At 46.0% G+C, this 72,089-nt stretch overlaps 1 protein-coding gene across 1 annotated transcript; it reads left to right on the plus strand.

The window, feature by feature from the left end:
• The first annotated feature begins 33,394 nt into the window (after positions 1-33,394).
• Positions 33,395-55,655, plus strand: SAXO1 (stabilizer of axonemal microtubules 1). The gene is made up of 5 exons (XM_059723544.1): positions 33,395-33,548; positions 36,448-36,589; positions 42,027-42,203; positions 45,239-45,441; positions 54,637-55,655. Exons 1-5 carry the CDS (start codon positions 33,395-33,397, stop codon positions 55,653-55,655), a joined length of 1,695 nt encoding a protein of 564 aa, XP_059579527.1.
• Positions 55,656-72,089: the final 16,434 nt, after the last annotated feature.

Genomic DNA, 72,089 nt, shown 5'->3' on the forward strand with positions numbered 1-72,089 from the left:
ATTAAATGGGATTTTCCTTTCATTCTTGCAAGCACCCGCCATGGAGTGTTAACTGAAAAGTGAAGTATAAAAATTCTAATAGATGCAGACAAGTCATTCAAATGTGATCCAGATCTGAATTTCCCAAATCCATGTGATGTTTGGATGTAGACTTTAGGTTCAGACTGAGTTAAAATAGAAGCTATATGTGAAGTTTGAATCCAAATGTAAATCCAGGGCAGGTCAGACTCTGGGATTTTTGATACAAGGACTAATCCCATTTGGTTCTAGGGCAATCATTCCCTAGAACCAAAGAATCTTTCAACAGGCATACTGAGAAATTTTATGAAGCCTCAGTTATTCATTCCGCCCTTCATGTCTCTCATTCTCTTAGCTTTTCCAGGCATGCTCTCTCTGACTCTGTGTTTGTTCCAAAGCCCAGTAAGGGAGTGAGGAAGCTTTAAATAAGCTAGTCAACATCTCTTCTCTTTTTTATCATATTTGTTTGTTTCCATGAGCTCGTATTCTGTTTTAAGAGCAGGGGGACTCAAAGCTCTGGTTATACAGAGCAGAGTGGAGGTAACTTAATTTAGCAGTGGCTTCAAGGTTAGGGAAGGGTTAACCTGGCTATTGGCAGTGGCACTTCCCCTCCCAGTGATATCTCATACAGGGAAGGTAAGGCTGACAAGGTGACTCTTGCCCCCACCTTGCTCCATGCAACCAGAGCCTTGAGCCTCTCTGCCTCCCTTCACTGAGTGCCCAGGACTCATGCCTCAGTTGCCCCACCCTTAGTTCCAATACTGAACAGAAGCACTGAAAAACAGAAGCAGAATATTTAGCTCTTTATACATAATTCAAAATTGAAATAGCCCTTTTCTGCATTTCTCTAATACAGAGATACTTCTAAAGCAACTTAGGCTGTAAATGGACATTGCATTTGATGCAGGTCTGAACGTCCTGGGGTTTGACCCAGATCAAAACAGGAGCAACACAGCCATTTACACACATTGCCCTTCCAAGTTGCATTTCTGCTCCAGTAGGTAGCCAGGGAGAGCACACATCCTGTCCAGCTGGTCTCAGGAATAACCCTCAGAAAACTTACAGATGCACACTGCCAGGAAAAAGTGATAGCTTATTTTATCTTATATATTTCAATGGGACTTCAAGCAGGACAGTGCACTTGTATGTCTGCAGGGTTGTGGGATAAAACACTTTCTTCTAGGACAAATATGTATCTATTTACAGTCTTATTGTCCTTGGTATTCTATTGCCATCATAAAAGGGCCAATTGTAGTTCTGTAGTTAAGTTTGAGTGAATCTTCCATAAAGCAAAGATTCAATCACTTTGGTATGAAGAATACAGTATATTCTCTGCAAATGACTGCACATAGTGATTGTATCTACATGAGACACTACTTTACAGTGGTTACTATGCACTTATTTAGTACTTGTATAAGCAAGTACTAAATACATGGTCAGTAACCAGAGTTACTAAGCAATAGTGTCGGCAAATGCCTTTTAAGTGATGCTACTGCGCAGTAGCATAATACTACTGCACCGTAGCGTCTCAGCATGGTTTTTGCCACATGACACTACTGTGCAGTAGTATCAGGCAACTGCTCAGTGTCTCATGTAGACACGCCCACTGTGTGGACCGAGCAAATTCTCTGAGAACTTATGAGTAATCTATTCATAAAATTATTAGCTAAATCTAGTCTTTTCAAAGTATTTTTTAATATTTACTAGTTATATTTTGCTTTCTCTCCCACTTAAATAGACATAACATATGAAGAAGGCTTCAAAAGCTAAATTTATGGTGTAACTATACAAATTAAAATGAGTACTATGAATCTGTATGAAAGAGAAAGGGGCTTGGGATGTCTTCCTTTCTGGTTATGAGGAAGGTGTGTACACATGCCTGCATTCACACAGAATAGAACCTCCAGCTCTCCTATCAGTAACTCCTCAAATCCATTATGACGGTGTTGTGCAAAATATGATATGCGCAGCATGTATTAACGTGTTAAATCTAGAAAGCAGTCAGGCATGAAATAAGGATAACATCACAGCATTTCAGGCAGATCTTAATTACACTTTGATTGCTCTCTCTGGGGGGTAAATTCTTAGTCCTCAATAGGAAGCCATGGATAAAATCACTCTGTTTAGATTGTGAAAGTAAACTCGGTTCCATTTGTTCAACAAAATATAGCATACTTGGACACAGATGCCTAGGTGTCTGCTGTCAAGACAATATTCCTATTTTAAAGGAGAGTGTTTTCTTAAGTAATGTATTTAAATTATTAGATCATACTGCATCTTCCTTTCACTAACATTTCCATCTGGCTGCCAAAGCTAAGGCGGCCCTATGCATCTACTTTGCACTTCAACCATGATGCTGGAGCTCCTGAAGTTCAACCCTGATATAATTTCATCACTTGCTTGCTACACTCAGCTAAGACTAGTGGCCCCTAACATCCAAATAATGCTAGGGAGAATGAGATACCAATGAAAGGAGTGCAAGCCATGAACAGCATGTGCCCCTGGTGGCTGGGGGGCATGGCTGCGCTGGTGGTGGCGGGAGTGCAGTGGCAGCAGCGGGAGCCCGGTGGTGGTCAGTTTCTGCAGACGCTGCCAGCAGTGTCAGCGGTGGGGGGGTGACGAGCGCCAACCAGAGGTTGGCGACCACCCGCAGGTGCTGCCGGCAGTGTTGGCGGCATCCAGGGGCAATCATGGACCACCCACAGATGCTGCTGGCAGTGCCAGTGGCAGGGTGCTAGTGGTTTGGTGTCAGCAGCACCTTTTTGCAGGGGGTGCACCGCCACATGCAGGTTGCCCCTGGTGCAAGCTAACAGAGCCAAACCCTATCAGAACCTGATCTGACCCAACATCCTATATATAAACACATGCGAGTACTAGGAGTTTTCAAAGACTGTAAATGATAAAAATGACCTGTCTTTATAGAAGACAGAAGGTCTGGATATGTTCTGATTTAGGGGAATTAGTTCTAATTTTTGTTGAATTAGCTTATATATATATATATATATATATATATATATATATACACACACAAAACTGGTTAAATGATGCAAATACCAAAGAGAGTGAGAAATTATTTAAAATGGTCCAAACTAGCATAACTAAGAATAATGGCATGAAATTAAGAAAAGGTAAATTTAGACTGAAGATGAGAATTACCTTACATTGCTATGTTAGACAGAGGAATAGGCTCCTATCTCTTGAGATATTTAACCCTCCCCTTCATGTCTGGAATACTTTGCTGATAATGCTGCTGGTAACTTATGATGCAGGTATCAAATTTACACCCAAATCGGCATAAGTCACCATAGTTAGATGTGTATAGACGCATGCCCATACTGCGCAGTAATTTAGGTTACTGCTCAGTAAACGTGCACATGTACACATGCCCACTGGGTGCATCTACACGAGACACTGACTGTGCAGTAGCCTGATACTACTGGACAGTAGCATTGCATGGCAAAACACAGGTGAATGCATTTTAAGTGATGCTACTGCACAGTAACTGGCTACTGCATATTTATTTAGTACTTGCTTATACAAGTACTAAATAAATGCACAGCAACCACTGTGCAGTACCATCTTGTGTAGATGCACCCACTGCCCCCCCTCCCCCCCCCCCCAAAAGGGAGAGGTGGCATCTTTGGGAACAGATTTGATGAGCAGGAAGATGAGGTTGTTTTTTTTTCCCTTTTCTTTTTTTATTTCTAACTACAGTTGGACTTTAAAAGAAAAAAAAAACCAAAAAGAGTGAATGATGAAAACAGCTATTAGGCATTGGGCCTGCCTCATGAAATATAATAAACTCATTGTGGACCTTTTGCTGACCCTGTGAACAGTCAGCAAAGATGATGACCTTACAATGACTTTGCCTTAACACAGCTTGTAAAGGGGCAACATTTGTAATGGTGTTTAGCAACTCATTCCAAACTTTGTCTTCCTCTAGGATATTGACCTCATTGCAAAGGAATATAGTGTTCCAAATTCTTGATAAATTGTGGCATTCAAATTGAGGGGAAGGTTCAGGCTCTTTTACTCTTCATCGTTGATCAGTGATATAGGAATATACATTACCACCCAGCCTGTTTGTATTTGGATAGTTCATAATCTACTTAATTTACAGTGGGCTGCCAAGTGAAGAATGAAGCATGTAGGCTGTTTCAGCGTACCTTTTACTTCTAAGTCCACAACACGCTGTTGTAACTGTTCTTTTTCAAGCTCCAATTCCTGCTTCTCCTTTAACATCTCAATCATTTCCAAACATGCATAAAACAATGCCCAGGCAGCAGCTGCATCTTTTGCACTACTACGTGGCTTAAGAGTGGTGCAATACTGTTCAAAACTCAAACCTGCCTCAGTCAGGGGATTCTCACCCTTGAAGCACCTTTTTTCCCAGGGACATTTTCCCTTCTTCATTACCCATCTTTCTAACCTGCAGGGTTTCTCCTGCCTCAAATGAGCAGCTAAAGGGGTTTTACCAGACATCTCCATTTCCCTTATCACACTAATGATCACTATCAAAAAGCCTCTTTTACACAGTCACTTAGATTCCACACTGCCACAGTATTACTCCACAATCCTAGTTCTAAAGTACAACTCTTAACTCTACAGCACGGTCTTCAAGTTATTCCAGCACAGTTCTTAACTTAAAAGTTACAGGAGGTCTATGAGAGAGGGACCTAGCTGAAGGAGCTGGGTCTGATAAGAAAGAAAAGAGAAAAAAAAGGAAAAGAAAAAGGAAAGTAAAGCTTTCAGATCGGTGCCTCAGTTTACCACTCTGCAGCAACTACTCAACAATTACCACGTGATTAGGGTCACGTGCTGCCCACCTTCTCCACCAATTTTGTTACCAAATTTGCCCATTACTTTGGGGTGTGCTCATTTATTAGGGATAGTTTCTAGGGTCTTGGTGATTCTGTCAATGTGCTGCTTGTGTTACTATACGGAGCTGTATTTCTCCCTTCTGCAAGCCCTCACCCCCAGTGGAGCTATCTTGCAGGACTCAATCTCAATGGGACTGGGTTCCTCCAGTCACCAAATCAGTCATACACACAAGTTAACATGACATGCCTGACCTGGCCGGGCTGATCAGCATGGACAGGCTGACACCCTCATATGCCAAGAATCAGTTCATAAGAGCAACAATAAACTGCAGTCAGACACAAGCACACAGGTAAACAGAATCCCTCTGAATCCGGCTGGGTGTCCAGCTGACACCCTCATGGGCCAGCATTCAGTTCATAAGGGCACGTCTGAGTCAAACTGGGTCAATCAGCCTGTACAAGCTGATCCCCTTATGTGTTTCAAACTCAGCACGTCCCAATCTTTGGCCTCTTGATGAGCAGACCCCACAATAATTTAGGCTTCACAGGGATCTTTAGCATAGGTAAAAGAAGCGTTGCTGCAGAGCACAGGAGGAAAAAGAAGCAGAGAAGGAAAAATATACCCAATTACTACCAGTTTGCCTATAAAAGTTATTTATTGCTAAGCATATGAAATATATAATAGTACTAGTAGTAATAGACATGCAAAAGAAAAACAAACACAAACAATGACAATAATATTCTGGTTTCACTAAGTACTTGGGGAAACTTAGCTCAAGCTTAACTAATACAGTGCAGGTTCAGAAGTTTATGCCTAGACAGACAAGAGAGAACACTGGGAATCTCACCTAGTCCACGGTACGCAGGCTGCAAAGCTGACAGGCACAGTCCGTAGCACAGTCCTTGAAGAGAGAGATGATCTGTTCTTCCAGCGTCCCGAGAATGACAGGGGATGGTGTCAGCACAGGAGTTTTCTTCTTCTTTCCTTTTCTCCCTCTTTCCTCCTGCTTCTTCTTTTTCTTTCTTTCTTTTTTTAAGCACACACACTTACAGTTTTTTTATACCCTCAGTTCAGCTGCTTTGAAGCACCCTCAGTAGTGTAAATCATTGTCTTTTCTATTGACAAGGGGTTATCTGGTTTGGATCATCTCAGGAAACTGATTGATAATCAGGAAACACTTAAGATTAGGGAGTAACCCAAATACTTGGGAGCTAGCTTGAGATTCCTATGGATGGCAGATATCCTGATGGGATATCTCATGGTTTCTTCAGGAACAATAGATAGCTTGCAGCATCAGGATTTGGGATTTTTACTTGTTGTGCACAAGACTCAGCTTAGCATGACTTTTCCAGATTTAAAGCAATTATTGGGGTGCTCATAACCTTTTGTGGAGAGGACTTCCACCAGTCATCTCGGGAAAGATACGACAACACCTGGGATTAGGGCTCCAGCAGGCTGGATGCTGTGATGAACCCTTAATCATTGTTCAAATGTTGCCCATACTCCCTCTGACTCGGTCTCTTGCCTCAGCATTCCCTAACCCGGCAACCGAGTTTTAGTCAATCAAGTTTAAATAGGCCTCCCATAGTGGGACTGGGGAATGTACGGCCCGAGATGCCTATGAAACTTAGAGCTGTGTGTGTGTGTCTGGGGGGCGGGGGGGAAAGTCCTTAGCAAATCCAGATTAGAACTGGTCTGATAAATGCTGAGCTGGGTGTGTGTGAACATGGGTTAATTAACATTGGAAGCACAGATTCCCCATCATGCAGCGCTCTCCTGCTTCTCTGGTCCCAGAATTCACTGCAGTCTCTGCTTCAGGCTTTCTGTTTTCCATCTCTCATGTAAATGAATGGTCATCTGGTTCCATCTCAGATGCAAATGAGACCGAGGGCAGTTGTTCACTCTTATCACCCTTATCTGGAGAGTTTTAGGTGCGTCTCTCACTGCATCTTAATCAGTTTCTTTTATGTAGAGGAGGGGAGGGGGGGGGGTGAGTCCTTTGTGAGTCAGACAGACTGCATCCTGTGCCAGGGTTGCCCAAGAATACAGAGCTGAGGCGTAACAGCACCTAGGGCTGTGCGATTCGATTCAGTGGAGATTCGGACTAATTCAGTGCCTGGATCTCTGAATAAGAATTGAATCAGAGGACCGTTTAATCTCTCCAAATCAATTTGGAAACCTCCAAATCTATTTGGAGAGATTCAGGCAGATTCAGTGATTTGAATGCTTTAAATGTTTTTTCTACATACCTATAGGTAGTAGGGGCTCTGAACGCTGCAGTGCTGGGGCAGATGCAGTGTCCCACAGGAGTGCGGGGGGCTCCCCAGCACGCTTGGCAGCAGACCCGGACGTGAAGCAGAAGCAATTCTAGTCCACTTCTTGGTCCACCAGGGAGACATGCGGTGGGGGGGGTGCCCCCTAGCTCAGCGACTGGTGCCTTCTGGATCTGGGGGGCACCTGGGGTCCCCCTGTGGTGAACTGCTGAGCCAGGGGGCTGGGGGGTGGGGCAGTGTGCTCCCTGCAGACCTGGAAGTGGACCAGAAGTCTGGTCCACTTCCAGGTTCGCTGCTGAGCATGCTGGAGAGCCCTCCGTGCTCCTATGGGACACTCCATGCACTCCAGCACCGCAGCGATCATGAGCTGCGCCTGCTACCTCAAGGTATGCAGAAAAAACCTTTTAAAGCTATGCCTGTGTCCGAATCAGCATCGAATCTTTAGATTCGGATTTGGCCGAATCGAATCAGGGACAGTGATCAGAATCAATGGATCGAATCACTGTCCCCAATTCAGGCCAAATCTGAATCGAATAGGCCCTGTTTGGCACTGCCCTACTGGCAGTATCATTGACAACTGAATTCAGAGTATGTGTACTGTGAGGAACAAAAAAGGCCTGAGGATTAATTTCTGTTATTCTCCTTTGTACACCATTGTCTTTACCCTTCATATTACTCCCATTGTCATAGTCTTGGTTACATAAATTCTCAAAGATAATGACATTCCTTCAAGCTCTTGTAGAATGCTTTCAGCCATAAAGCACCAGTCATCTCCTCCAACAGTACAACCCCCCCAAAATGTTCCTTTATGATTATTTCAGCATTATCCACATCTGCAGTTTTTGCCACATCTACCAAGTGAATGATCATCGTCATCTGCTCAACACGAGTCACATTTTGTGCACAGTCCAGAATTATTGAAAAGTATTTTGCAGAATGGACAGCTTCTAAGATTTTCTCTTTAACAGCATTTGCTAGGAGTTGAATCAGTTCATTCTGTAGCCTTTTCCCAAGGTAATGAACATGTGTTTCATGGTCACTTATTTTACGCAGATGCTCTTTCATGACTGGATCAAACAAAGCCACGTATTCAATAAATTTTAAGAAGTTTCCATTACCAGCACTGTATAATTTTTCATTTGTCCCACGGAATGCCAGGTTTTGCCCACTGAGAACTCTCACTAAAGCAATCAGTCACTCCAATATTTGCTGCCAGTATTCTTCTTGCTTAATCCCATGTAAATTTTCTTCATTAATAGTTTTCTGTTTTTTCAATCGCAGTTCAAGTTCTTTCCAGTTTTGGAAATTTTCCCAATGTTCACACAGTCATACAACTGTTTCCTTATACAACAATGATACAGGCATTATATAACGAACTAATTAAAGAATATCTCTTGAGCTTGCTAGCAATTAATTGGCACTCATTCCACATTAACACACATATTCTAAATGCCTATGCATCTCTCACATGAGTATCCAACCATAACATGTACACAAAGGCTTATGCCTAGCTCGACTTACTTTAAAAAAATCACATGCATTCTTACAAGAATTAAATCTAACGATTCAGTAATCCTACTCTGACCATTTCTAGACATTATAAAATTGAGAATATTAAACATGACCACTCAGGTGTACCTACGATTATAACTACATTTGTACATCAGTTCTACATTGAATAAATTAAATGAGATCAAACCAAGAAATTAAACAAAATCAAACTAAGAAATTCCCCACCTTGGAGGGAGAAGGAAGGTGTAAGAAATCAGTGTCATGAGCTGTAATATGATATAGGAGTAGGGGTTCATCTTTTAGGATGACATTATGCTCTTGTCATAAGTCCACTTGAGAGTTGAAAAGGTAGGAGTTGCAAGGGGAGCGTGAGACAGCTGTTAGGTGCACTTAAAGTCATGTCCAACCCCTTGATGTAGCTGTGTGGCAGTAACCAGGAGTTCTGGCTGTGATGGTGGTCGATTCTAGTGATCTTTCCTCTGAGATCTTTTCAGAGGTCTTTCTCCCCTTACTGAACCAAAGGTCTTAGACCAAGGTGGAGCCATAGCTGGCCAGGGCTGTTATTAAAATGATGTTCCTCTTATTTTGTTCTGCATATAATTTTGGTGCCCCACAAATTTTGGCACCTTAGGTGACCGCCTAGTTCACCTAATGGTTGGACTGGCCCTGAACATATGTAAGTACATGTGTACGTGCAGATGCATGCCTATATTTTGGTCACACGTGACACTCTCTTCATTATCATCTTTTATTCATTTTTGAGTGATTGCTGACTGTATCTTTTAACATTTGGAAAATGTACTTTTTGGAATAAAAGGGAGGTTTATCATCCAAAGTGTACTGTTACAACCATGACATGAAGAAAATGATTTCTGAGCTTTGAGGGAATTACAGTTAACCTCATAAAGGTTTCAGATTAAAGACTTTTATACAGTTTATAATCATAGGGACTTCAAACTGCTCATCTCCTGAGGGACTAATTGCCTTTTATTGTACATTTAAGTTTTATTTCAAGACCATTTGCCATTTAAAAGCAAAGCATTGCATGTTCCATATGCCTTCATCTGCAATGCGGTTTAATTTTCGTGTTATTATAACCACATCCAGTATTAGCAAGATACATAGCACAGGTACACATTTTCCTCCCTACACAGCTATCTATTATCAATCTATTCATAATCGAATCACATAACTGAGCATTTGATTGCAACTCTGTTGTTTGGGAGAGAGGAAACTTGCTCAAATAAAGACTGAACTTCAGTGAATTGCTTTGCGGCATGTCTCTTGACATTTTCTGCTGTAGAACTAGATTGTTTTCCCTAGTCCTGTGTTACTTCTTCACAAACACTTCATAGGACAATGTCATTACTTGTTTGGACAAGACCAGGTCTTCCTGATGCTATAGGAAACTGGATGATCCAGTAGGGTGATTCCTCTAAACCAATGACTTCATGTGGCACTAGGAGATAATGTTGGGTGCAGTTGGGAGAACAGCTCAGTACTTATTCTTAACACTAATACTATTCTTTAGAGCAGCAGTGTCAGGGCAAACAGTGATAAGGCACTCACAGCTATAGATGAACTTTTAGACAAATGACATAGACACACGTATATCAACGATCATTAATAATAGTACCATAGGTATCCTAATTTAGTTCTGCAGTGGTTACATATGATCTGCTTACCTCACATTCTTCCTGCAGTTTCAGCAGTGTACAGTAACCTACTTTACCTTTTATTATAGATATTTTTGTCTTGCTCACTCTAGCAGCTGAGAAACTCACAAATGTAACTGAATTTATCCTTGTATCTCTGTGGTTTGGAAATGTTGTTAGCTACATTTTACAAATAGGGAATTGCAGCAGATAGTGGTGAAACTGTGAATTAAACCCAGACATTCAAGGCCAGGTACAGACATTACATCTTTATTGGTATAAGTGACTGGAAACCAGTCTACGCCCATAACAGAACAGAAGGTTGGTACACAAAACCAGTCTATACCCATAGCAGAACACAGACTGGTTTAAAAATGGCAGAACCTGGTCTAAGATTTGCATCCAGCACCACCAAAGTGTGAATGTGTGGCCTGTTTGCTAACAATCTAAACTATGCCACTTACAGAAAACTATGTAACTTGAATCGATTTCGCCTTAGTCTTTTTGAATGTCTGTACCTAACCCAAAGCCCCAATACAGTGCTGCAGGCTCAAGATCATTTTTCCTGATGCAGACAGTTCTGTTAAATTGCTACCGTATTTCACCTCCAGGGTTGTCTGTATCTCAGGGGTTAGTGAAGAGAATCTTGTGGTCAGATTAACTACTAGTTTAAATGAGTACATCTCCTTTTAAGTCAATGAAGCTCCATCCATTTATATCAATAGAGAATTTGGCTTGTAGTTTGTAAGGTGAATCAAAACCTGTTTCTAGCTTATTTTTAATTACTAGAGGTGTTCTCTCTGCTCAGTATAAGAGAAATTTAATAAAGCAAGAGGGACAGAACTCACCACTGTCAGTTCATATCACTTTGCACTATTGAAGGCACTTTATGATGCAGGGATGGAGGTACATACTGAAGATCCTTTGCTGCATGAGCTCGTAATGGTGAGCACTGTCCGCTTTGTTTTGAGTTTGTAGGAATATAGGAATTGTCATGCAGGATCAGGTCAGTGGCCTATCTAGTCTAATATCCTGCTTCTGGCAGGAACCAGAGGTGGATGCTTCAGTCTGGAATAACTTGCCACAGGAAAAAGTTTATTGCTTACTTCATCAGTCAGAGATCAGGTTATACCCTGAAGCATCTGGATTTGTCTCCATTATGATCTTTTTTATCCTTTAAAAATTGTGGAAGATCTCTGTAACAGGGAACCCTAGCCATGTTACTGGGAGACAGGGTGGTCCCTTTAAATCCAGAACCTTCCAGTCACAGCCAGCTGGTCAAGTAGGGGTTAAGGCTCAAGCCCTGCCAGCTGGTCAGGTGACAGGAAGAGGAAGGCCAGGATCCTATAAATGGCAAGTGGAGAAGGCCAGAGTGGGAGCAGAGGGGACTTGGACTTGGACTTGGACTTGGACTTGGACTTGGACTTGGACTTGGACTTGGACTTGGACTTGGACTTGGACTTGGACTTGGACTTGGACTTGGACTTGGACTTGGACTTGGACTTGGACTTGGACTCTTAATGAGCATAGTGCTGCAGCTGTAGTTTGTGTTGGAAGAATATGCCATGCTGTGAGCCAGAAGCATGATCATCTAAAGTAAGCAGGTATGTTGCCTCTCTTATTCCTTTATTATCATTTTTCATTATATGGCCATAGAGGCCTATGTTTTGTGTTGGATGTTAAAAGTGGTGGTTTGGGTGAGGCTATTTGGGAAAGGAGGAGGCCTCATTGGGGGCCCACTGCAGTGTGGGGGCCCCAGTGCCAGAGAGGGCACAGTATTTGGGGGTGAGTAGACCCCAGCACCAGAGAGGGGGCAGGAGCCTGAGTGAGTTTTTGAGAGCTAGAGCTTTGGAGATAAGTCCTGATTAGTGGGTTTTTGACTGACCAGCCTAGCTAGAGAAAGAAAGGGTAGGCTCACGGTGGCTGAGACCCCAACATAAAGAGAAACTTATAAATAACATCTGTGAGGCTTGGGCTGTGGTGTAGGGGAGGAATGGAGATACAGATAGCGCCCCCTGGCATCAGGGCAAGAAATGGGCAGCCTCCTGCTTAATTAACAATTAATTACCAACAAAACATGGCAGGAGAGAAGGCAGGTGGTTGGCCCAGAACAAGTGGGTGGGGCCATCAGTAGACAGACCCCTGTTACAATCTCTATCATAATTCACATGTATGGCCAGCTATTTGTGGGAACCAGAAATATGCTTGACCGAGTGCACTTTTTTTTCTGATTTCAGTTTCAGACTTTTCAATTGTTTTTAACATCTCCTTGATTTTGTATCATGCACATTAGAGCACTCTATTTGCTTTCACTGTACCAGTCAGAGTTTTGGTGCATCTTTCGACAAAATAAATCCTTTTGTTTGTCTCTTTAGGTTTTTATTTAGGTTTTTTTTTTTTTTAATCTCTTCAGACTCTTTTCATGTGGAATTGTTTTTAGGCATCTAGCTATTTTGCTGCCGTTTTGAAACCTTCTCTATTTCTGATGCGCCCTTTCTGATGACAGTGTAGTGTGAACATCACACATTCTAATATTTCCAGAATCCCTTCCTTTCTGTTTTCTTCCTTCAGCACCCTGAAGTTGTTTGCTTTGTTGTCCAGTGCTATATACTGAACAGAGATTCCCTGAGTTGTACATCATTAGGGGTGTGCAAAGCGGGCTGTATTCGATTCAGATTCAGCCTGATTTGTGGGACAGTGATTTGATTTGCATCACTATCCTGATTCAATTTGGTCGAATCCAAATCTGAAGATTCAATTCTCATTTGGAGAATCAGTGATTCGGCCATAGACACAGTTTGATATGTTTTTTCTACATACCTCAAGGTACCAGGTGTGGCTTGTGAACGCTAAGATGGTGGGGCGGGTGGAGAGTCCCACAGGAGCGGCGGCAGGGATGGGGGGGACTGCGTGCTCGGTGGCAGAACTGGAAGTGGACTGGAAGTATTTTTGGAAGTATTTCCTGTCCACTTCTGGGTTCACCGCCAAGCATGTGGGGGGATCCCCCCATGCCCCCCTGGCTTGGTGATCAACTGTGGGGGCACCCCAGGTGCCCCCCAGACCCAGGAGGCACCAGTTACCAAGCTGGGAGAGTGGGGGAGGGGGTACTTCTGGTCCACTTCTGGGTCTGCTGCTGAGTGCTCAGGGAACTCCCCTGTGTTCCCATGGGATGCTCCATCCACCCCACCATCTCATCATTCACAAGCTGTGCCTGGTACCTTGAGTTGTGTAGAAAAAACATATAAAGCTGTGTCTATGGTCAAATCGTTGAATCTCTCCAAATTGAATTGGAGGCTTCCCATTCAATTCGGGGAGATTAATGGGTTTCCTGATTTGATTCAGATTCAGAGATTCGGCTGCCAAATCGGGCTGAATCTCCTCCAAATAGAATCAGTGACTGAAGCTTTGCACAGCCCTACTCATTATCCCCTTGTGCTTTGCTTTGAGATCCTTTAGAATGAAAACTACAGAAACACAAAATTCTATAATATTATGTAGTAGGCACTAGCCGTTGCCTTGTTACATTGTATTGCAAGATCTCTGTGTTAGTATGAGCAGGCTCTGACTATTGGAAACATAAGCTATATTGTTACTAGTTTTTTTGGTGATGCAAGGTTTTGTGTAACAGCAGCTTCAGCAGATATGGGACAATGTGAGACTGTTGTCTGTTGGGTCTCTGATTACAATTAATTATTGAGGAAGAATCGCTTGCTTGGAACTGGGTATTGGCTTTTGAGCTGAGGTTCCTAAAAGAAAATGCTGCTCAACTACACCTGTTCCAGGACTGGTGTATATGTACAAATGAAGCAAGATCTATTTCAAGTACATCCATGTCACTGGTTTCTTCTCTGCTGAGAAGTTGGTTGGCAAAACCTCTAATGTATTCTACTACTTGGCAGAGGACCAAACCAGTTTTAAAATGGGACTTCAAAAGACATGGCAATTGTATTTTTTTTTATTGGGGCAGGCTCTGTCTTGGAAAAAACAAAACAAAACTTTTTTTTTTGTTTTGTTATTACTAAGCATTTCTATAGTGGCCAAAGGCCAAATTGAGTCTTGTCATAAGTACATGAAATTGTATTGCTGCACCTACTTACACTAAGGCGGAGTTTGACATTTATATTTTCAGTAAGGAAAACAAACACTAACTAATCCATCCCAAATTCAGTTAAGAATTCAAGATTCAATTCTCCTGAGAAGGCCCCTACAATTAATGGGAATTATTTGTATCCTGCCCTGGGATAATAAAGTCCCTGAAATCTGTTGGAGTTGGCAGGAGAGAATGGTCCTGAAAAGGCTGCTGAACTCAGAACTTCTGCTGTTGAATGACGCAGGCAGTAATGATGAGAAAACATTAACTGATAACCTTACTGACAGCCTAACCTTGTTTCAGGACAACTGTACTTTTTTCCAAGATGTGTTATTTATGAGCTCCTTGGAAGTGACTTATAAGAAGATGAAAAAAGCAGGGTAGGGTCATTATTGCCTCAGAGCAATGGACAAATTCTCCACTGGTTAAACTGACATAGCTCCATTGGTGTCTGTAGTGATCACTGAGTTCAATGAAAGTCTGGCCTGAATGAGAAGAGCTAAAGTTTGATTGTGGAGCAATAGAAAAGCCTCTGCAGCCCTTTAGTCTCTCCAACTAACAGCTACTCCATAAGGGACCATCTCCCAATACCCAGCTCTTCTAAATTGGGGAGTATCCCTAAATGATAACTTTTCCTACTACATCTACCTTTCATCAATAACTACAAAAATCAATTAACATCTACACAGGAGAGGTTACTAGCACATCACTCTAGAGCGTCTCTACCATTCACTTTCCTATTCCCCCTTTTCTGAAGCTCTTTTAAGCAAGTCTTTCTGAGTCTTTCAGGAGGTTTCACTTTCCTGTCAGACCAGTGAAGTATCAGTTTCCAGTATGTTTATGGTGTGAACCTTTTCCTCCATGTCTTGATAGACTTGAATTCTTATACTGGATCTAGTTGCTATTTGAGCAGTACATTTGCGATCAGAAGTGCCATCATTCTTAGTGCTAAATGGAATTGTGCTTTTTTTTTTTTTTTGATCAGTCCTGCTTCACTTGTAATTTTGGCAGCTGCGATTCTGGGCATGCATGCATGTATACATGCATATTTGCATACAGAAGTAGGGCTGGAAGGGGCCTCCAAAAGTCTTCTAGTCCAATCCCCTGCCTGAGGCAGGATCATCCCTATCCAAACCATCCCATACAACCATAATCTAAACTCTACATAGGACTACCCTCAACCCTGGCACAACATAGACCTAACACCCTAACCTGCCCCAGATAAATCGGGTAAATCATGGCAGCCAATGTCCTGCTTCTAAAATATTGTCAGTGACATAAAGTTCATCAGCTACAGATTACTGAGCCTAATTTTCTTTTTCTGGGTGATAGCATTTGTTTTTGTGTCCACAAGTACATTTCTTACCACAAGAACACAGTTGCTTCTAGTGTCCTGGAACAACTTGTTTCTTTCTAAGAAAACTGTCTACATTTGGGCCATGACAGCCAAGAGGATCATTAGAGGATCATGGCATGGATATTGTCTCTTGTACTGAAAGCACACATTTAACTAGATTCACTTTCTTATGAGCTGCCAGACCCAAAATTGGTGTCGCCTCCCAAGGTACCACAGTGAATGGGAGTTTATATACTCAACTTTCATATTGGACACTAGTAATGTATCTCCCTTTTACTGGTAAGTTTGTTTCTGAATAGCCTGTTTGTTGGACTCTCTTTTGATTTCCATTTAAACTGTCTATATATTTATGCTCTGGTAAAATATTTAACCTGAGCTCCAGTGTCCAGTTTAAATGAAACCATTGTTCCTTGCATTTCTTCTTATTGGTTTTGCTCAGTGTACTCATGTCTATATAAACCTCTTCTGGCATACTCTCTACTGTATAAACTTGAGGTTTTTGTGTTTTGGAATCTGTAGCAACTGGGAAAATAGTTTCTTTTGTCACAGAGCTTTCTAAATGCAGCACAACATTTGGGACGATGTTGCCTTTTACACCTGCTGTATGCCTGTCTCTAAGCTCTTAGGGGGTCTCTTTACCGATGGAAAATTTCAGCTTGTGAGGAGGCTTCTTGCCAGTGGAGAATTCTACCCTGTAGGTGCATCTACATAGGACACTTAATGGTCAGTAGACTACACTACACATTAGCGCATAATGGCAAAAGCTGTGCTAATACGCTAATGTGCAATAGAATTGGTCTACTGTGCTGAGTTTAAGCGTCACAAAAAGACCAGGTGCATTTGCTGGCTACTGTGCATCTCTGTAGCACTGGCTACTGTGCAGCTATGTAGTACCTCATATTTGAGGTACTAAACTTAATGTGTAGTAGCAAAGGTGCATTAATGTTTAGTTCATTCAGCATTGCAGCCTGGGCTGCACAGTTTCCACTGCCCTGCACATCTGGATAGTCTTTTCTAGGGGCAAATCTCCCTCATGTAGTAGCCTTTCCTGTAATGCCACAAATAATTAGATTGTGTCAAGTTCCCAAAAGCACAGTTCCTACTTGGTCTCTTTAGTTTAGTATCATATTAGTCTATACTTTCTTTTCTCTTGATTGTTTGCACATAAGAAATCCTTGCCTTTCAAGGATTTATTTTCTAGCAGGCAGTATGCTTCACCTTTGGACAGTATTACACTTAACGGAATATTTTGGGCCTTCTGCAAGCATAAAAGTGCTATAATAGCCAGGCCTTGATCATTTTCCTTTGCTGCTGTAGCTCCTAGGTACTACTCAAACCTTTGTCTGAATGCCCTCCAGTTCTTTCCTATCGCCTGACAACAGAGGGCAGGTGGAGGTTGCAGCACTTCCATGATTAACCTTTTTATTTAGACTATTGCAGTGTAGGCAGATCACTTTTTGTCCTTCTAAGAAGCTGCTTTGCTCAACTTGTTCTTGGTTTCCAATCTCTTTCTGTTTGAATCTCAAATTCTTTCAAGCTCTTTCAAAGCAAGGGTTTCTCAGGATGATTTTTTTTTTTTTTTTTATTGGACCAACTGGGTAGTTGGGATATAATTCGACAAGCCTTCAAATGGAAGACATTCTTCATTAGGTTCAAGTTTTCTCTCATTTGCTACCTCTGAGACAATATAGTGAAGGCAGTCAGGCATGAATGAGAAGAACTAAACAAGCGTTATTGTGGAGCAGTTGATGAACCTCTGCAGTCCTTTAGCCTCTGACTAACAGCTTCTCCGTAACTGAGGGACCATGTCCCAATTCCCAACGCTTCTAAATTAGGGAGTGTCTCTAAATTACAACTTTTATCACTACATGTCTATGAAGATATGACTATTTCCATCAGCTGAGGTTCTTCTCAGAGTATTTTAAGATCTATGTAAAAGTTTTATTTTGTGTCTTGTTTCCCTATCAAAAGAAATGTCCATGCGTCCTAACGCATTTATTTCTTTTCAAAATGGTGCCTGTTGCTGTATGGTTTCTCTGGTTTGGGGGCTTACTGGGGCTATTCTGAATGTGCAGGGTAATGTGGCTTTCTGATTTTAGTCAGGGCATCACCATGGAGCAGAATTAAAGCATTTGTATGCATCATTGGAACTTTATTATCTTTTACTATGCATTTCTTAGGTTTCTAATGGTTTTCCTTTGCCTTTATCAATTTATAATGCTCTGGAAAGGAAATATGCCCTTAAGTACCTGGCATATACCTGCAATCTTAGCTTCATGTTGACATGAGTTATGCATGGAAATATATCACTTTTGGCCCTTCTTCTTTCCCTTTCCTACACTTGGGTTTTCCACAAAGATGATCATATCTTTTTTGCCATGAAAAACCTTCTTAACAATTGGATTGCACTTTGAGGTATTGCTTAGGGTGCCCTCATTCTGGGATCAATCTACTTCATATTTTGCAGAGATATTTTACCTTGGGTCCTGACCTACCCTATGAAATTTGAAACCAATATTTATTCTTTTTCCTTTACAGCAAAGTCATTTCCATAATGGAAAGCTAATTGTATTTTTCTGCAGGTGCTATCCTTGCACCATATTGACTGCTGAAATTAAAAAATGTAGGGGCTGGGTTTTCTGTCTTTTACACCAGTCAATGTAACTCGGGTAATTCCAGTGTGATAAGGCAATATTTTCACTGTTGTAATTCCCAAGAAAATCAAGACCACAAAACATCCAGACATGGAGTATAACAAGTGTTACATCCAGGCATTAGAAAATCAGGTACAGTATGACAAATGCAATACCAAAACCAACCAAAACTGAAGTAATCTCCTATCTCCTGTTCAGCTGTAGTAATCATAACAATCTTAAAAATATTGTTCCACTTTTTGTTTTTAAGAATCTTGCTCTGTGATTTACATTAATGTCTAGTAAAATTGTTCTAAAGAAATATTTCTCTAGATGCTCCAGAGCCCTTGCTTTATCATGTGTCACTGGTGAATTACCATAGGTTATTCTTTTCTCTGATCATTGTGTGCTATGAAATAATAAAGTGTTAAAATAACATAGGGAGGGAGGGAGGGAATGAGACACAATTTAGGACAAAAAGAAAATAGATGGCACAATGCTTAGAAATTTGCTTTTCCACCCTGCCCTGGATGATGTATTATTTATCATGGATAACACTTGCCTTAGCAACTAACTCTCAAACATCTCACAGTGTTATTATTTTCATAAGCTGATGGAAAATCTACCTGCCTTCCTGCCAATCAATCAATCAGCTGTTTCCTTAGCACAATTTCTGCTTAATAGTGTTTAGAAAAAGGGTTGTGGAAACAGTGACCAGTACTGCAGGGTGGATGCACCCCTACTACCAGCCTCCCACCAGCCTCTGGGACAGGCAAACCATGCCACAAGACTAGCAGCTGCTGACGTTTTTTTTTTTTTTTTTTTTTTTAAGTCCCCAAATCAGGTAGGAATGTGCTACACTTCTGGCTCTCGCCAACCCCTCCTTTTCCACTCAGTGGTGCATCCCCTCCCCTTCCCCTCCTTTCCCTTTCTACTTGGAACTCTGGGCACAGGAAGGGGAGACCCACCCAATTGTTGCTGCTGTCCCAGCCACTCTTGCTGTACTCCAGCTGGGGCTGTGAGTGACTGTGTGCAGTGCCAGACTCGACTGGGGACAGTGGCAGCAGTGGATGGGTCCTCCTTCCTTTTGGCTGCTCCTGTGCTGGTGGAGAACATCTGGAGGGACCGGGCCAGGAGGGGGGACCTGCCTAGTGCTGCCACTGCTGCTGTTCCTGGCTGAGTCCAGCTTCCCATGCAGCTGCTCCCTGCAGTCTCAGCTGGAGCAGGAAAGGAGTAGCTGGGGGGAATCCCTGCATTCCTGGGTCAGCAGCAGCAGTGGGCAGGTCTCCCCTTCCTCTGGCCAGAGGCATAAATAGAGAAGGTGGGGGAGGAGAAGAGAAGGGGCTGGGAGGTGCTGCTGAGCACAGAGGAGAAGAGAGGGGGTGCCAAGGATGAGTGGAGAGATTCTTACCTGCTACATCAGTGTAAAAATGTCTCTGCTGCTGTTCCCATGGAATGGAACCCAGGCGTCGGGGGGGGGTTCGGGGAACTAGAGCCTTCAAACTATTCTGTGGAATGGGGGGGGGGAGGGGAAAGGGGAGGGGAAGGAGGTAGCATTGCAATCCCACCAGTGCACTCCCCTGGATCTGCCCCTAGCAGCAAGTGACAGTCAAAGTGAAGGCAGGCACATGTTTTTCTGAATAATAGTGGTATGAACTTCAGCGGGAAAAGCATGGCAGAGGAAGGATGTTCCAGCAGCAGCAACAACACCAGCAGCCCAACTCATGTTAGGTAACAACAAAAAAATATGCTTCTCATACAGGGTCTGTACAGTCCTGGATGCACCCACTCTCTTGATCTGACCACCCTAACTTCAGCACAGTCATTTTTGCTAATGAGCAACTCACAAGATGACCCTCAACTTTTGCAGCCACTTTGCTCTAGAGCAGGAGTGTCAAACTGACCTGCAGCCTCAGGCTGGATAAGGACCCAGGGGGCTGCTGCTGCAGGCACTGCAGAAGTGGCAGCAAGTCTGACAGTGGCAGTAGCAGTGAGGGGTCCAGTAGTGGGTCCAGAGGCAGTGAGGAGTCCGAGAGTAGTGGTGCATCTAATAGTGGGCGTCTAGTGGTGGCTGTCACAGGGCACTAAAGTGCCTGCTCCTCTTAGAACAGAGATAAGAACCCAGGTGCAGGCTGCCAGGACAACTGGTTAATGAGGGAATTGGCTACACCTGCACCTGGTCAGCTGGCCGGAGGAGGCACGGCCCTAGGCCCATATAAACCCCAAGGCTGGGACCAGGGAGTTGGTTCCCTACTAGCAGAAGAAGGGGAAGGAGAAGGAGCCTCCAGGAAGGAAGGAAGGACTTTGACTTTTAACAACTTTATTTCACAAAAGATCAGGTACAGAAAGCAAAAAAACCATCAAACCACACCAAAGAGAAACCATTCCAGGACATTCAGAACATCACACCGTGACAAACACCTTCGCAGTAATACACATCGTGTCTAACATGCTATTTATATATATAGCCCTCGAGAAACGAACAATTCCACCCTTCCCTGTCCCATAGTACACGTACAAAACCCTTCTTCTTCTCACCCCGAGAAAATAAACAACAGCAGCCTGGTGAGGGCCCAGGGCATGGCACAAGCCGGAAGCCACAGTCCGCCACCGCGCCTGCCCGGTCGCCCAGACCGGTCACGACATCAGAGCGCGTATTTGAGACGGCCGTCCTCCACGTGGCACAGCGCTCCCTCAAGGGCCCAGAGTGCCTCGAAGGCGGGCACCCCCCGCCGGAGCACAGCGTGCTCAAACTCCAGCGAGAGGCGCGCCCGCACTAGGAGGCCAAAGAGCCGCGGGGCATCGTCTGAGCCGGTGCCGGCAAGCCGGTTACGGCGGCTCTTGAGGACGGCCATCTTGGCCTGGCCCAGCAAAAAGTTGGCCAGGCAGATGGCGCCCCGCTCGGCCGCCCGGTACGGGTAGGAGCATATGTAGGTGGTCTCTGAGAGGCTCCTGCCCAGCGCCCGCAGCGGCAGCTCGAGGGTAGCAAAGAGCGGCCGCAGGCGGGGACAGTCCAGGAAGGCGTGAAAGAGATCCTCCTCCACGCCCCCAGGGCAGAAGGGGCAGGCCGTCGAAGCGGCTGGGTCAAAGTGGGACGCAAACGTGCCAGTGGCTAGGATGCCGTGCAGCAACCGCCACTGCAGGTCGCCAGTCTTCTTGGCGGTCGGCGGCTTATACAACGTGCGCCACGCCGGGTGGGCCGGTGGGGAAGCCGGTGGCCCCAGGCGCCGTCGCCACGGTGTATCGGGGCGTCCCGCCAGCACCTGAGCATGGCGGACACAGACCACCCAGGCATACAAGCTTCTACGCGATAGAGAAGCAAAGGGACAACCCGTGTCACTATCGGGAGGCATGGGGAGCCGCAACAGAGTGCCCGGCCCACCGGCCAACTCCGCGGCCACAGCCGGGGTGACCGGCAGCGAAGGGAAAGCCTCGCTCGCGGCATCCGCGGCCCGCGGGATCTGGCGCGCACGGAGATGTTCGTCCAAGGCGGCCGCCGCCACCGGCGGGAGGGCGGCGCGGATGTCACGCAGGAGATGACCCATGGTGCGGATGGAGCGCACGCCCAGCCGTGCGGCCAGCGCCTCGGGCGAGAGCCAGGCTGACCGAGCGGGGTCCAGGAGATGGTGCAGGCGGAGGACACGCGCCTGGATGAGGGTGGCCGTGAGGCTGGCAGAGGCCAGGCTCGGCACGGAGCCCCACAGGGCTGAGTTGTGCACCAGAGGCTCCCTCAGCAGCTGCGGGAAACACAGTGTCCGGGCTCGAGGCTGGAGGCGGAAGGCGACCTGCCAGGCTCGTACCACGCTGCGATAAAAGGCCGGAAGCACCGCCCAGTTCAGGAGCGTGGGTGTCAACAAAAAGAGCTCCCGGTCAAAGCCAGGGGCGCCGACCCTCTGTAGGAACCGGCACGCCAGTTGTTGCCATGGCAGCTGCTCCTCACTGTAAAGCAGTCGCTGAAGGGCCTGCAGGCGGAAGGCCGCAACCCTGCTGGCCAGGTCAACCAGACCCTGGCCCCCCTCGGCAACAGGCAGGTGAAGGACGGCTCGTGGGAGCCAGTGGCGCCCATCCCAGAAGAAGTCCACCAGGTTGCGCTGGAGTCTCTCCAGGAGATCCGGTGGGGGGTCGAGCACGGCACACCGGTGCCACAAGGTCGCTGCCGCCAGGTTGTTGATGACAAGGACGCGCCCCCGGTAGGAAAGGCTGGGCAGGCGCCAGCGCCACCGCTGCAGGCGGGCCTCCACCCCCTCCTCGAGGTCGTCCCAGTTACGCGCCATGAAGGCCGGTGGCCCCAGGAACACGCCCAAGATCTTGAGGCCCTCGCGGCGCCATGTGAGCCCCCCCGGCAAGTCCGGGGGGAGCGTGCCAGTCCATGCGCCAAGCAACAAAGTATCGCTCTTGGCCCAGTTGATGCGGGCGGAGGAGGCACGCTCATAGGCACGCTGGCAATCCGCCAGGGCCCGCACGTCTTCCTGAGTGTTGAGGAAGACGGTCACATCATCCGCATATGCCGACAGCCGGAGACGAGGCCTAGCGGACGGGCCGGTGGCCACTGGCAGGGCCACACCACTCAGGCGGCGTCGCAGCGTGTGCAGCAGCGGCTCGATGGCCAGGGAGTAGAGCATGCCCGACAGCGGACACCCCTGACGAATGCCCCTGCGTGCGGGGAACGGAGCACACAGCACACCGTTCACCTTGAGCAGGCTGGAAATGTCTCGGTACAAGACCCGGAGGGCCCCGGTGAAGAGGGGCCCAAAACCAAAGGCCTCCAGAGTCCGGAAGAGATAGGCGTGGCCCACCCGGTCAAAGGCCTTCTCCTGGTCTAGAGAGATGAGGCCGATGTCGAGGCCAAAGAGCTCGCTAGCCGTGAGTAGGTCCCGCAGCAGGAACAGGTTGTCTTGAATGGTCCTGCCCGGCACACAGTAGCTCTGCTCGGGCCCGGTGAGAGAGGCCATGACCGCGCGGAGGCGGGTGGCCAACGCTTTGGCCAGGATCTTATAGTCCGCGCACAGCAGGGAGACCGGCCGCCAGTTCTTCATGTAGCCCAGGTCTCCCTTCTTGGGCAGCAGGGTCAGCACCGCTCGGCGGCAGCTGATCGGCAAGACCTTGTCGGCGAGGCTCTCCTGGAAAACGTGCAGGAGGCTGGGGCCGAGGAGAGGCCAGAAGGTCTTGTAAAACTCAGCAGGCAACCCATCGAGGCCCGGGGCTTTGCCGGAGGCGAGGCCGGCCGTGGCGGCCGCCAGCTCTTCCAGGGACAAATCCCGCTCAAGCTCTCCGGCCTCCAGGGCATCGAGACGTGGTAGGCCCTCGTGGAGTTCCCGCGTGGCCTCGGGGCACGACGGCTCAGCCGCAAACAGGTCACGATAGAAGGCGACGGCATGTTCGCGTATTTCGCCGGGCTCTGTAATGACCCGGCCCTCAGGAGTCTTGAGATGGTCCAAGACTTTGCTCGCTGCCCTCCGCCGCTCCAGGTTGAAAAAGAAGCGGGTCGGGGCGTCAGTTTCCGCCAGTTCCTGGCAACGGGCGCGGATCCTCGCGCCGCGGGCCGCGCTCTCCGCCAGGTCGCGCAGACATCTCCTGCGGAACCGGAGGCTCTCGCTCAGTGCCGCGTCGCTGCCAGCGGCCAGCAGAGCAGCCTCGAGCTCCGCCACGTCCTCCTCCAACTCCCGGATACGTCGGCGCGTCTCGTTCGCGGCCAGCTGGGTGTACTGCTGGCAAAAGGCTCGGATCTGTACCTTGCCCACGTCCCACCACAGCTTCCAGGAGGAGTGGCTCGATCTCGCAGCCTCCCAGCTCCTCCAGAAGTGGGCAAAGCAGTCCCGGAAATAGGAGTCCTGAAGCAGGCTGGCGTTGAGACACCAATAAGGTGCCCGCGCACAGGCTCTCCCCGGCAGGCTCAGTTCACTGAAGGCTAGGTCATGATCTGACAGACCCGAGGGAGCGATGCAGCTGCTGCGCAGGAGTGGCAGGTGGTGCCTGGTGACATAAAGGCGGTCGAGGCGAGCCATGGTGACACCACCGGCACCCATCCTGGCCCAGGTGTACTGGCGCGCATCAGGATGCAGGGCTCGCCAGATGTCCACGAGGTCTGCCCCCTCCAAGGCAGATTGCAGCTTGCGAGCGGAGGGCAGGTGGGGTTCAGGCCCTGTGCGGTCGAGGCGCGGGGCAGCGGTGCAGTTGAAATCCCCACCGAGGAGGAGCAGGTCATCATCCTCGCTAGCGTCGCGCAGGAGGGCAGCCAAGGTCTCGAAGAAAACGACCCTCTCCTGACCATCGGAAGGCGCGTAGACGTTGATGAGCAGCAGGCGGTGTTGTGCGAGGGTGACGCGGACGGTCAGCAGGCGGCCGGGGATGACCTCCCGCGGCACCGCCGCGTCAAGCTGCAGCTGTGGTGATAAGAGAGTCGCGACCCCAGCGCTAAGGTTGGTGCCATGGCTCAGGAACACCTGTCCTCGCCAGGCAGCCCGCCAGGCCGCCTGGTTGAATCTGTCAGAGTGTGTCTCTTGAAGGAAGGCGACGGCCAGCCTCTTCTGTCGCAGGAGCTCCAGGACGGCTTCGCGCTTCACCGAGTCTCGACAGCCGTTGATGTTGAAGGTGCCAATGATTGTGGCTGCCATGGATGTGGGTGTGGGAGAGGAAGAGCACAGCAAGGTACGGGTGGAAGAACGAGCACCCAAGAGCAGAGCAAGGCAGTACAGACAGGTCAAGGAAGGCCTACTGTGCCCTACTCTAGTCGAGGGACCCGCCCAAGTCCCACTCAGCTCTCACCCTCTGGGCAAGCTTCTCCAAACGGTAAGCCATCTGGCGTGTGCCCAGATCCCGCTGCATGAGCTTGGCAGCTGCCCTGGCACCCTTAACAAACACTTTGGGGTCTGTGCACCACTGAGTGATGCGTCCTGCTACGTTCCTCTGCCCCTTAGTTAACTTCAAGAAGGACAGGAGTCCCCCATAGTCTGGAGGGACCCAGGGGGGCTCCGCCAGCTTGGGGTGGATGTTGCCTAAGGAAGAGCGTCGAGTCCGCACCCCCGGCGGGAGCTCGTCTGCAACCGCAGCATCGACGCCCTCGATGTCTAGACACATCAGCCGCCTCTCATCGTCCGAGTCAAGGACCGGCTCCACGAGGGCATTCCCTGTCTTCCTGGGGGGGGAGAGGCCATCCCGCTCACGACGCCTCTTGCGAGACTCAGTGAGCTGGACCTCCATCTCGTCAACTTCTCCATCTAATCCACCAGGCTGGGGCATGACCAAGGGGGTAGCAGACTCTCCCGCCACCCCCGAGGCCAGGCCACCAGAAGAGAGGCATTCGCCACCATCCCCACCGCCGCCCGACTCCGGAGGCTGGGGGACAGGCGAGGGGAGAGGGACCCCTGAAGCCCCCTCCCCCTCCGCTAAGTCTGCCCTGCCGACAGCTACATCCAACGGGGTGGGTGGTATGGCAGCCAGAGCGGGGCCAGGCTCTTTAGTGGGGGGTCCCTCGGCACTGGCCGAGGAGGGCAGGGCATCCTGAGAGGCCCCCTTCATCTTCCTCTCTTTGTCCTCCTTCTTCTTCTTCTTGGTGGTAGTGGGCAGCTGCCCCTGTGCTGGGGACGGGCCAGACTGCCCCGCCCCCCCAGCCGGCGGGGCCCCCGCACTGAGGGCAGGGGGCGCCACAGACGGGGGAGGCGGCGGCGGGGCCTGGGTAGTAGCACCAGCCTCTCCACTGGACGATGGTTTCACACCAGAGCCCCCCGCTCCCTGAGATGGAGTAGGGGTGGAAGGACGCTGGGAGGAAGAGCTCCCTGCTTCCCTGGGCCTGCCGCGTGTCCCAGAAGTCGACACGCCGTCTCTCGGCGCTGCCGCAGGTGGCGATGGTCCGGCCGCCTTGCCCTGAGGGCACTGAGCAGCCAGGTGGGAGGAGCCGCCGCACTTAAAACACGTAGTCTCTCCCACAGACAAATAGATAATATACCTCCGACTCTCGAGCGTGAAGCTCAGGGAGCGAGGTAGAGACTGGGGGCCCTCCTTGAGGAGCATAAAGACCTGCCTCCGAAAAGACAGGACGTGCTTCCGCTGAGGGTCCTTGCTTCCCATCGGCAGCCGGCGAAAAGGACTCGTAAGAACTCCATAGGCCTCGAGTCCCCTGGCCAGCTCCCGATCAGAAACATGTGGTGGGATGTTAGAGATCACCACCCTCACTGCCTGAGTCTCTAGGGGCGTGACAGGGTAGTGGATGCCCGCAATGTCTAGGCCCTCAGCACACACCCTGTCAACCAAGGCAGGCGTGCTCAAATAAATCATCGGGACCGTGTTCACACGACCCGCATAGCGGATCGTACGCCATCCCAGGAGCGCAGCCAGAGCCTCCATGCAAACCTCAAGCCCCACATGGAGAGGGGCATGAACCCTCAGGCCGTGCGTCAGCGGGAGGTCCCGAGAGACATCCTCATGCCAACTGCCAGGTGTAGGAGCAGCCATCCTCACTAGGACAGGGTTAAACTGCAAAGCAAAAAAACTAAGGGAATGAAAAGAAAACTTAAACACAGGAGCTCAAGGCCAAGCTCCCGGGAATGCGGCCAAAACAGAAAGTGAAGATAAGCCACTGAAAGGGAGGGAGGGATTTGGGGGGTGAAAAAAAAAAGCGTGGATAGAACAAAAAAAAGAGGGGGGGAAGAAGAAAAAAGCACCCCTCAAGCGGCAAATGATAATAGAGAGCTCCCCACAAAGGGGGAGGAGGGTGGGGGGGGGAAAAAAGCGGCAGGGGAAGGAGGGGGGGGGGTTAAAACAGCAAAAAGAAAAAAGAAAAGGAAAACTAAAGGGTGAGGGGGGGATGGAGGGTTAATTAAGAGCACCTCTGGAAGGCAGGCTAATGGAAAAGGTAACTCCCCGTAACGAGCAGACAGAAAAAAGAGAAAGAGAGGGAAAGAGACAGTAAAAGAGAAGGCTGCGAGAAGCGTCTCACAGACAAAGAAACCGGAAGCAGAGGGGGAGGGAAGAGAGAGGAGAGAAAAGTGGGGGTAAAAGCTGCAAAAAAGCAAGAAAAGAGTCAGAAAGCGAAATAAACAGAGGCTAGAGACCTTTAGAGAGGTGGGAGTGAAGGAAGAAAAGAGATAGGAAGCCGGGGAGTCTTACGCTCGGGATCGCCCCACGCAGCTCCAAGCGAGCCTGGTCCGAAGCGTCCAAAGCGGAAGGAAGGAAGGAAGGAAGGAAGGGCCCAGAGATGTGGTAGCTGGCAGATACGCTACCCTTAGAACAAAGGGGATACAAGGGACCCATAAGGTATCCTTGCCTACTTGGCACCGAACCTCAGAGAGGGGGTTTTACTCTTTTAAAGGGGCAGAGCGTGATGTGAGTTCTGTGTTATGTTACAGCCCAGGGACTCAGGGTGGTTGACTTGTTTGTGTGCTGTCTGATAACACTGGTGGTTTGGGTGAGGCTATTTGGGGAAGGAGGAGGGCTCACTGGGAGGCCCACTGCAGTGTGGGGACCCTGGCACCAGAGAGGGCGCAGCATTGGGGGACACAGACCCTGGTGCCAGAGGGTGCAGAGGCAGTGCTGCGGAGAGCCCAGTGCGGACAAGGGGCCAAATTTATAACAAGGCCTAGGCAGGGCAATGCCAGTATCATCTGCAAGGCTTGGGGTGTGGTAGAGGGGTGGCTGGAGCCATGCATATGGACCATAAGGCTGAGAGACTCGGGAACCATCCACAGTAAAGCAGGACATCAAGGGGTCTAGAGACAACAGAGTTATTAAGATCTAGCCAGACCATGTCCAAACCTAAAGCTCAAGGGCAGACTCCCTATATTCATCATACCAACAAGACGTGGCACGCGAGAATGAGGGTGCTTGTAGGGCAAGACTGACACAGTTAAGGACCTAGGGGTAACACAGCCACACCTAGGCACCCCACCCTGTTACAGTGGCAATGAGTTTTTGGAGTGGATCCATGGGGTGGCAATGCTCACCACTGATGACCACGGCCAGTGGGGTTGATTTGGTGGGGAGGACCTATTTCCACAGCAGGCTATGTCCTCCCACTTATGGTAGCCTTCTGGTAGCCTGATGGGACAGACAGAGCAGCTCCATGGGCCAGATCCAGCCCAGGGGCTGTATGTTGGACACACCTATTCTAATGGAAGTAACTGCCCCCAGTGAAGAGTGATGGTGCATTGAGTCTAAGGTGTCCATTTTGTTCCAAGTGCTTCCTAGGTCTTTTTCTTTTTTCCACAACAGATGTGTTTTTTCCATGGCCAGAATAGTAATTGTTGCTGATGGCCCTGCTTGCAGGATAGGATGCAGTGTAGTCCAATTCTAAGGGGCAGAATGCAGGACCTGAGGGCTTCAGGCACCCCCTGTATATTACAAGCCGGACTCAGCTGGAGCTGGCTTTGCCATCATGCATGGAATGAGGGAAGGCTATCAGGGCCATGGATGGGGCAGAAGATGTAAGGCTGGAAGACTTTATCTGTCACTTTTCCCTGCAGGGTAGGGAGGAAATGCAGGGAATGCTGTGAGACTGCATTAGTGGTCCCAGTGTCTCTGCTTCAGCTGTGTTTGAGCAAGCTTAGCTTCTTGTCCATCTCCACAAAATACTTTAAATGGGGGTGGGGGGGAGGAGCAACCTTTTTGACAGGCATGCCACAAATTAAACCCCACACCCTCCCCAAGTGCCACTCCAGTCCCCTTCCCTGTCCCCTTCCTGACCTGCTGCTCTGCTTTCTGCTCCCTGCTGTATCTGTCCACCTCCTCCATGATCTGTAGTGTGGCACTTGCTCTGTGGATTGGCAACCCCTTCTGTAAACTAAGGCCAAGTTGGACTAGGAGTGGGGAAGGATTTGTCCTTTATTCATTTTGGTTACAGTCTTCTCATTGTATTAGAGCTGGGATTTTTATAGCGTCTTAAGGGTAAGAAGACTAAAAGGCTGGATGAATGACTCGCTTAGGCTCTTGTGAAACTACCAAACTAAACTCAGTTCTAACATTGTGACAAACAGGGATTATCTCGCTTGTTCCACCATCTTTCCAAGCCCTAAAGTTGCTCCAAGGTAAAAATGAATCTAGCAGGGCTCTCTCTAATTTAAGATTTTACAGAAGAATTAATAACCAGAGTAAAAAATTGGCTTGCCAAAGAGACACTGAATTTTATCAGAACCCCCTGGAGTCTGCCTTTTCCTCTGAGCTGCAGTTTGGAAAATAATTTAGAACATGTGCATGTGACCTTGTACATACATCAGTGGCTCCCTCAGTATATTTGGGTAATCCGACACTTACTTATTCTAAATTGGCTAACGTTGAAGTATGGAAGCCCCATCAATTGAGTAATTTTAAAATTGGACTGGACAGTGCTTTGGAAAACTTACTGTGGGGGAACAATCACACATTGGCAGGAATGATGCACCAGACATAAAACTGCATTTTGTTATTTTTTTTTCTCTCTCACTCCTATGGGCTAATTCCTGAAATCCTAACTCGGCAAAACATCCTTAATAAATGTATATAATTTTTTTTTTTTAATTCAAGCTCCTGTTGAAGTCAACATGTAAGGCCTAATTTTTCAGGATTTAAACTGAGTAAGGGTTTTTACCCAAAGCTTATATGAGACAAAAGATAACTTGCTTCTCTCCTACATGACCTCTGAAGCTGAGCTGACACAGCAGAGTGCACACTGAACTCTGTATCAAGGTGCAAAAATATGTTTTGCCTTATTCACTTCCCAGAGACTACTTGTTTTCTGCTGGGTGCCCTTGCTTAATGCTATAATTGAGCTGCTTAATTAAAAACAATTATCAACCCAATTTTATTACTTCTGGAGTTGGATGGAGAAATGTTATGACATTCAAGTCCATCATAACAAAGATTTATCTGCTTTAGAATGTGGTTATTCACACAGATGAAGCCATTTACATTTTATGGGTCACCAACTGTAAAGCTCTCTGGGGCAGTGGTTGTCCTACTTCTTTGTGTCTTGTTTGCATAGCACCTAACATAAAATAGTCCTCATCCTTGACTGAAATTTCTGTATGCCATCATAATGGCAATAGATACAAGAACATGATGATGATGATGACAGCTTGGAAACGTATCTATTTCAAAAGCAGGGTTAAATCTACCTTCTGGTTCTATTTTTTTTCCCCAACATCCCTTGGAGGTTTGGGGGTTTTACATTTTCATTTTTTTTCTGGGCATGTCTGCACTGCAGCATAGTATAGAGTGGTAGTTTTCAAACTGAAGTACATAGAGATTTGCCAGGGGGCATGGCTTATGATTGGCCAATGCATGTTAGGTAATTGCGTAGCCTCATGCTGATGCTGGTGTGAATTCCCTTCCCAAGGAATGAACATGCAGAGAGGTGTTGGGTGGGGTGGATACAAGCAGCAATATTTTGCAGGAAACTCCCAGGTGGCTAATTTACCCTGCTGTCCAAGGGTTTTCTGCCCTTTCCAGCTGTGTGACAGGCCCACACAAAGAACGGAAACCACTGATTATACAGTGGAAACAGAGAACCAGAAGTATATACCAAGTGCTGTATAAATACATTAAGAAAACTGAAAATATTTTCTCTCTAATCTCTTTTGAGTAATAGTGAATTTGGGGGTTACTTGTAAATATAGTGGATAGAAACTTTTTTTCAGATAGAAAAGAGTAATTTTTAAAAAGTGCCTTTAAAATTACAGATAGCATTAGTCAAACTTTGGTCAGCAGCTCTGAAATAAGTACATTATTTTATGGAATAATGTACATACATGTCTTATGGAAACCATCAGATTTACTATCACTGAAAAATGGAGTGAACCTGACTTTAGATGTGTTTTGTTTAATTTAAAAAGGAAGTTTGTTTAGATCAACACTAGATATAAAAAATTTTAATTTCCTACATAGTGTGCCCTAGGGATCCACACTGAGAGATTTATTGCTTATAATTCTGGCTAATCATGACCTAATTCTATGACCAGCATCAACTTAAAAATCTTTGTATGTGTATACATACACACATGTGCATATAAACACAAATACAAATAATGCTATGCATTACGCTGCTTTGAAAAGGCATAACCGAATAGATGGTTTTCATGGAGCTGGATACTAGCATGGTTTGTAAATAAAGCTTTGATATCAAAAGCAAGTAAAACAATAAATATGTCATTTGGCTGTAGACTGGGATGCAGTGCCTCACAATTTATTGGAGCAGGGGTCAGGAACTACAGCTACACTGATAGTGTGTTTGACAAGCTGACATGGAGCTGCATAGAGGAAACCATCTGGACTAGGTACAGATAGTCAAAAAGCCTAAGGCTGAATTGATTCAGTCTTTGCAAATTAGTTTAAACTGCACAGATTAAATTGAAACAGACATTTACCTTTGATTCAGAAAACACAGCCACATGCCTACAGTGGTTCAGGCCAGAAACCAGGGGCATTGGAGCATAGCTCTCTGGCTGTATATTCACTTCTTTTTCCTGCTGCCCCTGAGGTCTCTGGGATTTGCAGTCCAGAATTACAGCAGCAGGACTCTGCAGGGTTGCTCATTTCTTCCTCTTCCTGCTCCAGGTGCCTCTGGGATTTGTAGTCCACAGTTGCAGCCAGCAGTACATTTTAAGTGGGGGAAGGGGTGTTTTTAACCTCCCTCCCTGGCCCCAGACCCTAGCAGGGGTTTGTCTGAGGGGGACAGTTCCACCTCCCCCCCCGCTTGTCAGCCAGCCCTCACTGCTCCAGCTAGGGAGCAGAGGGGTAGGGCCAGCCCTGCTCTCTGGAGCAGATGGCACAGACCAGCCCAGGACTAAAAAGCATGCTGGGTGGCCTCTGATTTAACTTGAACCAGCAAGAGGTCTGGGACAGAAGTTTCATAAACCAGTTTGACCCAAATCAGTTAAGTCCAATACTACATTCAACCAGGTTTATCTTAAACCAGTTTCAGTCATTTTGATACTGGTCTACGTGCACTGAGCTTCTGTTCTGACAGGCTTAAACCAGTTTCTGATCACTTAAACTGGTTTAGTGTAACTTCTGTCCTTAGCCCTGCAGTGCAAAACAAGAAGTTTTATTGGGCTAAAGTCCAGGAAAAATGCATATTCTTGAGCACCATTTGCTTGTAGTTTGTTAACAAACTGCTCATGTATATGTATATAGAGAGCACCCTTGTAACAATGTGTATGTGTACACATAGGGTGCGTCCAGATGAGTGCACATGTGTGGCATGTGGTGCTGCACGGTGGCACACACTGCACGCGCTGCATACATCCCCAGGGAAATGCATGTTCCTGCTCATGGAGATGTGCCCATAGGGTGCATCTACATGAGCTATTATTGTGGTTCAATAAAGTATGGCACAGTTCATGCCAGAATCATCTGCTTCTGGTCTCAGTCTTCACCTGCGCCCAGGACCACAGGAGTTTAAGCCAGGTTGGAGCAGCCAGCTTGGGTGGTCAGCCTCAGACTCCAGGTGGTGGCATCAGGCAGTGGAGGGGCACAAGAGTGCCAAAACTGTGGACCAGTACAGATGATCCCCAGAGCCTGCTGCTAGCCCAGGGCTGCTCTGTCTTGGCTCAAACTGCTGCAGTCCCAGTCACTATCCACATGTGCATTTCTGTGCAGCAAAGAGCTCTGCTATAGGATAGTACTATCTTACAGCCAAGTTAATTAATTAATTTACTGTACCTTAATACTGGCACATGTAGACAGTGATGCTTTATTGCAGAGCTAATTGGTCATCTCCTCAGTAAAGTACACATGTAGATGCACTCGGAGAAAAGCAACATACTAGTACCGGTCCCTGGGCACATTCTGACCCAACTTTAGTGTTGTGCTTAATTTGGAAGAAAAAAATCATGAAGGAACATAAACCAGCATCATGATATAAATCATAGTTCTTACAATTAGTTTTATGGTGATGTTCAAAAGAAAAATCTGGAGTTGTTGCAGAAAGGCCTTATTGCACAACAGTCAGTTTTTAAAAAGGTTGTTCAAGGCAGTGACGTTTCTTCATTATCCAGCTACATTGTACATAACAAAGAGGGATAAACCTCCTTACTGACAGTGAGTTCTTCAAAGACTATGCAGAAAATATGGATATATTTTGCCCAGAAAAAGAGTCTGTTAGTAGTCAGGTCAGCTTCTCTAAAATGATGGTGTCATGCAGAGTTGAAGACATTGGTGATGATCTTAAACTACAGCTTCAAGATGTTGCTGACAATTTTGTGGCATATTCAGTCACTTCAGGTAAGAGTACCAATGTTACAGGTACTTCTCAGATCCTTATTTTCTATTAGTGGAGTTGAGAAGACTTTCAAATACACAAAAACGTCCTTTGGCTTGAAAGACTGAAGCAGAAGAGGAAACGGGTTTAATGCAGTGTTCTCTTCATTTATGTAAATAATATAAAGTGGGTATCTCTCACTGGTGTCACTACAGATGGTGCCCTATCCATGTTGAGGCAAAGGATTGTGGACTAAAGCAGAAAGTTATTGAATAACACAATGTAGCCACAATTTTTGGTATCACCACAATGCCTACCTATCAAGAAGCTATTTTTGCTCAGGTTCTCAGGGTGGACCATTTCATGAACATTGCTGTAATATATGTGTGAACTTCATCCCATCTAGAGGCCTCATTCACCAGCATTTTAAAGCTGTGGGTGACCGAGCTTGGGATCCAGGAAAGGGGCCGGCTGGGTTGTAGCCACAAACCCGGCACTTGCTACCGCTGGAGTAGAATTAGGCACAAACGCATACTGGTTCAAACAAAGATGGCTTTTACTTACACTGTCACGATGTACAGCATAGGAAGAAGGTTAACTTCAAACTCCAACTTCTGTTACAATCAAACCAAGGAGCTCTTATAAGACGAGATATCTTTAACCTGGGTCTGAACTCGAGCATGCAGGACACGGGGGTATGTCGGGGGAGGTCGTCAATGGGGAGTCGTCGGTGGGTGATCAGACCGCCAGGTTCCACTCTGAGACGAGCACGGAGTTCTCCAACCTGGGCGGAAATGACTCCAACCCTTTATACGACTAGCGAGCCAATTGCCAGCCGCCACGTAGGAATAATTTGAAACCGGCCAATTAGAGTATGCACATTTGCATATGAGTGGCGGGAACTTTTCCACGCCAGGGCTCTCCACCGTGCCGAGAATTCCCCTGTCTCGCCGTGCCTTGTGCTAGAAAGTTCCACTGTACCAAGGCACTCAACTGATCAGTTCTGACATGCCCCCTTGCCGACGGTACAGCTGGAATTTGAAGCACATGCACGCCGTCTAACTCGTCACTCCTCTCGAGGGGTAACCGGCTATATACAAAAACATACAACGAAAAAAGTTCGTCCTCAACGGATCGAATCAAATAGTAACCAATACAAACACAAACACACGTAAGTACATTGGTTACAAAAAGTTCAATCACGAGGAGTTCAGTAGGTGTCATGGCAAAGTCGCATGTCAGACCTCTGCGTCTTCTCTTCCTCTCTCTGGGTCCGCCTCTGACATGTATCTTGAACCTCGAACAAAAAAAACTGCAAAGAAAGCATTCTTTGAACAATTAATTAACTTATATTACACTATTTATATGGAGTCGCACGCATAATGGGACAGCTAATCAAATCCCCTTTGCGGCTTCCCACTCTCTCCCAAGCACACGAAACAAGTGCTTGGACACGATTCAGCTCTGGACGATTCTCGCACACCCGCAGATGCACCGTCATGAATGATGATCCACAAGCGGACGCCGCGTGATCTTGTCCGTGCTCAGTGAGACGAGTCTTCTTCTTCCCCTTTCAGCGAAAGATAGCCGCTGACAAACCTTTCACCTATTCCGCCCGCCTGGTGATAGGCGATGTGGGCGCCTAGCTCCACAGCATTCGACACGTGGTGTCTCCCACTGTGCCAGGGACAGCTTCTAACTAACTCTAACTCCATCGGGTCTTCCCCAAATCCCGATTCCGATCCTGATCCTGTTAATCCTGATCCTGTTCGTGACGCCATGTGGGTGACCGAGCTTGGGATCTGGGAAAGGGGCCGGCTGGGTTGTAGCCTCAAACCCAGCACGTAGATGGGTACTTGCAACCGCTGGAGTAGAATTAGGCACAAACGCGTACTGGTTCAAACAAAGATGGCTTTACTTACACTGTCATGATGTACAGCGTAGGAAGAAGGTTAACTTTAAACTCCAACTTCTGTTACAATCAAACTGAGGAGCTCTTATAAGATGAGATATCTTTAAACCGGGTCTGAACTCGAGCATGCAGGACACGGGCGTGTGTCGGGGGGGGGGGGGTCATCGACGGGGAGTCATTGGCGGGTGATCAGACCACCAGGTTCCGCTCCGAGACGAGCACGGAGTTCTCCAACCCGGGCAGAAACGACTCCAACCCTTTATACGGCTAGCGAGCCAATTGCCAGCCGCCACATAGGAATAATTTGAAACTGGCCAATTAGAGTATGCGCATTTGCATATGAGCGGCGGGAACTTTTCCACACCGGGGCTCTCCACCATGCTGAGAATTCCCCTGTCTCACCGTGCCTTGTGCTAGGAAGTTCCACTGTACCGAGGCACTCAACTAATCAGTTCTGACAAAGCCTCTTTAGAAGATGCTGAAGCTGACTCTGGATATGTCACAAGTTTATTTTTAATTACTTATCTATTTTTAGATGTATATCCCACCCTATCCAAAGGCTCAGAACATCTTACAATAAACAGTCAACCCACAGACAGGATTTCCCAAATAATGCCACAAAACCTCATCACCTTCCCCAACCACCACCTCCCTGCCTAAACCTCCATGCAAGCAAATCCTCCTGCCAATCCCAAGCACACCTCCCAATTGCCATTCATGTCCAGATACAAGAAACCTCTTCCTGCCTCTCACACTCACCCCACTGCCCCACCTGACCCCCAGGAGAAGATCCCTCAGCTTTCCCCAGAGTGCTATGGTGTTTCACAGAAATTGTATGGCTAGGCATAGACACCACCTTGAAATGCTTTTTTTTTTCTTTTGAGGAAAGAAATTTTTTGAATTTCTGAATAAAAAGGGACAAGATTTTCCTTAGCTAATGATACTGAATGGCTGTGTTATTTACCACGCATCATCGGAATGCACTGACTTGCTCCCATTTTCATCTGCAGGAGGAGCTGCCTCTGTTTGTTTGCTCTCCTCTCCAGTAACCCTGGTCCCAAAACACTTTATACATGGAGTGTCGCCTGCATTCTTGGAGAGAGGAGCAATTGTGCACTCTGTCCCAGAGCGAGAGTTCGCATCTTTGGCACGGTAAAACGCAGATCTCAGGGCCTTGATCTTGCACCGGACCTCGGTCCAGTCATGACTGTGCCCTTGTGTCTGCATCACTTTTTTGCAATGGATACATAAACAGGCTTATTCCTCCTACTTTCCAGCTTGATGATGGTTATGAGCCGACCTATGATGCTTTGCTCTGACCAAACATTGATTAAGTCCTGCAGTTCTTCCCGGGCCCAGATGGGTCCCTGGGCATTGGAGGTATCGGCCTCCTGCTCTGTCACCTCTATACTGCTGGCCTTGGCTTTCTGAGACATGGCAAAGCAGTTCGTGGTCAACAGCAAGTGATTCTGATTCGTGATGGGTCCCTGGTGAAATTTGGGGGTTGGCTTCACACACATGCTGTGAGAATTCTGGAGATTGTGAAGTCATTATCTGGGTCTCAACACCTAAAGGTGATGGAGCACCCCATTTGCTAACAAAAGACTTGTTGATCAGCTTGAGCATGGGGTACATAAGGCCATTGTCCTTTGGGATGGCTGGTCAATGCCCCAGAATGTTGCAAAAATCAATCGCACCTGCCTGCTTGTGTTTTGGCCTGTCTTCCCCTACTTAGTCCCACAATGAAGGCCATCTTGTTATTGCTGAATAAAATAATTTTATTGCAGAAGCGCTGTCTGTTTTTGCTGACCTCACAAAAGTATTCAGCTGCCTGGTCCTACATTAACAGGAGAGGGCTATGGCAAAATCTTGTTTGCAACCTTGATTACATGTTGTCTTGAACAAAGACTTGATGCATCGGAGCATCTGTTGCTTCTTATTTCTGGACCAAACAAAGGCTGTGCAAACACCCCGGGGTTACTTGTTGAAAAAACAGTGGTCATCTATTTAATGCAGCTAGACAGAGTTCAACACCTCCTCCTACTCCCCGCTGATGACAGAGAGGGGCCAGATGGAGAATCAGGATGAAGTGCGTGAGGAATGGGAAGTGGAAAATGGAGAACAATGCAGTGAAGATTCCACTGACATGGAGAATCTGGAGGACATTGGTGAGCAGGAGGAGGAAGTGGTGACAGTGCTGCTGACTGAACTACTGCTGGCCTTGAGAGTAATACAAGACAATAAGATAAGAATGATAGGGTATTCAGCATTAGCATGTATCCAAGCTTTCCTAGCATTGTGAAAAAGAAAACGGAGATGTACCAAGGAGTGGGAAAACCAAGAGGCATGTGAAATAGTGGGAGATGACAGGGCTGTGTTGAGAAACCTCAGGAGCAGCATCCACATGGTCTGGGCCCATGAGACCAGCTCGGACTGGTGGGAGCGAATTGTGCTGACCGCTTGGAATGACCAGCGGTGGCTGGAGACGAATGAACAGGGAGGCGTTTTATCATATCGTCTCAATGCTGGGGCCCCAGATCGCGAGGCAGGACGCTAATGTGTGTTGGGCCATCCCACTGAGCAAGAGAGTGGCAATGGCTATCGTGAAACTGGCCACCCTGTCCAGACTCTGCTACATTGCGAACCAGTTCGGCATGGTTCCCTGCATGGCTGGGTTGGCAACTTGCAAGGTATGCCAGCTGTTGCAGGATGTTGCTGCATACAGATTTATTTGCCTGGGGAGTCCACAAGAAGTCATAGATTGCTTCAGTGATCTGGGGTTCCCTAACTGCATGGGGGCTTTAGACGGCACTCACATCCCAGTCCTGTGCCCAGGGAAGGGGAGGTCTTTCACAAACAGGGAAGGGTTTGCCTCCGTGATCCTGCAAGCTGTGGTGTACTACTGGGGCTGGTTCACAAACATTTTTACATGGTAGGCCAGCAGTGCTCACAACACGTGCATGTTCAGAAACTCGCCACTCCCTGGCCTTGTGGGGAAAGGACATTATGCATCTGGAGTCCACAAGACAGTGATCTGTGGTGTTGCTGTCCCCCCTCTGGTTATATTAATGGACACTGCCTACCCCCTAAAGCCTTGGCTTATGAAGCCTTATGGAGGGAACGTTATGAACCCACAGAAGCTGGTTTTGAACAACCGTCTGAGTAGTTGCAGGGTGGCCTTTGAATGTGCGTTTGAACAACTGAAAGGATGATGGAGGGCACTTACATGCCAGCTCGAGCTGGAGCCAGAAAATATCATGGCCTTTGTAGTGGCAGCTTGTGTGCTGCACAACATCTGTGAGACCTGCAGAGAGGTTTTCAGCCAGGCGTGGGCTGAAGAAGCATGACAGGCAGTGGCCAGACAGAGACATGGCCAGACAGCAGTGCAGGGACCAAGGAGATATGCACAAGGAGAAACTGGTCGGGCGGCCCTTGTGCGGGATTGTCTGGCAGCACATATTGCTGACAGCAACTAGCAGTGCTTATTCCTTCTTTTGATTACAATAAATTCTTTTACAATTTATTTTTTTATAATAAATTCTTTTACAACCTGTGTCTGCCTGCAGGGGTGTGCAGTGTAGTGGATGGGGGTGGGGGTGGAGGGGAGGATGAGCTGGAAGGCTTAAGTATACCTCTTGTGGGCTGGCTGGGGGCGGGGACAGCTGGTGGTGGGCAGGTGGATATGGGGTTGAGTGAACAGCCTGAAGTCCGCCTTAGGAGTGTGATTGAGGGAGGGGCATATTCCACTTCAAGCCCAACGACAACAACCCACCACTTCAAAAACATTTCACAACACCCCTCCAAAAGTCATATGTCGCATGGATTCAAGGTGGACTGTGGGCAGGGAAGGGGAGTGGGGGAAGCAGCATGCATCCCCGTGGAAACTGTTCCAATCCCTGGCAGCTTGGGAATGCTGGGAAATGTAGTCCTAAAAAGGTCAGAAAAGTAATAGCTCACCATCAGCCTCAGTCACCAACTGTGGAAGCAACACCCACCCACCCGCCTGCTAATCTCAACCCCATACACTTCTGATATCATATCAGTTATTTATATAGTAAAAAAAGAAAATTCATATATATAAATTCTCATTACTTTGTAACATTGGGGGGAGGGAAAGGGACAGGAGGGGATGATTCACAGAGCTTGTCGTTGGGATCACCATGGGGGTCACCTACTGGGAGACTGGCCTGAGCCTAGGGTTTGCAGGTGACCGTGTCCATGAGTGGGTGGGTGGAATTAGCAGGAGACTCCCGGCGAGCGCAGGGGGCAGGGATTGTGGAGGCCGGCTTACATGTGCCTCCTGCTGTAATTCATTAGGAAAGACATTACTGGGGATAGATTGGTATTTTGCCTCCCCCTGCTGGAATCTGTGGGGAATGACACACAAGGCTTAACCCTCTTGAAAGAGCATGGTGTGCAAACACAAATGCACGGCACCACAATAACCCAGGTTAAAATTATTCAGGCATGGTAAATTAATGAGGATCAAATGCCATGCCTTCTCAATATCATGGGTCCTCTGAACAGATTCGATTTGAAGCTTCAAGGCCATGAGACGTTTGCTTTGACTCTTTTTGACAGTGTTAAGCCCCTGAAAGAAAATTAAAATAACTGCAGAAGCAATTTAAGGAAGGCAGCGCTGCTCATTTTGCAGCATACAGAGTGACCTTGGGTGAAGAACCCAGTGCAATGGAAGTTTTACATTCAGAAAAGTATTTCCAAATCATTCAGCATTTGTTGGATGAATTCAGCTGGCGCTCTGAATTCTAAATCTCACAGGCAGGTACTGGCTGTTTTTTAAATCCAATACTGTACCAGAAAGTGCTTTTACAGACATGCAGTTAGAATTAATTGACTTGCAAGAGAGTACATAAACACACAAACATTTGACCATGAACTTAGGCTGACTGAGTTCTCTAAAGGACTCTAACTGCCCTGCCATATGTAAACATGGATGACACATGGCTTTTCTTTTTGGAATCACATACATATATAAGAAAACCTTCTCTACATCGAATATAAGTAAGTCTAAGTTAAGATCCAGGCTGACAGGTGGTCATTTTCATGCAGCTCACTGTATTGCAACATCAAGCATTGAACCAAGATTCTAATGCGTGATGTCTGACATGTCAGCTGCATTAAATCTCAGTCAACTAAAATTTCACTCTTTTCCTGTGCAATGTATTTGTATATCATTTCTATCATGTATATCATGATATATCATATCTTTAATTTAATTTTTTAATACTCAGCAACATAATTCCAGTTATTAAATGTACAGTTTCATTTGTTATTATTGGGTAAATCTATACTTCTGTGTAACAGTAAAAGAAAGAAATAAAAATAAAGTTAATACATAAAAAGTGTTATTGTGTGTGTGTTTTTTTTTTCCTGAACAGAAATGTAAAATTTAAAGAAATTGTCAGTATGCAACCCGTCACCTGGGACTGCCTTTCTGAAATGGCTACTCAGGGGCAAACATTTGGGAACCCTTGCTTTTGAGTATCTCACTGTAGTCCTTTACTTCCCAGAATGCATTGTTCTAGGGGTCGGGGGGGGGAGGGGTCGTCAAACATATGGCCTGCAGACTGAATCTGAGCCATGAAACCAGGTGATCTGGCCTGTGGGTCTGGAAATGACTCAGTGCGCAGAGCTAGTCTGGCATGCAGACTTGACCTGGCATCGTGGGTGCTGCACTCAGCAGAGGGGATAAGTCCAGGGCACATATTGCAGACCCCCAGTGCTGCATATGCACTTCCCATGGCCCCATGTGCTGTGTGCAGCACATGCTGGCTTCACTACTGGGACTTGCTCTGCATGTGGTACAGGGGCTGCTATAGGTTGCATACTTCATGCAGCGCCTCACTGGACAAGCTCTGTATGCTGACTAGTGGATGCTGCCAATCTGGCCCACAGACTATCCTGCCCTTCATCTGGCCCAAGAGGCTGGATGATTTTAACACCCCTGTTCTATGACTTTTGCTTGCATAGGTGTTAATATTATTGTTGGCTAAACATCAGTAGATGATTATAGGTGAAGCCCTATTGAAGTCAATGGAACTAAGTCAATTTATGTCCATGACAAGCTGGCCTACAACAGTGGAGTCTTCTTCCTGACGTACCATGTATTTAAAAAAGATGGTATCTGGAAAATCATGATATAACTGACCTCTCAAAGTGGAAAGGGTTCCTTTGACATTTAAGGACCTGGTCTTATTGAGCAAAAGGTAATGAACAGCTGCAAGTCTCAATGGGAGTTGAGAGTGCCTAATACCATGCAAAAATGAGCATCTTTGGAGCAGCTCCTAATGACATCAAAGGACTGATTTCAGTAGGAGCAGCTTTAGGCTGATAGGACCTTGATTATCCATTGACTTGAGTTTGTGTATCCATTTACAGCTGTGCCAAGCAAGTAGAGAGTTCTGACCTGGCAGCTTTTCATACCCTACTTCGTACACTTGTAGCCGCTGCAGAATCACACCCTTAGAAAAAACAAGCAAAATGGGTGAAATGGAGCTTCACATTTGGCACATGAGGGTACTCCTGGTTAAGCCTCAGCTTTTAACTCCCATGCTGCTTTCTTATGCAGGTACCACCATTGCCCGCACCTCACAAGGATCTATGACAGCAGTGAGAAGCCATGCTGCCTGTCAGAGTACATGGAGAAATATCCCCTTTACCCAACAACCCATCTCAGAGATTCATTCAAGCCCAAGGGAGAATACAAGAGGCTACCAGTGCCTATGGAAGGCACCTCAACTACAAAGTAAGAAATGGTAAAAGGGAGGGAAAATTGTAGGGCTGGGACAGTGAGTGCATGTATGTGGGGAGTTGGGGTTGAGGGGAGGAGAGTCATCACTACTTCCCATGTGTCCTCAAGCTCTGGCATCAAAAACCCTCTGCTTGCCTGAGTGGCATCTAATTAGAAGCATTAAAAGGTGTCAGTGAATGTTGATTTTCAATTGCAGCTTCTCTCATTGAGGGGAATGTATTATTAGTTTGGGGTCTACTTTTCTCCTCCTGCTCCTCTCTCTCTCTCTCTCTCTCTCTTGTGTTGATGTTTCTTGTTCTCCTTTATGCTCTGGCTTTTTGGTTACTTCCCAAAGACATATGAAGAGGCTTGGTTACTTTCATTGATGAAGCAGGAACACCTGGACTAAGTCCAGACAGTCAAAATGCATGAGTCTGAATCAAGTCAGTCTTCATAGGTTAGTCTGACCTGTGTAGATTGAACAGATAAGCAAGTGAATATACCTTCACTTCTGATTCCAGAAATGCAGGCACATGCCTGCAGTGGCTCAGGCCAGAAACCAGGGGGCCCTAGAGTATGCCACCCTGGTCAGGTGGAGCGTACAGCTTTGGCCAAGGCTAACCTGCCCACTCTGTGAGGCAGGGTATGCAGGGGAGGTACAAAGCATCCTGGGATGCTGGGGGACTGTGAGTTAACTTGAATCTGGAGGGGATCGGAGACAGAAGTTCAATGAACCAATTTAACTTAAATCAGTTAAGTCTGATACTACATCCATCCAGGTTTATCTTAAACTGGTTTTTGCCACTTTGAAAGTGGTTTATATGTACTGACCTTCTGTTGTATTACAAATTTGGACGGCTTTCTGATCACTTATACTGGTTTATGTGTAATTTTTGTTCCTAGACCTGGACATTAGTTCAAGGCTTACACAAACATTAGACTCAAGCTCTTTCAGCAGGGGACACTGAAATCACGGTGTCTGTTTCCCAGTCTGTTGGAAATGTCAATGTTCACCCCCCCAAGTTCACAATCCTTTGATTAGATTTACTGACAGCTTTGAACAATTTACTGTTATAATTAATTATACAAATCAGCAGGTGTCTAACTCATTTGGCACCCCTCTAGGCTGGATCCAGACTGAGGGGTTGGTTGCAAGCTGGATCCAGACCCCAGGGCTCTTCACTGTCCAAATCTGGACCCACCTTCAGTGGCAAGGTGAGCTGTGGGGCAAGCAGTGCCAATTAGCTATGGGAGCTAATGCAACCCTTGCTCACCTACTGCCATGAGAACACATCCCCAACAGGGCTTCTATATCTTGGAATGTGACGGAGGGCCCTGCCCCTGCTCCCCTAATTTCTGAATTCCTGGTGCCTCTAGGAGCCCCACAGGCTGGTTGACATGGCTCAATGAGCCAGATCTGGACCACAGGCTGCACTTTTGTCACCTATGATATTTATCATGCTGCTATGTTTCCAACATGCACCCTGTGAATTTCCTTCCAGAGACATTGATGCAAATGATCTGGACAATCCAGATTCTGGTTGTGGTGATATTGGAGTGTTATTTGTTGGTTATTTACTCCCTAGTCTTCAGTTCAGTGTTGAGGGGTTGTCAACTATAAAGTATTCAGTAATTGAGAGCCCTGCAAATATTTCTGTCTCTAAGGAATGCATGTAGATTATGTCCTTGTCAGGAAGAGGCTATGACATTGTTAGTTATAATGTTAATCAAAAACATGATAAAACCATTTATGTGAAATCTGATGTGGGGGATGCAGAAGTCAGACCTACTATTTTGTCTCACTGTGCCATTAAAATTGTAAATGTTTAAAACCTTTTGCTGGAGTAGAGAATGCTCCATCTTTACCACCATCTTCATATCCACCCATCTATGTTGGGAACTGGAACAGCTTTACCACCTCATGGGTCTACAGAAAGTCTGCTGAAGGTGCACCAGGCTCCTATAAAGGATTGAAGTCTCTTGAATGACCATTAAGCAGCCATTACTTGTTTCTCTGTATAATGGAGAATGGATTATTCTCTTGGGCTACCTCACTGGGGCTAACAGTGGTCCGCCTTTTGTGGAACTCTTGGAAGCTTCCCAGGCGTGCTGCTGCATTTTCACTCAGACAGGAGTGATGAGATCAAATGAACAATTTTCAGTCCTCCAGCATCCCAGGATGCAGCACTTCCAGTCTGTCATGCCCCCCCTGTTCCTACACCCAGAGTAGGGATAGAGCCCAGGCATCCTGGCCCCTACTGGCAAGTCAGAGCTGTGCAGGCCAGAAATGGTATTAACCCTTAATGTGTGACTGCCCACAGCATGTTCCAGCTTAACACCACTTAATGTTCCACAGATTTAATGTGGTTTAAATATAACATGTAATGTCACCCTATGTGTCCTATAGTACTCTTCACCGAAACAATGGAGTCCTAACAGGAAGGAGTAGGAGCTAAAAAATCCCAAGGGAGATAGGTATCAAAATCATGTTGAATATTAGTGGGATGTAGGTGACTACCCATTAGGCTCTATTGAATATTTGTAGCCATAAAGAAATTACTCTTCATGATTGTTATGGAGTGAGGGCTCATGAAATGTCTGTTACAAAGCTGACCCAACTCTACTAGTATATCTCATTCCCAACCTAAACAAGCCTATTACCTCTGCTAACATAAACCTTACCTTTAACATAGGCCTTTGAATTGTGTAGTACATTTTCCTAGAATGAGACCATGATATTCACTGGTTATGTTTTTCCTCGGTGTAAGTCCATTGTATAAACTCTGGGTTCACTGGGTTCAGACAAGGTGGAATTTGGTCCACTTAAGGTAGCCCAGAGCTAAATCAGCCTCTTTCTCATACATAATTTCAGAACTATTGAAGCCCAAGTTTCTACAAGTGAAGGCTTGCGCATTTCATTAGCCACCTGTATCTTATTCAAACTTTCTGGGGGTGAAGTGTTCATTTCTTTGTGTGTCCAGCAGAAGGAACATAAACTTTATCCTTAGTACAAAGACATAAGTATGATGTATTGACATTATTGTTCACAGGAGAGATTATGTAGCTCGTGAAGTGTTGCCAGTGAAATGCAAGCCACCAGAAAAGTATGTCAAGAGTGATGATAATATGGATTTGACCTCCACATATACACAAGACTATAATCCCTACCCTATTTGCCGAGTACCTCCGTGCTTACCCCATGAGACTAAGTATACCTCCAGTGACAAGATGAATACTATACCTACCTACAAAGGTATGCAAACACATACCCTAGCAGCTAGTTTGTAAAAGGGGGCTTCAGTAATAACAGCTTTCTTGAAGAAGCCATAACAAGAATACAGTGTCTTGAGCATTTGTTATTCCTTACATCCCCATCTCTAATAGGTAGCTCCTATAGAAGCTATAACCACAAAATAATTACTAGAGACCTGAAGAAGAATACATTGCATTCAGAAGTTTGTTTAAGACTATCTCAACCATGCAGTTGGTCCAATAAAAATATCATCCAAGGAAATTCTTTCCTACTGGGAATGCATCTGGGTTGGATATAGACTAAAGACAACATTGTAAATTATTTCTAACTATCTGTCTCCTTCAGGTTGGCCAGATTTATTTCTGGGTTGTCCAGCTATGTGAAAGTCTTTCCCCCCTCTTCTTGCCAACTGCCTAGAAAGCCTCAGAGCCTTCATTGGGCCTTTTGTCACTGCCCCAAACATGGGCTACAACAGGAAGCTGAAGAGCAATGCAAGTTGCCACATGTCAGGTGTGGTGCATTTTTATTGCTCTGATCCCCATTTGTCCAGCTGCTAGATGCTTCCAGTTTAGCAGAGCAGATACACCAGTGGCTGACCATCTAGGGCTGTTCTTTAACATAGAGGCCAAATTTTGTTCCAGATAGACTGGTGTGAATCCAGAATCATGGCAATTTAGTGAATTAATGGACTAATTTAATTTAAAAAAATCTTTCTTGGGAAAAAAAAGAGAAAAAAATCACTGTTTAAGGTGGAGAGCTTCTCCTGGAGGCCAGAATTTCTGTGGTACTCATTATATTGCAGCAAAAAAGATGTATTGTATTTACTCGAATAGAAGATGACCCTGATTATAAGACACTCCCCAATAATTAACTTCTATATATGGAAAAATTATAAATTTACTATAATTTTCCATGTATAGAATTTAATTATTGGAGGCTTCCCTTAAATTTGTCCCCTTCCCATGGCTACAGCAGGGAAAATTAATCTAAGGGGTTAGGTAGACTTTTGCTTTCCCCCCAGTTTTTTTTTTTTACCTGGCAGCCCCTTCTCCCTTTCCTTACTGTCTGGCCCTGCTCTCTCCAGGCATTTATACACATACTTTGTCTGCTTTGACACACTGGAAATCCAGTGCGTTGGAGCAGACTCAATTAATCGAGTCTGAGGAACATGAAAACTGACATGCCTGGCTAATGTGTCACATGCATTTGTATAAACAGTGAAATGCTCATCAGCACTGAGAAAATGGGAGCAGAGCGCTTTTAAATTAAAACACCTTCAATGTGTTTTAGTTCAAAAGTGCACTGCTGCCATTCTCTAAGTGCTGACTCTGCGCATTTTATCATTTATACAAATGCCTACACAGTAGCGCAGGGTGCTTTTAAAAGTACTTGGTGCTGTGGTGCATGCATGTGTACAAATGCCCTCTGAGCACATAGAAATGAGGAGCAAATTTGAAAACAATAACCTTGACATTAAATATGACTGTAGCAATTTGCAATTTGTATCCATGCATTTAATTTATCCAGAATTGATGCATGTTACCTTTTTTTTAAACTGCTGCAAGTTTTAGCACAGCTAACTAATTAGCTCTGCAGTAAACATTTTAGTGTCTACACATGTACCCCAATTAGGGTGCACAAAACTAGGGGCCACAAAACTACCACAGCAGGGTAGTGCTTGTATTTGCAAATACAGATACTACTCTGCTGCAAAGTATTTTTCTGTGCAGCGGTGCACGTGGAGACACTGAGCTGTCTGGCTGGGGCACGAGGGTGCTTTGGTGTAGGGGCTGCCTGTCAGCTAGCCCTGCACTGAAGTTCCTTAGTGCCCCAGCCAGCCCCTTTGCAGGACATGGAGCTGGGGGGAGCTGCCTCAGGCTTGCAGGCTGACCCCACAGCTCCCCAGCCAGCCGGGGCAACTCCAGCCAGACTCCACATGCTGCACATGAATAAGCTCCAGAGCTAAGGAGCTAAGTTGTGGAGTGAATTGCTCCTAGGCGCATGTTCAAATGGTGCTCCTGGGAGCAAAAACATCTGGAGCAATAAGCTCTGGAGTTTATTCATGTGCACTAACTGCATGTGTAGATGCGCTCACTAGGAACAAGTAATAGTGGTCTGCTAATGGCAGCCAGGGGTGCATCTATACAAGATGTTTACTGAACAGTTGACTGATTAACTGCACAGTAAACGTCACAGCATCTACAGGTGTGCCCCAATTAGGGCGCACAAAACTAATAAACTCCACAGAAGGATAGTACTTGTAAATACATGTACTACCCTGCTGCAAAGTTTTTTAGTTTCACTGTGGAGCAAAGCATGTAGATGCTGAGTACCCTCATGCCCCAGCCAGCCAGTTCAGTGTTTACACATGTATTGCTGCACACAAATAAACTACCAGCTAGCCCCTCACTGAAGCTCCCTTGTGCCCCAGCCAGCCCCTCTGCAGCACACTGAGCCCAGTCAGAGCAGCCCTGGACTGACAGGCTGACCCCCTGTGCCCCCTGCCAGCCAGGTCTGCTGCAGCCCAGCTCAATGTGCTGCAATAAGCTCCACAGTTTATTGCTGCACACTAATGTCACATATAGATGCACCCAGTTGTGCTGCCACCCAGCATCTGGGTAAGTGTATTACTTTAAATCACTTGTGAATATTTTCATTCCAAAGCAAAATTATAAGTAGCCTAGGCATTCTGGCTGAAAGCTAGGATGTTTGCTTTTCTTAAGCAGAAATAAGTTTTTTTCTTTTATGCATGGCTCATTGTAATTGCCAAAAGTGGAATTTATCTATACAAAATCGGGATATTTTCACACAAGTAAGTATCTGTTTAGAATGACCTGATTTGTTAATGCAAAGGGGGAATAAAATATCTGCATTTATGCACCTTCAAAAAATTTAGCTTGTATGGGCTGGATCTTCAATTTTGTTGAAATCAACAGACCTATGCTGGTTTACACTAGTTGAGAATCTGTCCTCATGTCTTTATATATGCTTAGATTTTTAGTATCAGAATATGTAGATCTTTTTCTTGTGTCAGTGGTTAGGTCAGCGCCTTGAGTGGTGTGTGAGAGCTCTAATAATATGTAGCATAGCCACATTTGGTTATAATCTGCAGTGTTTTTCAAAACACTGGCAAATGGAAGTCTCCATCTCAGCCCCTCCAAGACCTGGTCCCATATTGAGTCAATTTATTTTTAAAAGCCATATTTCACAAATCTGAAGGTTTTTCATGTGCACTTACCTAGTCTGCATCATGGCATTAAAAGTTTTTATTAATCACCTCTCAAGGTGCAAATCATATGGAATGTGCCATTCTGTGAGGTTTCAAATAATACTGCTTTGGCAATAAATGCCTTTTGTATGAAGTCGTAAAGCTATACAATCCAGTGCTGTATTGGGTTGTGGGTTTAAATAAATTGGCCAGATATCACAGTGAATGTTATACAGTGCTGCAAATTAATTTTTAACACTGTATGAACTATATATTCAAATTATCTTGTCTTACCTACACTTAACTGCTTGTATCTATCCATGGGTATGTAACCTAATTTTAGGGTTGTTTGGCTTGGTTATACTGAGATCTGCCTGAGCCTGTATAACATGTGGTTCATATCAAAGGTTCTCTTCCATATTCCCTAGTGGTTTCAAGATGGTGGTACATGGAAAACCATTAATATCTACTGGAGAAGAATTAGAGTTTCAATAAAATTGTAACATATTTTGAGGAGATAATAGCATGTTGGCTTAAACTAAGTAAAATAAATTCATAATGTCTAGGATGACTCCAAATGTGTGGAGATGGTAAAAGTTTAAAATCAAAGAGACATGGAAGCTTTTGTTGTATTTCTAAAATGTTGTAAAACTCTTTATAGTATCTATGAATTGCATTGACTAGAGTATTACAAACAAGGCTGAGAAACTGAAAAACTGTGGGTTTCAGTGTGACTTCGATTTTCTAAGTACTTTAAGTGTCAGACCTTTTGAATCACCTGTGCTCTTTCTTGGAGACAGTCTTTCATGAGCAGGAGCAGCTGGCTAGTTACTCACTTAATGAGCCCCTGCACCCTCTCATGCCAGAATCCAGCTTAGTCTATGCCTCCAGTTGGCCTTCATAGGTGTTCTACTTTAGAAAAATTATGTGACCTACTAATCTTTCAGTTTCATAGTTTCATAGTAGCTAGGGTCAGGAGGGACCTGAACAGATCATCTAGCCTGACCCCCTGTCACAGGCAGGAATGAATGCTGGGTTCACAAGACCCCAGACAGGTGATCATACAACCTCCTCTTGAACATGTCCAAGGTAGGGGTGAGGACCACTTCCCTGGGAAGTTGGTTCCAGATTTTGGCCACCCTAACTGTAAAATATTGCCTTCTGATCTCCAACCTAAACCTATTCTCCACCAGCTTATGACCATTGTTCCTCGTCACCCCAGGTGGTGCCGGGGAGAAAAAAGCTCTGCCTATTTGCTGTTGATCCCCCTTGATGAGCTTGTAGGCAGCCACCAGGTCCCCCCCTCTTGCTGAGGCTGAACAGGTTCAGGTCCTTCAGTTTCTCCTTGTAGGGCCTGTCCTGCTGCCCTCTCACCAAGTGGGTGGCCCTCCTCTGAACCCTCTCCAGGCTGGCCACATCCCTTTTGAAGTGTGGCGCCCAGTACTGGACGCAGTACTCCAACTGCGGCTTGACCAAAGTCGCATAGAGGGGGAGTATCACCTCTCTGGACCGGCTTGAGAGGCACCTTTGGATGCATGACAAGGTATGGCTGGCCTTGCTGGCTGCGGTCTGGCATTGGAGGCTCATGTTCATCTTGGAGCCAATAATGACTCTGAGATCCCTTTCCACCTCTGTGCTTTCAAGAAGGGAACTCCCCAGCCTGTATGTATGCTGTGGATTCCTTCTCCCAAGGTGCAGCACCCTGCACTTGTCTACGTTGAACCCCATCCTATTCTCATCTGCCCACTTTTGTAGTCTGTCTCAATCTAGTTGCAGCCTCTCTCTCCCTTCAAGTGTGTCCACCTTGCCCCACATCTTAGTGTCATCAGCAAACTTGGACATAGTGCTTTCCACCCCCTCGTCCAAGTCGCTGATGAAGATGTTAAACAGTGCGGGTCTGAGGACCGAGCCCTGGGGTACCCCACTGCTCACATCTCGCCCACCACTACTCGCTGGGTGCGCCCCATCAGCCAATTTTTTACCCATCCAACTGTGCAGGCATCAATGCTGCAGTCACTTAATTTATTGATGAGGACGGGGTGAGAGACAGTGTCAAAGGCCTTCTTAAAGTCTAGAAAGACTATGTCCACAGCGACACCATCATCCAAGGATTTACTTACTTGGTCGTAAAAGGCAATCAGGTTGGTCTGGCAGGACCTGCCTTTGGTGAAGCCATGCTGATTGCCCCTGAGCATGATCTCCCCTGCTGGCCCCCCACAGATATGCTCCTTGATGATCCTCTCCAAGAGCTTCCCGAGCACCGAGGTGAGGCTTACAGGCCTATAATTACTTGGGTCCTCCTTCCTCCCCTTCTTGAAAATTGGGACCACATTAGCCAGTTTCCAATCCCCCGGCACCTGGCCAGATGACCATGAATGCTCGTACAGCCGGGCCAAAGGCTCCGCGATGACCCCTGCCAGCTCCCTCAACACCCTTGGGTGGAGGGCATCTGGACCTGCAGATTTAAAAATGTCTAGCCCTTCCAGAAGATCCTGAACTACATCTGCACTGCTTGATAGAGCTATCCCCAAGATTGTCCCTACCTCTGGTAGGTGGGATATCCCGGTCCTTGTTCAGGAAAACAGAGGCAAAGAAACTGTTAAAAATATCAGCTTTCTTGTCTGGCGTGGCCACCAGATTGCCGTTTGTGTCTTGCAGGGGGCCTACATTGCCTGGTGCCCTCTTCTTGCTCCCAATGTACTTGAAAAAGGACTTTTTGTTGTCCTTAATCCAGGACACTAGCCTGAGTTCCATTTCTGCCTTGGCTCTAGGAGTTGACTCTAGGATGATTCTTACCAGGGATTACAACTCAAGAGCTGCTACAGCTCTGTAGCAAGGAGTCATAACTTATTTCCACTGTAACACTCACTATTTGGTGCCATACTTCCTTGGCTCAGAGGAAGTTCAACCTGAACATCTGAGGCCTACAACAGTTTGAATCCTGGATGATTCCTCACTTTCAAGATGACCACTATTATGGGATTGAACTGGGGAATCTCAAGAGATAAAACCAACCTAGAGTTCTAGTTTGAGCTGAAACTAGTTTGAGCTAGGAGGTTTTTAAGGCTTGGCTTGACAAAGCCCTGGCTGGGTTGTTCTATTTGGGGATGGTCCTACTTTGATCAGGGAGTTGGACTAGATGACCTCCTGAGGTCCCTTCCAATCCTAATTTCCTATGATTCTAAAGAGCTGGCTGGAAAGGTTGAGGAGAGGGGTAGGAGTTGAACCTCATATCTCAAACATATTTTGGCGCCTAATTCCAGGCTGGAGGGAAGTGCTGTTTTTCACTTGGGGCTTCCCATTGTGAACCCTCTCCTGGAATTAAGCTAGGTCAGGCTTATCTCAAGGAAAAGCACCAAGAGACTACTCCACTCCATTCCAGTAGCCTAGTGGTTAGGGCACTTAACTGGGAAGTGTGAGACATGGGTACACATTCCTGCTATAAATTAAGCTCAGGAGAATTTTGAACAAAGGTTGCTGAGTCTGTGAAGGGCTACACCCTCCTGTCTTTTCTGTAGGTTAAGGCCCCCTCCAGCTGGGAGCTCCAATCACCTGACTGGGCTCCCAGCCTCAGGGGCACAGGCTGCAGATGAAGATCGAAGCTAGATAGAAACCAGCTATAAAGTTATTACACATTTTCCAGCAATAACTTTATAGCTGGTTGGACCTTTTTAAAGGTACCATGGTTAATTTGCATATGTGGCCAGCCTAAATTAATTGCACAATTAAACCAGGAAATTGCATAATACATGTGATGTGTAGAAGGGAGCCTTAGACATATCTGTTCTGAAAATCCATGCCAAATCTGGCCCTGCAAAGGAGCTAGGCAGAGAAATGCCTGGGTTGAGATGCCTTTCAGGGCTTAAGTGAGAATGAGGTCTCCAAGCAGCCTAGCAGTTCCAGGCCTTGAGTGATTATGCACATGCCCAGCAGCAAAAATATAGCCCTCTAGGGACATTAGGCAGCAGCTGAGAGGTTTTGAGAATTTCAGCAGCCACTTTTGGCAATTTCAATGAGCTGTGCATAAAAGAAAAGAACTTATTTCTGCTTAAGAATTCAGTCTGAATGCCTAGGCTACTTATGATTTTGCTTTGGAATGAACATAATCACAAGTGATTTAAAACAATACACTTGCCCAGCTGTTGAGTGGCAGCACAACTGGGCGCATCTACAGGTGACATTAGCGTGCTGAAAAACCAGAGGACCCTCATCTTTCCCCCTCTCCCCCAGCCAAGATGCATCCAGATCTGGCCCATGAGGAGCTGCAGGGATTAATGCAGCTCGCTCTTGCCTCCCACTGCTGCTGCCAAAACACATCCCCAGCAGGGCTCTGGACTGCAGAGTTTAAAGGTGGGTTCCAGCTCCCACCTCCCTCACCCCAGCCTTTCCAGGAGTCCCACAGTGCAGATCTGACCCATATCTTTGACACTCCATAGTAATGGGTAGGCAGCTAAATTTCTTTGTAGATTTAGCCCCAAATCTCCTTGTTCACATAAACCTGGCCTCAATGGGGAATTTGCCACTGACTTCCAGATGTCTTCGAAAACAACCAAAATTTCAAACTTCAGAAAAGCACATGGAAAATCACGCTGCTAGCTGACCAGCAGGCCCCCTTCTTTCCTCCTGCAGTCTTGCAGTGAGTGCATTTTTTGCATAGTATATTGAGGGCTCAGGAGGAAGCTATAGAGTCCTCAGCAGTATCAGTACCAGTCTTCTGCTGCTCTGCTGTTAGGGTCAGGACAGTGACTTGTGACCAAACATTTAATTTTTTTAAATGTAGTTTTGATTTTCAGCTTTCCACTATTATGCACTTACCTCTGGTATAATTCTGTTTGTGCTGTATGATTTCAGTGGGAATAACACTGTTTGGATTGGAGAGGTCAAATATCCTGATACTTAATTGCATTGTTTGCTTTCTAGTACTTTGAAATCCAGACTTCCTTCCTAGACAGAATCAGCTGGAAGGTTATTTGCCTCATGACTCTCTATGTGGTTTAAAAGTGAAAAAAAAAGAAATTACACCTCCCCCCCCTCCCTGGTTTGGGTTAGCTCCAAGACTATTTCATTTCAACTTCCTACCAGTAACCATATTGCTCTCAATGAGAAATTGCACAGGATTAATAGGAAGGAAGTAGGATGGGCTTGTGGTTGCAATAGTGGTCTGAGAGCCAGAAGTCTTTGCAACAAATTTACAATGGAACTTTTGGCAATTCACTTTAATGTTCTGTGCCTCAGTTTTCTCATTTACAAAACAGGATATAATATTCACTAACCAGTCCAGGATATAGATAGGGCACATTCCTGTTCAGAGGTAGACTATACTAACATGTTTGGGGTTGGAACCATCTTTGTTATATGTCTTCCTACTACAACAGGGGCCCATCCTGTAAGTGCTTCACAGTACTACTACTACTACTACTATTTTTTGAGTGTGAGCTTCTCTCTCATGGTGACAGCATTGCTACCATGTCAAGTAATACAAGGAATGTCTAAGATACTACTCTGCACAGCTCCAGGTATCATCAAGAAGAAAGACAAAGTTTGAACCCAGCACCAGCCAGATATCAAACTCCCTTCTAATTCAGAAAACTGGTCATCATCATAGAGGAAGACATAGGAAGGAAGGACAGTCCTGTAGTTTAGGTTCTAGACTAGGGCGTAGCTGGATTTAACTCCTAGATTCCATTTGTGAATTTGTCGCTTAATCTTCTTGTGCTTTGGATGAGGATGCTACATGTTTTCTTGTACCATTCTCTGTCTGGGCTATTTAGACTTTAAGCTTTAAAGGTAGGGACTATGTTTCCTGCATGTTTGTTCAATGCCCAGAACAATGGGATGCTGGTTACAGGTGGAAGCTCTTGATGAACAAATGACGCACAATGATTATAATAGCAATTACTAACTGAAGTTACTATGGCATATTTTTAAACTTGTTACAGATTTTCTATATAGATGGGCACTTAAATCCGCCTTCTCTAATGTTTCAGATGACTATGTGCCATGGAATGTACCAAAACGTGAGATGATTAAACCAAACAATAAATATCATCCATCAGAAGAAAAATTTGACCACAGAACCACTATCCAGGATGACTACCAGTTTAAGGGGCCAGTTGCCACCAAGAGCTACAAACCTTTGAATTTGGTCCAGAAGAACATGACTCCCTTTGAAAACCTGACAAATTATATGTTGAGTTATGTACCACATCCCCTGGAGAAACGCTTTGTCCATGAATATGAAAAGTATAAGCCCTCTGATACCCCATTTGATGGCCTCACCACCCACAAACAATCTTTTAGGGGGCTGGCTGGCCTGCCAGCCAAGCTGATGAAGCCACACCACACAGTGCCATGCCATGATGTCTCATTTCCCTCTTCCACAGAGTTTCGGGACAAATATTTGCTTTGGCCACACCCTCCCATATCTGTCAAAAAACCTGCTGTGTATGTCCCTCCTGTGGAGAAAATGGACCTTAAGACAACTACGCAAACCCATTACACACCCCATAAGGGCCAGCCTGCCAAGTCATGTCAGCCACTGGCCCAATTTAAAAAAGGCACCATGCCCTTTGATGGCTGCTCCACCATGAAGGATGACTATAAGGCATGGCAGTGTACAAAAACAAAGCCCATCATACATGCACCAGAACTAAAGGTGGCAGAAGAACCAATGGATTACTTGACTACTTTTCAGACCCATTATGTGCCCCACCCACCTACTTTCACAAAGAGCTTTAAGCCAGGTTGGTCAAGTCTGCGGTCTGTCACACCATTTGAAGGACAAACCATCTACACAAGCAGCTACACACCAAAGAAGATTGCCAGGTGCCTTGCCTCTTACAAAGAACCACCATCCTACGTGTTTCAAGAAATTGATCCTGCTGGTCACAAGTTCTACCTTCCTGTTTTAGAGACTGAACACCCACTGCATTCAAAGGGTAAAGAGCAAGAAAGCAACCTTTCTGGGAATGGACTTAGCCTCCAGGAGCTAGCAGTGACAGGTTGATTCTTTTTGGAACTTTCTTTAAAACTGACCATGCCTTTTATACCCTGAGAAATCTTAAAAATAAGCTTCAGTCCCAGAGACCTGCTCTTTCAGGAACAACGGAATAAAGAAGAATCCCACCACCCAGGGAAAGTATATTTTAGTTGTCTGTTGGTTGTCCTTGGTTATGTGTTCTTTCCTGCCCCTTCATCCCTACCCCCTCAGAAACAACCCTCCTTATCTTTACTTAAGAGATGTGTATCTCTTGGCAATAGATTCCTAGCTTGTAAGCACATCAAGTGTTTGACTTCCTTGGTGATGAAGGTATTACAATAGCATAGATAAGTGATTCTCAACCAGGGTGCCTTGAGGGCCTTTCAAGGATGTTGTGTAATGTTAGCACTGTTAGCTATGCAAACATGATTCCTAAGATAAACCCAGAGATTTCAAAGAGGAATCCATAGCATCAGAAGCATGCTGGCCTGTTGTGCTCTTTCTGGATTCCTTGGACAGAAGAATTGCTTTATTGTTTTTCTGTAAACAAAAAACAAGTGAAAATTAAGAGCTGGCATTTTCTGAGGGGTGTCTTGAGGCTATTGAGGAATACCTTGAGTCTAAAAAGGTTGGAAACCAATGGCCTAGAAAGATGGATGGATAGATCGATAGATTCCCCTAAATCACAATGTATTCTCACTATAACTAGATGTTAGATTTGAGCTCAAGAGTCCAAGATCCAGTGACTGCATCTAAAATAGACAAGAAATATTGTTATCTAAAGCTAGATTTGTTATGCTGCCTTTATAAACTTCCCTGGAAATTTCAGTTGTGCATAAGGTATTTTTAAGCTCTTTCTCTCTACAGTAAATTTACTGTGCCCAGCAGAGGTGGCCTCAAGCTAACTGTGCTGTTCCATGTAGGCTGCCTTCTAGGCTGAGGCACTATAGCTTTGTTTGTATAGCAGCATAGGATTATAGAAAAGTAGAACTGGAAGGGATCTCATGAGGTGACCTGGTCCAGCCCCCTTGCTAAATCATGGAGAGGTAACTTAGCATGGAGAAAGGTTAATTGGCACTGTCACTCAGCAGCACTAATTAGTAGGGCTGTGCTAAACAGCACCAGTTCTTTTTTACTTCTGTTTCGTCATTTCAAAGGGACAGTGTTTTGTTTCACTATTTTGAAGCACTGTTCCGTTTTGTTTTGTTGAAACTGTTTCACTGTTTCAATGTTTCGCCCATATGCGATAATGGAGAATCACGAAAATGGCTATAACTTTGTCATTTCTTGCCTGATTCAGATGAAAATTACAGGGATGGTAGCCCCTCTGAGGGCATGAAGCCTGCCATGTTTCAAGGAGATAGGTGCAGAGTTTTTTGTGAAACTGCACCTCAAACTTTTCAAAGCAAAACTAGAATCAGTTGCCAGCAGCGGGAGCATGCTGTCATCCCACATGCAGATCCGGGGCCCGCTCCTCCTGGAAGAAGTCTGGCACAGCCCCACGATCTGTGCATGGGGTTTCAGCAGGTTGCCAGTTCACCAGTTTCTGGTTCAATTCCCCAACTCCCCAATCTTTCCCCCAGCTCTGATGGCTTGTCCCAGCTCTTCCTGTGGGGCACAGGCCCCTGGATGATGTGAGATGACAGCAGGCTGCCACTGCCAGCTGGGGATGATAGCGACTCTGGGCTATTTCCCCAGGTGGCAGTAGCAGCCTGCTAAAACCTCGCATGCAGATCTGGGGTCCGCGCCCCCCAGGAAAACCTGGGGGAGTGATCAGAGAGCTGGGGAATCAAAGCGGGAGCTCTGGCTGACAGGTGGATCTGCCACAGCTCCAGGACAGTGTATGGTGCCTGGCTTGAGCTGCGCTACATCCACGCGATGGTGCAGCTGCCATGCAGGTGCCAGGCGGGGGGCGATCCCTGTTGCCTTGCAGTGCGTGGGGGGCTCTGCCATGAGTGCCCAGAGGCCCCAGTTGCCACTGCCAGAGCCAGTGAGTGCAGGACATTTTTTTTTGAAAGCTCTGCACCCACTGGCTATGGAGCATGCAGAAGTGCCAGCACCCAAGTTTACCAGAAAGAACCCAGGGCTGGCGCTGGCCTCAGCCAGCAGTGGCAGCCTGCTGTCATCCTGCACATAGGTCCAGGAGGGCTGCAGGGCTGTGCCAGAGGGAGCAGACCCCCAGATCTGCATGTGGGATGACAGCATGCTGCCAGTGGCGCTGCCGGCAAGTAATACTGGTTTTGCTTTGAACAGAAACTTTCAAAACTTTTTGAAGCTGTTTTGAAGCCTTTCATTTCATTTTGATTACACTGTTTCGAGCTCAAAACACGTCAAAACAGCTTCAGAAAGAAACACCGGTCAAAATTTAGCACAGCCCTACTAATTAGTCTATTCAAAGTGCTGCACAATAGATTAGAAGGCAACACAGTGATCTTGAGGATTTTACTGCCAGATATAATAAGTTTATTGTGCAAGTATGGCTTTGTTTTCATATAACATTAGTGTTGTTGCCCACCCTTGGGGACGCTTGCATTTAAATAGAAACAGAGGTGGTTACCATATTATTCTGTTATTCTGAAGTTGGACAGAAGGTAGGGCATGGTGGTATCTTAAGCAGAAAGTAGGGCAGTGTGACATTTTAGAGCAGTGATTCTCAAGCAGGGTGCTGCAGCACCCTAGGGTGTCTTGAGATTATTTCAAGGGTGCCATGGAGTGCCACACAATGTTAGCACTGTTAGGTATGTAAATATGATTCACAAGATAAACCCAGGGTTTTCAAATAGGAATCCACAGTGTTAAAAACACTCTGACCTATTGTGATTTTTTCGCTGCTCTTTGCAACAGAAAAATTGCTCTATTATTTATTATTTTTCCCTAGTCAAAAAACCCCCTAAGAGCTGGCATTTTCTGAGGGGTGCATTGAGCCTAAAAAGGCTGAGAACCACAGTCTTTGCGTGATCTAAGTGGTTCAGAGTGGCACAAGCTTTCATAGGCAATAACCTACTTAATCACCTGAAGTCACCTGCTGGTTAAATAGCAAATGAAGCAATCTCTCTGTGTAATGTGCACCTCAGTCTGTTCCATGTGTGAAGTTCTCTGAAACCCACCTGGGATGGATGTTACACATATATAGCTGAAAGCTGAGGCCAGAAGAAAGTGGGAAATATTTTGGCAGCAAGGATTTTTCAGTCATATCTTTTATTCGGTTGGGAGAGACGTTAGACAAGCTTTCAGGCAGAAAGTGCCCTTCTTCAGGTCCAGGAAATAAGCAAATACAGCTGGAGCTAAATAACAGAACAATGACTTGTGTCTAACTCCATGTGAGACACTTACCAGGAGGGTAATGCCCATAGGAACAACTGCTCTAGGGGTGCATTAGATTCTCCATCCTCTTAAGCCTCTAAATCATAATTGGATGCCTTTCTAAATGATGCACAATAGCACAAGCAGAAATTATGGGGTCTCTGAAGATATTATTGGGTTATATAAAAGAGTAAAGCAAGCTGGTCTATTTTTCTCTTAAAATCTAAGACCGATGAAACATTCTTTCTCCTGGGTAGGAGGCTGCAATGTCTCATCATTTATATTTTTATAACTTTAATGCCAAATCACAACCCAAACATAATTTTCTTTGCCTTTGCCCCTCTAATGTTCATCACAATTATTTATTATGCTATAATTCTGTGAGCACTTTGGAATACGGGTTATATGAAAGATGCTAGTGATTTTAGGTGCTGGGAAAAGATTCTGTCCCTTTTATGTATTAAGCCTCCTTGCCTGTTAATTTGACACTCTCACTTTATCCTAAGCATGAAATAAAGTTGCAAGGGTCTAGGAGGTAAATGTATTTTTATTACTGTATTTTACAGTGTGGATTTGATTGATTTTAGTGTGGTTGCATGTATAAAACATTACAGAACATGAATAATTGCTGGTTTTTGACCATTCATAACAAACATCCTGATTCTGCAAACACTACACCAGCTTCCAGTCTACAGAAGGATGTGTCAAAAAATCAGATGGAACTGGTTTTGTTTCAGCTTTTTTCACAGTGTGGGAGTTAGTTTTGCTGGCTCGTATCTATAGCATTTTAAAAAATGTATTAAACCCAAACCAAAATGATGCCAAGGAGTCTATTTCATTCATATGAAAAAACAACTTCTCTCACCCCATTAAAATGCTCTGTATTGCTGTTGTTTGCATAGAACCTCAATCATGGGTGGACCTTGGATTTTGAAAAGAAGGTGCAGATAAGGTGATGCACCATCATGTGTAAAACAATATATTATTTTTCATAGAATCATAGAAAATTAGGGTCACAAGGGACCTCAGGAGGTCATCTAGTCCAACCCCTTGCTCAAAACAGGACCAGATCATTCCAGCCAGGACTTTGTCCAGCTGTGTCTTAAAAACCTCCCAGGATGGAGATTCCACCAACTCTCCAGGTAACTTGTTCCACCCTCCTAGTGAGAAAGTTTTTCCTAATAGCCAACCTAAACTTTTCTTGCTGCAACTTGAGACCATTGCTCCTTGTTCTGTCATCTGCCACCACTAAGAACAGTCTAGCTCCATCTTCTTTGGAACCACCCTGCAGGTAGTTAGAGGTTACTATCAAATCCTGTCTCAGTCTTCTCTTCTTTAAACTAAATAAGCCCAGTTCCTTTAGCCTCTTCTCATAAGTGATGTCCCCCAGCCCCCAACCTTTTTTGTTGCCCTCTGCTGGACTCTCTCCAATTTATCCATATCCTTTAAAAAATGGACACTCCAGTTGTGGCCTCACCAGTGCAGAATAGAGGGGAATAATTACTTCCCTTGATCTACTGACAATGCTTCTACTAATGCAGCCCAGTATGCTGTTAACCTTCTTGGCAACAAGGGCACATTGTTGACTCATATTCAGCTTATTGTCTACTGTAACCCCCAGGTCCTTTTCTGCAGAACTACTTGGTCCCAAGCCTATAGCAGTTCATGGACTTCTTCCATCCTAAGTGCAGGACTTTGCACTTGTGTTTGTTAAACCTCATATTTCTTTTGGCCCAATCCTCCAATTTGTCTAGATCACTATGAATCCTAGCCCTACCCTCCAATGTATCTACTACTCCCCCCATGAACTTGCTGAGGGTGCACTCTATGCCATCTTCCAGATCATTAATATATTGAACAAAACTGGCCACAGGACCAGCCCCTGGACACTCCACTTGATACCGGCTGCCAGCTAGACCATGAGCCATTGATCACTACCCATTGAACCTGATGATCTAGGCAGCTTTCTATGCACTTTATAGTCCATTCATCCATTCTTAGCTTGCTTGCAAGAATGTTGTGGGAGACTATATCAAAAGCCTTGCTAAAGTCAAGGTACATCACATCCACTGCTTTCCCTGCATCCACAGAGCCAGTCATTTAATCATAGAAGGCAATCAAGTTGGTCAGGCATAATTTGTCCTTTGTGAATCCATGCTGACTATTCCTGATCACTTTCTTCTCCAAGTCCTTCAAAATTGATTCCTTGAGGATCTGGTCCAGGTTTTTTCTAGGGACTGAGGTGAGGTTGACTGGTCTGCAGTTCTCTAGATCCTCCTTCTTCCCTTTCTTAAAGATGGGCACTATATTTGCCCTTTTCCAATCATCTGGGACCTCCCCTGATCACCACAAGTTTGCAAAGATAATGGCCAGTGGCTCTGCAAACTCATCAGCCAGCTTCCTCAGCACCCTCGGGTGCACTGCAGCTGGCACCATGGACTTGTACACATCCAGCTTTTTTAAACAGTCCCTAACCTGTCCTTTCACCACTGAGGGCTGCTCACCTTCTCCCTAAACTGTGCTGCCAGGTGCAGTAGTTTGGGAGCTGACCTTGCCTGTGAAGACAGAGGTAAAAAAGGCATTGAATACTTCAGCCTTTTCCTCCTCATCTATCACTAGGTCGCCTCCCCCATTCAGTAAGGGACCCACATTTCCCCTGAGCTTCCTCTTGTTGCTAATATACTTGTAGAAACCCTTCACGCCCCTTGCAAGCTGCAACTCCAATTGTGCTTTTGCCTTTCCTGATTTCTCTGCGTACCTGAGCAATATTGTTATATTCCTACCCAGTCATCTGTCCAAGCTTCCACTTCTCGTAAGCTTCCTTTTTGTGTTTTAACTCACTGAAGAATTCCCTACTAAGTCAAGCTGTTCACTTGCCACATTTGCTGTTCTTCCTGCACATCGGGATGGTTTGTTCCTGCACCCTCACTAAGGTTTCTTTAAAACACAACCAGCACCCCTGGACTCCTTTCCCCCTCAGATGGGTCTCCTAGGGGATCCTGCCCATCAGTTTCCTGAGGGAGTCAAAGTCTGCTTTTATGAAGTTCAGGGTCCTTAAAGCTCAGCTGCTTTTTCTTCTTTTTGTCCAGATGCTGAACTCGATCATCTTGTGGCTACTGCTGCCCAAATTGCCACCCAATTTCTTTTCTACAATTAAACAGAAACTAGAGACTTTACTAATATATGAGGCAGTCCTTGGACTTACGACACAATTGGTTCCTGAAAACGGCGTCTTAAGTTGAAATGTTGCAACTCGGAACCGATTTTCTCATAAAAAGCAATGTTACAAATGTGGAATTAGTTCCTGAACCAAGGACTCATACCCTATTTTCACCCAAAGTAACCCAGAATTTTGTACTCAGTCAATTATAGATGAATAATATAGCTACATTAGTGTATTTATATTGTAAATAGCAATCATATTGATTTAGAAGGAATTCTTTGAGGCGACTTTGCTGGACTTTTTGAAGGGTTCTTGGCTGGAGTCCTCTCAGGAGTCTTGGCTGCAAGTTTTTCTGGAGTCTCATCTGCTTTCTTAAAGAAAGTGTCCAAGGAAGTTTGGACAGATGTTCTCCAGGGAGATGGGTGATGCAGTGAACTTGTTTGCTGACGTGGTGTCTCGTCAGATCAAGCGTTGTAAAGTCGGACATCAGAAAGTTGAAACGGTGTCAATTTATAAACATTGTAAGTGCGAAATGTTGTAACTCAAAACATTGTAAGTCAAGGACTGCCTGTATATTATTCAGCTTAAGATGGAACCAAAAACAAATAAAACTTTATTGGAATGTACTTTAATTTACTATATCATATATTATGTATAAAACCCCCCACAATCAACTAGGCAAAAATAATGGAAATATGTTATATTAGTCCTATACTTATTAGAGTTAAATGTACATGGCTTTTTCAGACTCATACAACACAATCTAGCCTTCTTGAGCATCTTGATACTGCATCCAGTGTTTCACTGAAACTTATTTCCACACCTGAGTTTATGTTCATCTGAGTTAACATTTTACTTAGTTAAAACAGTCAGAAGGGCTGTGAAATGGGCATTACATTACCAGGAGCCACTAACAGACAGCAGAGCTGCAGAAGAAGGGATAGCCTGATTAGTGGAACATCAAGACCCTTAAAAAAGAGTGAAGGTCATGGACCAGGATGCAGCTGCAGAACTGAACCTCCTCCTCATGCCCCTCAGATCTTTCGACAGGGAGGGCACAACCCTCAGACCGACCTCAACACCCACCAGTTGATAATAGGTGAATTTATTGATACAAAGTGATAACAAAAAAGCAACAATACAAACAACCAAGCAATTCTATATCTACCAATCCTAGGGCTGTCATCAGAGCCAAAGTACATCTGGTCAAGATGTAGGCTACACTCTGAGGCTCTCTCTCTTAGGTGTCAGCAGGCTGGCAGTGGAAAGCTGAGGCCCACAGCCCCCCTCCAGTGCAGTGAATGAGATAGGCTGCTGGTATGTTCTTGGTCCAGGGAGTCCTTCCTGGGGGACAGGGATGGGGATGGGGATCCCTCTCAAGGAAGAGAAGGAGGAAAGGGAGGAAGAGAAGGAACAGGGAGAGACAAAAAGGAGGGACAGGGAGGGACCTTTTGTTTCTCTCAAGTCTCTGCTTTTGTATTCTCCTTCCCCCCGGATGACTCCTGATGACTCTTCATCTGTGGCTATCTCTGGTTGGCTGTCTCCCTGTGGTCACACATTCACATAGCCTTCCGGGCCTTCTTCTAATTTGATCTCTTCCTCCAAAACTGGAACTCAGCTCCCTTGCTGCTTTGGGGCCTTGTAGATGGTATCACTTATCTGGTGTTATGGGACAGTATGCTAGATACATGTTTCCCTTGATTTATGTGGGTTCTTTATATGCAAATTCACTGTTATGCAATGAGCATATTTAGACCCATAATTTGTTACGTGTGAGGTAAATTTGCTTTTATGCGATCAGCATAGATGCCCCCCTGCCCAACCAGGTAAGTCTGTGGGGGTGGGGAAAGGGCCATGGCCCTACTCACCCCAGCCCTGGCTGCCCCAGGCAGCCCTGGCTGCCCCAATGGCCCCGGGAGTGGCCAGCGCCAGCTACCTGCAGCTGCTGGGCTGCACCATGCTCTGACTGTCCCCCTGTGCCTGGGCTCACCCCAGCTCCTGAGCTGTGCCATGCCGTGGTGCAGGCAGCTGGTGTTGGCTGCTGCTGGGGCTGCTTCAGCATGGGCTGGGGTGAGTGCGGACAGAGCCCCAGGCGGTGTGGGGTGCAGCACTCACCCCAGCCCCGGCTGCAGCGGCCCTGGGAGCAGTTGACACCAGCTGCCTGCACCAGGGCACGGCACAGCCCAGGAGCAGAGGTGAGTGGGGACAGGCAGAGCATGGTGCAGCCCAGTGGCTGCAAGCAGCTGGTGCCAGCCACTCCTGGGGCCACTGTATGTGGGGCTGGGGTGAGCGCTGCTCTGTTCCCTCTGCTTTGCTGCCTTGTGCAGACCCGGGAGTGGCACCCCTCCCCCCGCCCCTTCCTTAGTCCCAACCTCACTTCCTTCCTCCCTCCCTCACTGCTGTGGGAACCTATCCCTATTTGTTACATTGTAAAGTGGGTTCGCTTTATGTGAATTCGATTTATGTGCCGTTCTCCAGGAATTCATGTATAGCATAAATCAAAGGAAACCTGTACTTCTTTGGTTCCCAGGCTGTGCCCTTGTTGTGTTAGACAACTTGCCTGCCTTGAAGGCTCTGATCTAGTGTTATAGCATGCCCCCCTGCATTCTCAGGCTGTGTCCATCCATTGGCCTTGTTGTGCTAGACAGCCCATCGGCCAAGAGAAGCTGTGTGTGTGTCTCCCAAGCTCTTTGGAAATCCACTTAACCCCTGCTGCCCATCTTGAATCCTTATAATGCATATATCTATACCTATATGCCAATTCCCAAAAATCAGGCCTTTAAGTGCCATTTGTAAGCCAACAAGATCCATCCCTGATTTCAAGTGTAAATGATGTTGTGCAGTTGGTAAACTGAGAAACAAACCCTCAAATTCCAGCCCTGATTAGCCTTCAAAGTTAGATGCCCAAAGGGTAAATCTAAATGGCAAAAGGCAGCTGAGACCCTCCATGCTGACTCTGCTCACAAAATCTTCAGATCCAGAATCAGCATTAGAGGCGCAACAGTGACCTCTTGGGTTTGGTAAAACTGAGCAGTCCCTTCATAAAGCTGGTATTGAGGAAATTAAGTGTGGCAGTTTGAGGGAAGAGTTAGGAAGGTGGGCAGCAATAAATTGAAAACCAGGGCCATTATTTTTTTGCAAGATGAGATTAGAGAGATGAAAAATCAGATATCAGTTTTCCTTGGTGTCTGTGACAGCAAATTCTGTTCTTGAGTTTACCACCTCAGAAATCAGGAGATTAAAATTTTAGATGCCTATAAAGTATCTTAAAGCACCAAGTTCTGAAGTCAAGGCTTAGTAGAAGGTTTTGTTTCCTAAGGGGGTGAAGAGGTAAGGTGAGGCTGGAGCTTTACCCATGGTGGAGCTGAAAAGACTAAGAGAATTCAGAAGTGTCTTCAATGTTGTGGGACAGAGTGTTTTGTATTAATAATGAGAGTATTCAAAGACAGCTGCTGCCAGAAGGGAACTTAACTTGCAGCAACATTAGCAATGGCAATGGAAGCAGCAGAGAAGAATTTACATGATTTGGACTGAGGATTCAGGAACACTCTACAACAAACTGTATGGGGAAGAGGAGTCAGGCTTTCAGGCCCTGGAGGGATGTTTCTGCTGTGAGGAGCTCATTTTGCATGATTTGTGGATTTAAAATGGCAGGGTAATCAGCCCAGTGAGGTAGATTCTAATGGAAAGGAAGGAAACCAAAGGCTTTTTTTAGCCTTGAGGTAGGAGAAAGACTCAGTAAAACTCACCAATGTGCTTTCTGGGAGGAAAGCAAATATGACCAACTCAGGTAACAATTATACAATCTGGCTGCACTGATGGAATTAGATACTAGGGTTCCAGCTCTGAGGATCACTAGGTATATATAATAGCAGCACAAAGCAGGATTGTGCCAGCTAGTGAATGGAGCTGACTCTCTGTACCTATACGACAGATAATGAATGCAGCACAGCTAGTGAATGGAGGAGTTTGCTCTTGGTACAAAGAGTCAAGAGGCTGTTTGGGTGACCTACTCTGGGCTTGTTCTTTCAAAATATAAAAGCCAAAATGAAAAAATTATCAGGCTGAATGAGTCAGGGACAAAGGCACAGACTGATTCAAGACCTAAAAATTCACCTAAAAGTGAATTGAGGGGAATCTTCAAATTAGATCTTAAGGCTAGGGGTAGAAGTTACATATAAACCAGTTTAAGTGATTAGAAACTGGTTTAAACCTGTAGCAGAATAGAAGTTCAGTGCAAATAAACCAGTTTCAAAATGGATAAAACTGGTTTAAGATAAATCTGGTTGAATGTAGTATCAGACTTAACTGATTTAGGTCAAACTAGTTTATGAAACTTCTGTCCCAGACCCGTTCCTGATTCAAGTTAAATCACAGTCCCCCAGAATCTCAGCATGCTTTCCAGCTCTGGGCTGGACTGGGCTAGGGTGTCTGCTCCAGAGAACAAGGCTGGCCTGACTGGGGTCTGGGGCCAGGGATGGGGGTTAAACTTCCCTTCCCTCAAGTACAGAGCTGCTGTGCTACAAACTTACTGCTGGCTGTGAATGTGGACTACAAATCCTAGAGGCATCTGGAAGCAGGAAGAGGAAATGATGACCAAACCAGCAAAATCCTGCTGTTTTGATTGTGGACTGCAAATCCCAGAGACCTCGGGGGCAGCAGGAAGAGGAAGTGAACACACAGCCCATGATGACTATATGCTAGAGAGCCATTCTCTAGTGCCCCCTGGCTTCTGGCTTGAGCCACTGTAGGCATGTGACTGCATTTCCTGAATCAAAAGTTCTGTTCGTTTGCTTATTGGTTCAATCTTTGCAGTTTAGACTAACCTGCAAAGATTGAATTAATTCAGCCTTGGGCTTTTTGACTGTCTGTACTTAGCCTAAGAAAACACAAACACTACAGGAAAACTAAGATGCACACACAGCCAATTTGAAAGAAGGGGTTCAAGACCTTATGGGAGATAATGGCTAGTATTTCTAGCCCAGGTGGTATTATGTCAGAAGAAATGGAAGGAAGACCAGCTCTTTATGCCTACTAAGGAAAGTTTGACAGGCTTGAAAAGAGGGGCAGCATTACACTAGCACATTTTGCCAAATGGGCCTCATCTATAGTGTTAATGGTAAAACCAGATCACACCATCTTCATCTGTGGGGATTTTTAAAGGCCTCCAAAGAGCACTGAGCAAGTCTCCCTGGGTGGAAGACTTGCTCTGTGTGAGTGTGTGTGCATTTATGTGTGTGCGTGCATGCATGCATACATGCACACACCCATGCATGTGGGGAAGTATAAAAAAAATCAATCAGCTAGTCATGTAGCACATCATACTGGAGGAAGATACTAAGCAGTATACCACTGCAAACACAGGAACTGATGCCAGCGGCTATAGTGCCATATAAACTATCAGTAGGGGCCTACTGAATTCATGTGTAGCCCAGGTAACTTCTCCAACTGAAGGGGATTGTTAGCTGGCAGATGTGCTGTGGGGGAACTGCAGATCGCTCAGTTTCCCTCTGTCCTTATAGAACCAGGCCAGGGCAGTCAGGGGACTTAACTATATAGAAATTTATTTACATTAACTTATCACAAGGGAAAGAAACATGGATATAAACATATGTACAATATATATGTATATTTAGAAGATATCTAAACCAGTAACATAAACAATACCCTCTGGGTAAATGGCATAAAACCTTATACCAGTGCTCCAGGTACAGTTAAGTCACAGGTAAGTATCTGATCTGAAAAATATAAACCCCAAAGATAAACTCAATCCTGAGGGGAAACCCCAATGCCCTTGGGCTTTTTCCAAGCCCTACAAAGAAGCTGGTAACTTTAGGGGGGCCCTCCCAGTGAGATGTTCCTTTTCAGGAGCCCTTAACTAACTGGGGGGGGGGGGGGACTCCTCCTCCCCTGTGGGAATCCTCTTTTCCCTGCAACTCACGGCTCTCATCCTCTGCACCAGGCTGTTCTCTCACCTGCAGTTGGCTTCGGGGGGGGAGGGCGGTTGCCGTCCCCTGGAAAAGGGCTCTGCTATGCAGAGTTTCTGGGGCCTCTGGCTTGGCTCTGTCTGCTGGCCCAGTAGCCCAATCACTGTCTGGCTCTCTGGACTCAACCTTTTGCTATGGGTCGGAGGCCTGAGCTGCCTCATGCAGCATCAGACTCACTCCGCTCCTTGACCTTCTGTGCAGCACCTCCTGTACCGAGCTTCCAGCCTCATTCCGGGGGCTGAGGACCTGAGCCACCCAAGCGCTCCAAAGGTCCTACTTCGTGCACCATCCTGTGCACTGTGTCTCTGGCCGCATGCCAGAGGTTGCAGACCCAAGCCACCTCACGCAGTTCCCAGGTTCTGGACACCGTGTGCTGTGCTGCACACTGAGAGCCTAGCTGCTGGAGCTGTCCACCATTCCCCGCTGATGGAAGTCTTCAGGGGCGATTCTGGTCTACTGCTTTGCCCTGCTGAGCAGCTTCTCAGCTCTTCTAAGCCTCGCTCGTCTCTGTCCTGAGGAGAACACATTCAATGATGTGTTTTCCTCATGCTGGGCACGCAGCTCCTTTTATATGCTCCAGGGCTCCGCCTCTGAAGTCTTTTGGACCTAACTGTTGCAGTCTTCAATCAGGTCCGGGAGTGGGGGGTAACTCCTCTCCCCCTCCCCTCAGGAAAGGGGCATGACTTAACTCCTCTTGCTGCCTCCTGATTGGTGGATGAGCTCCACCAATCAAAACAGCAAAATCTCAAGGCTGGGACTCAACCCAAGCTCTGAAAGGCAAGCCTGCTACACACAGGATGATCCCAATTCCGTTTCTTCTTCTGTCTTCACTGCTATAGAAGAGTTTAAATCCTTCAAGCTCTCTCACTTTGTTTCCTGTACACATGGAATATGTACTTTCCAACAAGTCTGCCACTTATCCACTTCTTCCTGTCATACTCCCCACACTGAACGTTGCAACTCTCAAAGCCTTTCTTTGGACTAGCTTCTTTGGCCATACCCATCCTTGGTGCAGTAGCCCTTGCCCATTTCCCACAGAACCCAGACATTGATCTTGCACATCGCCTACCACTGTAGTTAGTTAGGTATGCCCTAGCTAGGACATACCTAACTTGGGCTTGGATCGGCATCATGATGATTTGGCAGAGATTTTTTTACAGCTGGATGCACTTCCTGACACTAACCCTCCTCCTTTATCCAGGCTTGGGACTGGCATTGGATAGGTACAATTGCTCATTCACAATAGAGTTAGGTCCCTAACTATCAGTACCTGTAATTTTCAGAGCCATGGAAAACATGTTGAAGGATATCTTTTGTGATATGTGGGGACTGCTGACATTCTTAACGCAGATAGAAGTAATGCTGCAGTTCTATTAACTTTATAGATGGTACCTCGGAGATTGGAGATGACAGGAGTTTTGCATAAAACAAAGTAATTTTTTTAAAAATGAGGCTAGTGGTGTAGTTGGATTACAGGATACACTTAGCAGGAGATTCAACCTATATGGGTCTGAAGGCACGTCAAATGACCAGCTCCCCAGCCCTTCCAAAAACAACTTTGTTATGGGCATACTTGGCTATGTTACGTATTTGATGTCTAAAGCATTCCTTGGAATCTGGACTACATCAGCTGAGGAGTACATCTAACAGTCAAGCAGAGAAACACCATCAAGTGGACTGTAGGGCCTTACTTTGATAGGTCTATAAGTTTACCTCTTGCTTGGCCGTGCTGCCTTCCTAAAGGAAGTAAATAACAGCTGTCTCTTGAGTACAGCTGTATTTGATTTTCTGTGATTTGTATATAGTGGGTTGACACTGATATTTTTCCTTCTTGGTAATAAAATCACTGGGTTGTATGTTGTTATTTGAAAACTGACTCCATAAATGTTTCAGTAAGTGAAATGTTTTAACAAGCATCCACCAACCTCATGGGCTATTTACTTAAACGAATAACTTATGCTTAGAAAAACAGTGTAAGGAAAAGAAAAAAACAGCAAACCATTTGCAGAGCCCAAACCAAATTTCCCCTTAGTCCAACCATTAAACATTTCCTAAAAAGAAAAAAAATATGCCCTGACTCCTTGCTTGGCAATTAAGCTATTCACAACTTGTCTGGTCTGATCTCTCTGCTTTAAGCTTTATTTTTATGTCTCAGCTTTGGCCCTGGGGATTTGTAAATGAGGTCAGCCCAAACCCCACACGAGACCTAGAGGCAGCAGACTGTTTTATAATACTAAGGAGGGTGGTGGGGGAACAGTTTACCAGGCTCATGTGATCCTAACCACCTAAGTGTATCTGAATGCTGGTTGGGCAGTCATTCACATCCTGCTAAGCATCCTGCCTAAGTAAACACTATTAATGGGCATCCAGAGAACAGCCCTCCAGTGCCCTCTTGCTCCTCAGCCACATGAATAATAGCCACAAGTTGTTGGAGAGTAGGTTTAGATTAGACATCCGTAAGAACTACTTCACAGTTAGGGTGCCTACGATCTGGAACCAACTTCCAAGGGAAGTGGTGCTGGCTCCTACTCTGGGGGTCTTTAAGAAGAGGCTTGATGCCTACCTGGCTGGGGTCATTAGAGCCCAGTTTTCCTCCTGCCCAGGGAGGGTATTGGACTTGAAGATCTACAAGGTCCCTTCCGACCCTACTTCTATGATTCTATGATTCTATGAAACTGCACTGTTTTAGTTATGTCTGCACACAAATAAAGCATTTTGTTAGCAAAGGCTTAAATGCAGGGTTTATAGCTTACATACATTTATAAAGGAGACATGCCCAGCGTTAGCAGAAAGGCTGAAGAAACACCATCCAAAGCAAGTAGCATTTAGTTTGCTCTCCCTCCCAACAGTACCTACCCGCAGAGGGTTTTGGCTATTGAACTCGTATCAGTAAGGATGTCACAGGCCTTCACCTCCTGCTGCATCTTAGCTCCATCATCCTATATGGTTGCATGGAAAGAGAAGGTGCTTTGAAGTATGCAGGGTGTGTGGAGGTACAGTTTAACAGCCTGGGCCCTCCCACACAGCAGAGTGCTGGCAACTCTACTGCAGCCCCTTTGAAACATTTCACTCAGTACCTGGATCATCTGTTGCTATCAACAGAAGTTCTGTAGCCAGAATAAATACAGATTGTCTCCTCCCCCAACTCCATGGCCCATGGTCAAAATGGGTGTGCAACCTTAGTGACCACTGACTACTCTAATGTGCCACTGGTGACTGGTGCAATTTTGAGTAACCTCCAGGCTGTTTTATATTGTTTTGGGACACAGTTTAATCTACAGCTAGACTAACATGAAGGAGACTTTTAGTGATCCTTTTACAGCCCTCTGCAGGGTGTGTGCATCCACATGTGGACACCAACCACTCCTCAGCCATAAGGCTGGTATAAGTGAGTGGAAAGCTTGCTGCATAATATTGAAAACTGATATGCATGAAAATAAAGTGTTGCCTTTATGGTAATTTTATTGTTACTAGCAGATATTCCTATTTCATTTTTAAATGTTCTTTTTGCATAAAAAAGTCAAGCTACAGCCAAGTTGAATTCACAGGATGGCCTTTTCCACCTCTATACACATAGGGTGATGCTTTTCCACAAACAAGCTTACACGTTGAAGTGTGAAGCCATTTTATATGGTGCTAACCTTGTCCCTTCCCTCATAAGCACACTCCTTACATGTGAATGAGATAGTATACGAATGCCAGGCCATTGGGAAGCTGCTATTGACAACTGGGATTTAAATATAGCTACAGATGCTACTTGGGACCCAGTGTTCTCAGCGTAATGTAATATCCCAACCCTCTCTTCAACCAAGAACTTGGACTCTGTTTCTCTTCCCTACCTGGACTCCAACCCTTCCACTGAGTCTCTTTCTCCTGCTACCAGTGTGTGTGTGTGTGTGTGTGTGTGTGAGAGAGAGAGAGAGAGAGAGAGAGAGAGAGAGAGAGAGCCAATAACTTCATGGGGCTGTGTAGTATGTTGTCACTACACATGTCATGTGTAGTATGTTA

This window comes from Alligator mississippiensis, chromosome 3 (assembly GCF_030867095.1).
Source record: "Alligator mississippiensis isolate rAllMis1 chromosome 3, rAllMis1, whole genome shotgun sequence".
Classification (NCBI taxonomy): domain Eukaryota; kingdom Metazoa; phylum Chordata; order Crocodylia; family Alligatoridae; genus Alligator; species Alligator mississippiensis.

Bases quoted from the DNA above. Each gene is read 5' to 3' on its own strand.
- SAXO1 (XM_059723544.1), top strand. From the start codon at position 33,395: ATGGATATATTTTGCCCAGAAAAAGAGTCTGTTAGTAGTCAGGTCAGC. The intron at 36,590-42,026 runs GTAAAACGCAGA...TTTCTTATGCAG, and splicing joins GAGTTCGCATCTTTGGCACG to GTACCACCATTGCCCGCACC. The intron at 42,204-45,238 runs GTAAGAAATGGT...TATTGTTCACAG, and splicing joins GAAGGCACCTCAACTACAAA to GAGAGATTATGTAGCTCGTG.